At 38.5% G+C, this 72,089-nt stretch overlaps 2 protein-coding genes across 6 annotated transcripts; one reads left to right on the plus strand and one right to left on the minus strand.

Moving 5' to 3' along the window:
- The first annotated feature begins 4,409 nt into the window (after positions 1 to 4,409).
- Positions 4,410 to 27,704, plus strand: LOC137140232 (serine/threonine-protein kinase VRK1-like). Of its 5 annotated transcripts, none has more exons than XM_067528484.1 (15): positions 4,410 to 4,584; positions 4,993 to 5,127; positions 5,568 to 5,623; positions 8,918 to 8,987; positions 10,989 to 11,076; positions 11,835 to 11,943; positions 12,203 to 12,295; positions 12,396 to 12,528; positions 19,029 to 19,149; positions 21,399 to 21,457; positions 23,099 to 23,277; positions 24,839 to 24,970; positions 25,803 to 25,916; positions 26,400 to 26,576; positions 26,853 to 27,704. In XM_067528484.1, the coding sequence occupies exons 2-15, from the start codon at positions 4,998 to 5,000 to the stop codon at positions 27,180 to 27,182; spliced, it is 1,791 nt and encodes a 596-aa protein (XP_067384585.1). In that variant the 5' UTR covers positions 4,410 to 4,584; positions 4,993 to 4,997; the 3' UTR covers positions 27,183 to 27,704. The 5 variants fall into 5 exon arrangements, with proteins under 5 accessions (XP_067384585.1, XP_067384569.1, XP_067384592.1 ...); XM_067528468.1 differs by having other exon boundaries at positions 4,411 to 4,611; positions 26,397 to 26,576; XM_067528460.1 differs by having other exon boundaries at positions 4,412 to 4,584; positions 26,397 to 26,576.
- A 146-nt stretch (positions 27,705 to 27,850) lies between these two features.
- fancl (FA complementation group L) lies at positions 27,851 to 57,033 on the minus strand. The gene is made up of 14 exons (XM_067528503.1): positions 56,776 to 57,033; positions 56,369 to 56,427; positions 56,202 to 56,262; positions 55,628 to 55,684; positions 55,192 to 55,289; positions 46,921 to 47,017; positions 43,610 to 43,678; positions 38,953 to 39,103; positions 38,746 to 38,829; positions 35,455 to 35,500; positions 32,416 to 32,497; positions 30,643 to 30,759; positions 28,377 to 28,448; positions 27,851 to 27,993 (listed from the first exon to the last, which is right to left on the minus strand). Exons 1-14 carry the CDS (start codon positions 56,860 to 56,862, stop codon positions 27,958 to 27,960), a joined length of 1,116 nt encoding a protein of 371 aa, XP_067384604.1. The 5' UTR covers positions 56,863 to 57,033; the 3' UTR covers positions 27,851 to 27,957.
- Between the last annotated feature and the right edge of the window lie 15,056 nt (positions 57,034 to 72,089).

The raw sequence follows: 72,089 nt of genomic DNA on the forward strand, positions 1-72,089 counted from the left end.
GTAGTTGCAAGGGTCAGCCACAATGCTCTTACAGTGATGGTACAGTAGGCAACTAAATAACTGCATAACACACACAGAGTCATGGATTCAGCCTACGTCCAATAATGGTGAAACAGCGTCTCACTACTAGCCTTCAGATTTGTACGACTGTCATTTGAAGTGACAACACATCTCATATTTATAAAGGGAATAAAGTCACAATGTGCAACAGTGACATGGCTGCATGATGGGAGCTGAGGAACAAGGCCAGAAACAAATGATTCACAAAATGAAACAGTTTGTCTGTAATTACTGGCAAATTATAATGCCTACTAATGTGTTGACAGGTATGACTTTTGTACGTAATTAAACTCATAAATACACCAGGTTTTGAGTGAATGTTTGCTTTAAGCTTGAAGCCAAAATGTGAATTTATGTGCATATGAGTGGGTGAGAAGTAGAGAGCAGAAAAGAGGGCAAAGAGAGTAAAACCTCCCCCCATCACTTTGTCACAATGTCCATACTGAGTATCTTTTACTGATGGACACAGCACATTAACTGGCTCATTATCAGCCTCCTGCCATATGGACTCAGGCCAGGGTGGGTCAGAGCCGCGGACGCCCCGATCTGGGCACCTCTAATTAGGACAATTATACCATCTCCATCATGAGGGCCAGTTACACAAAATGATGTCGCGCCCTCGCCGAGATTGGTGTCACGAGAGACAGGGAGAGGAAGCTGCAGTGTTGTTCGGCACCGCCAAGCTCACAGAACAATTACCCTGGTTGAGAGGTGGCAGAGTCACAGGGTTGGAGAACCAGAAGAGAGCAAGAGAGGTAGAGGGCAAGTGAAAAGATCGAGGACAACAGAGAGGAAGTGGTAGAGAGACCAGGGGAGGCAAGGATTAAAACCTGGGCCACAGCGTGAGTTTACACTATCATTGACGTTATCAGTTGCCAATGAAGTTATCAGTGACTTTTGGGTCGTGTGAGTGTGAGGCAATAACAGCTGGATCCCACTGGACAAGGAGAAAGACCTCATTTAGCACATTTAACCTCTGTTGGTCCCACTGATGTTAAAAATGTTTAAATCAAAAACTAATTTCGGGAGTATTTCAACATTAAGGGAATATGCAAAGGGCAACCATAAAAACTTACAAAGAGGCAGAGCACATCTGACAGTCTTAGCTTTGACAAGAGCAAATGACATCGTATATTAAGCTGTATGCTTTATGTTCGTCAGTAAATACACAACTATCTCTGACCTACACAGACATTATAAATACATGGCACATTGGCTCGAAAACATTCACATACTAACGTACTTAATATTTTAGAGAAACCTTGATTCATCACTGAATGTATGTTCATTGAAAGGTATGTTTTCAAACTCCTGCTCAATTACTCTGCTGTAATTAAACATATGAGGGCTTAAATCAGAAAATGGAAGAAACATTGATTTCACTTTGACAGCTGTCTCCTAAAAGTACATCCTTCTCCACACCTTTACGTACCAAATGAGAAGTGTCAGGAGGAACACTGACAAATTGTGTCATTAAGCACATTGTACAAACAGTGTACAAACACTGTTTGTCTGACCACAAAACATATTTCCACTTTCTTTCAGTCCATCTGACATGAGCTCAAGCACAGAGTTGAAAGATGTTAAATTTCTGGATGCAGTGGTAGACTGTGTTAAGTGTCAACTTTCCAAAGTACTTTTCAGTGGCTCATTTTGCTATATTCATTGTGGTTGCATGCAGTATCACCTGAAATCTTGAAGGTCACACACGTTCAACAGCGGTTTATGTGTTTGGCTTTTATCAACAGATTTACCCAGAGTGCTTGATTTCACAACGTAATGCACTGTAGATGGCTAACGATCTAAAATCTTTGAAAACTTGTTTTCAGAAATGGCCTTGCTATCTTTTAGACCCAATCATTATACACTCACCTGTTACGAAATAACCAGATCTTTTTGGAATCCAGAACAGTATTACACTAGTTTCTCTCCATTGGCTTCCCATTAAATCTAGAATATAATTTAAAACCCTGCTTCTTACATATAAAGTTCTGAACGGTCAGGCTCCATCATATATAGAAGACCTAATAGTTCCATATCAAAACCTTCCTCTTTAACAAAGCACATAGTTAGTTATAGTTATGCTGGTATAGACTTAGACTGCTGGACCCACCCCCCAATTCACTGAGCTCCTTTCCTCCTTTTGATCCTCTCTCCTCTCCTCTCACCCTGGAATTGTCACCACTAGATGCCATTAACTCTGTGTGTTTTCTTACATAGTTGTCTTTGTCCTTCTCTGTCCCCCTCTCTCTGACCCTTTCTGCAAGTGTCCCCGGCTTTGAAGCTGTGTTTTTTCCAGTGTGCAGCTACTGGTCCTACCAACCTGCCCGATGTTTTGTTGTTGCTTTTTGTTGCTCGTTTCTTTTCTCTCTTCACTTTCCACTTACCCCAACCTGTCAAGCCAGATGGCCGCCCACCCTGAGCCTGGTTCTGCTGGAGGTTTCTTCCGTTAAAGGGAGTTTTTCCTCTCCACTGTTGCCTATGGCTTGCTCCAGGGGGAATTGTTGGGTTCTCTCTATACATCTTTATAATCTTGACTTTATTCTGTAAAGTGCCCTGAGATTACTTTGTTGTGAATTGGCGCTATATAAATAAAGTTGAATTGAATTGAATTGAAATATTACTTACAAAATACAATTAAATTTTTAAGTTAATAAGTTCTTATATATGTTAGTTGTGACTGATTGCACAGCACAGTGTCTCAGCTGCAGACACAACGACCACAGGCCCTACTCCGGATCTCTACAGACTTTAATCTTGCCTCCCTCTCCCTCTCTGCCACCCTCCAGTATGTTAACTGCCACACACGGGACAGTAAAACTCTGTATGCTTAATGTATAGCAATGCCAAGAATGCATACAACTCTGCCAGGGAATAGCTTAGCAGAGTGCAACGGGATCTGAAGTTGAGGGCTGAGGGGAAATATGTTTGATTTAATGTTTGGTTTAATATCTGGTGCTTGTCTTTCACTGCTGGGACACTGGAATTACGCAATCGTGGGATCAATAAAGTGTTGTCTTATGTGTTAAACCCATAAAAACATTTATCTCTCTCATTTCTATATATCAAATAACAGAATTGAATTTTTATTGCATTTTAGTCTCCATAAAAGTTAAAACTTTTCTTTTTAGATTCCAAAAAAGTTTTCTGGATATGAGGTTTGTAATACCAAACTGAGCTGATGATGTAAACATTGGTAGAAAATGTTATGGAAGGACATTATAATTGAAAGCATTCCTGAACCAATTAGATTAAAGTTTGGCTATTCAGGTATTCAGCTACACTAAAGGTTTTGTCGTGTAGTAATTAGGCCACATTCATTATAAGTGTTGTCCCAACTGATCTTGAGACAAACAGCACACATGACTTAAAGCTCACTCTTAGTTCAAAGCAGACCCAGTTTTTCTTATGTCTACCTGATGTTCATCGAGCCACATTTTATGTTTTATTTTCCTTCTTTCATAGCAGCATAATTAAGTCTTAAATTAGGCCTAACTGTGTCGGTAGATTGATAGGTTCACTGCAGGTGCATGCAGACAGAAATAACAAGATTAGGTATTTTCCCTCTCCTTTCATTGGAATAAAACAAGCTTGATTTGAAGCAGTAAATTGAGGAAAAAAAAGGGCTAGTTTGTGTCCACCATTGGATCCAGCATTGCATTTGCCCCTGCAGCTTGTGTTCATTAGCCACGCGTGGTATTGACTATGTTGTAGAGCGAAACCAAAAATGATGCTAGGTTACAACAGGGAATTCATGGAAACAAACTAACAAATTTGTCAAAGAAAGTTGAATAAGCAGATTACTAGAGGCTGCTTTGAATAGTCCATAACCACCTCGGGTTTCATTTCACTGCATGTTACTGCTACCATCAGTTTACTTTACATGACTATTTAAAGTATTTATGCATCAGTCTACTTTAGCACCAACTGTAACAAGGGTATACTAGACTTTTTGTGAAACTGGAATTTATGGATGGCATAAATACACTTAAATATGACACCATCTACCAAAACATTAAACTTAAAGTAAAGGAAAACATTTTCAAGAGACATTTCTAAAAAACAGCACTTTATACAACTGTGGCTTTAGAGACAATATTTTATATTTATGCTGGTGAAGTGAACTTTTTATCCTGGTGATAAAGGGCAGCACATAACTAATCTAAGATTAGTGTTTAATTCCTTTGAAAACTATTAAAATTTAGAGCACGTTGATTTGTCACGACAGTCGTCCATTACCGCATAGTCCCACCTCTACAGTTTCTCTTTATTGGCTAATGGTTGTTGAGAAACTTTTCCTTGTATACAATTGGCTGTGCGGCGTAGCGGGAGGGACAACTTTCAGGAAGTGATCAAGATATGTTTTGATTCTATTTTTTACCGGCGGTGAGCTGTCTGACCCAGGTTGGAACGGTTTTTTGGAAGAAGGTTAGGTTAAACTTTTAGAATAAAAGTTTTTAAGTATTAATTACGACAGCTTATCGACACCTACGACGTCCTTTAAAAGGACACACACTTTATTCTGTGAGTATAAAAGAACCTCGTACTAAGGTCAGATATGTTAAGTAATAGCTGCTAGTTAAATTAAGGTTTTGTAAACTTCCCAAAGGTTGTTACACATTATCTGCTAGCTAGCGTAACGTAACTTTGGTAACAAGAAATCGTGTTATTAGTAAACGTAAACGAGCTAACGTACAGTAAGGTTAGCTAACATTCACTGGTGTAACGTTAGGTAGTTTTTGGGCGCCCTTCAATTTACAGTAATGTTGTTTCACTTTTGTTTTTATTGTAACCACGATTCCTTGCTCACCAATAGCCAAACCTTTGCTCAGAAGTATGAAGTTCGAGTGCTAGTGAGGTAGCTTCATATTCTCCAAAGTTAGCTGATATTCAAAAACACTTTTTGAGACTTATTTTCTTATACCCGTTTAGTGTCAATGGCACCACCAAGAAAGAGTAAGTTACCGAAACCCCTCCCTGACGGCTTTATTCTGACGGACATGGAGAAAAAGAAATGGAGGCTGGGAAAAATAATCGGTCAAGGAGGCTTCGGGCTGATCTATCTTGGTATTCTATTGAACAGACACTGTCTGATGAGACTTTCCAACACATGCTCTCACCCTGTGCTTTCATGTTGCCACACATGCACGTAGACTTGTATCAAACCTCCCTTATTTTCACTACTGTTTCAGAGAGGAACTGGTATTTTCCTCATGGTTCTCAAATATGTTTGAAGAAATAAGAATACCACCAGAAAGTCAGCATTTTCATGAAATGTGCATTGTAAATGATTTCTTATACAATCTGTGAACACCATGTTTTTCTTTCAGCTGTGCAATGCAATATTTTGTAAAGCTCCTACTGGTCTTGGCTAAAAAATGTAAAAAAAAAAAGTAAATGTCTTGTCTTATCCATTTCAAATGACTTTGTGGAACACATAACATGTCACAGTGTTGCAGCCTGTTTATTCGTCTCATCTTTCCTCAATGTGTCCTGTTGTTCTCTAGCCTCCCAGGACGTGAACAAACCTGTTGCAGCAGACACCAACTTTGTCATAAAATTGGTAAGTATACTTGCCTGTCTGTCTAGACATTCACAATGTTGCAGTTGCAGGAAATACCTTAAACAATCTTCCTTAAATTCTGTGTGACTCATTAAAACACTGCAACAAGCATCACAGCATTTTTAGGCCATAACGGTCACAGGAAAGTCTGCAAAATCCTGAAGGGATGGATTCTGGCTTCAATCTATCCATCTTCATGGATATACATTATTAATGCTTATATGTGTACACAGCAAAATGCTCTGACTCCATGTTTTAGTTTAAATAGGAATATGATTATTATCGTGATAATGGACAATGATGCATGGATAAATTACTCAGAGCAAAGTTGTTTTTTCTTTAAATTCAACTAAAATCATGTGATTTTTGAGTGAAGAAAAACACAAGAAAATTGCAAAAAATGATGACCAAAAAATAATATTTAACAGTGTGGCAAAATTAAGATTTAATCTCTGTTGTGGTTCCTCCAACATCTGTTCTGGGGAAGTGGGATATCCTCATAGGCCACAGATGCACTGCACAGCCTTTTGCTGCTTTTTTACGTTTGTTTGTTTTCCTCCACTTCCCTTTAAGTGATCTAGGATAGTCATCAGTGAGTGACACATGTTTGCTGAGTGAATAAAGTCAGACTGCAGAGAGACAGGATTTAGTTCTGGTATTAGAGCGTATTTTGATTCATACTAACAAATTGCCATCTCTTGACATGTAATTTCATTCAAGCGATTGGTGTAAAGGAACAACAGAACTATCCTGATTTCTGCTGTTTATCATATTACTTATAGGATAGGATTTTGATATGTGAAATGAAATTAAGTTTAAGACAGTTCTTGCCAGTAAGCACATTTAAATCACAGTCCACATTCCTTACTAATATGCATAGTGAATTTCAGATAATTCTGAAAAAAAAAAAAACAAAGTGTGAAGATAAAGTGTTATGGTTAGACCTGCACGATTTAAAAAAAATCTGTAATGTGAAATAATATTTTTCAGAATTGCAAAGATGATATGACATGCGATGTATAAACACATATAGAAGTGTGCATTTTAACTACATGGTTCCTATTGATTTCACTGTTGCACTAGTTGGCTCATAATTCAGTAAACGCATAGTAGCAATGTAGGATCACATTACCATTCACACCCCAGCTTGAGGTCAATAACTTACAAAAGTAATGAAACATGAATGTAGACAATCATAAAAAGTATGTGACTAAAAAAAAGGAATCGATGGCCTATAATGTGAACAAAGACTAAATGACTGCAAATGAATCAATGAGGCTTTGTCTGTTCTGATGGTGACACTAGACTTTGTATGTTGCGTTAGAGCAGACAATGTTGTCCAAACCTGTCTCAATCTTAGTGAATATTTCCCACCTGCTCCACGGTGAGCTGGCTAGACAAAGAAGCACGTTCAGCTGGAGATTTATTTTTGCCAAGTGTTCTACAGAGCGCCACTCAAACTTTTTTTCTAGTAGCCAATAAACTTTACAGATCCTCCTCCTTCTTTCTGTCAGGGAGAATCAAGGCCTGAAACCGGACTGGACAATCATGTTAGTTTGTTATTATTAATCATAAATGTTAATGTGCAATGTCAACATCAAGGAAAAATATCTACAGTATAATAAATCCACCATCTTTCTCATCTTTAAATCCTTAGCTTTGCCTTCTCATGCTTTTTTTTGTTCTGTGTACTGGTTTTCAAATGTTTCCATTATCATAATTATATTCAACAATGAAGTAGTTATTAATTATTATCATTACAACTACTACTACTTCTAATTTAGTTGTTTGTTTTATCTTTATTATTGTTGATCATTGCATTGCTCCCCTCTGTCTGTACAGTATTGTTCTTAAATGTGCACACCACTTCTCTATTCTTCAGTGCCAGGGTACCATATGCTTTTTGTTTTCCTTGACTGAAGTTTTTACAAACCTTATTTTTTGCAAAGGCAGCGATTTTGTGTAAAATCTATGGGAGTGCAATTATTTGCAAATCATTTGAAACCTATTTCTAATATATCTTTAAATAATACAAAACCGTCATATCAAACATTGAAGCTGAGAAACCCAAAAGTTTTTAGAAAAATATGTTTTCATTTTCATTTTCATTTTGAACACATCAAAGATTTTGGACAGTGGCCACTTTGTTGCATTGCCTCTTCTTTCGACAGTGCTTTGTGTTGTGGAACTGAGTAAACTGATTGCTTTACTTTTGACAACATTTTCCCCATTGTTGAATGATATAGGATTCCAGCTGCTCAAAAGTTATTTGTTGTATGTTTTGCCTTATAATGCTCCAAATGCTTTCAGTGGGTGACAGATCTGGACTGCAGTCTGGTCAGTTCAGTAGCAGGACTCTTAGTACTGAGCCATGCTGTTGTAATGCATGAAAAATGTGGTTTGGCATTGTGTTGCTAAATAAAGCAAGATATTCCCTTCAAAAGACATTGTCTGGATTGCAGCATATGTTGTTCCAAAACTGGTATACATCATTGAGCATTAATAGAGCTATCGCAGATGGGCAAGTTACCAGTGCTGTGTGCATTGATGCACCCTCAAAGCATCACAGATGTTAACTTTTTGTCTGTGAAGTGAAAACATGTCAGATGGTCCCTTTCCCTCTTTACAATGATATAGCTTCAATGATTTCCAAAACAAATTTCATATGTGACTCGATAGAATTCCACCCCATCAGGTGTGGCTCCACCCAGCCACCAATGGCAACCTTGGTGCCGGTCCCGAGCCCGGACAAAAAAAAATAATGTGAGGGTTGCGGCAGGAAGGGCATTCGGCGTAAAATCAAATGCCAAATCAATGTGCAGAACATGTTCCGCTGTGGCCACCAGTGAAGGGACAATCCGAAAGCTGTTGATTTGACTCAATAGACAACAGGACAGTTACTTCATCTCGGTCCATTTTAAATGAGCTTGGGCACAGAGACTTTCAATATGGGGTTCTGACTACCTTTTTCTAAACGTGTTGCTGGCATTAAAGTCAAAATTTGCTTATAGTAGAATTTACACAACATCCCTGCCTTTCCTGGAAAAGGGGTTTGTGTTTATGCTAATGTGGCTGAAATGGAGATTCACATTTTTCATTCCTCCTTTTATAAGAAGTAAAAAAAAGAGAAATAAAGCTTAAAAAAGGAACACAACCTGTATGCAGTCATGCTCTTTGGTTGGGACAGTAATCTTTATCATAACTCCACTTTGTGATTTGGGTACAGACCATTAGCCTGATGCCACTTAAGCCAGTCATAATGAAATAGTTAATACTGTGTGCTTGTATGTGCAGGAGTACCAGGAGAATGGTCCTCTGTTCACTGAGCTCAAGTTCTACCAGAGGGCAGCCAAACCAGAGAACAGTGAGTAGCAGCTACCGTCCAGCATCCCGGCAGATCGCTGGAGCATGAGTGTGTTTGACTGATGAAGTGGCAGCAGACACAGAGGCTTTGCTGCCTGCTGCACAGTAATTAATAATAAGCCAAAGCAAACATGCACCTCAGTGGCAGTTACCCCCCCCCCCTTCCTCTCCATGGTTGTCTGGGCTCTCCTACTCTTTCTTTTGGAGAGGAGCAAGAGAGACGAAGCCACTCACATGTAATGATGCCCGGGCCTCTGCTGAGCCCCTGACCACCTGCCACCCTGGTCGAGTGCCAGTCAGGCTAGCCACCATCAAGCCCAGAGCCAGACTTACTGCTTTGTCTGGGGCCCCTGTGTGTATGTGTTTGCAGTTGTGTAAGCACTGCAAGGTTGATATTTGCATGTATTCATTAATACACTTAAAAGGACAAATCACATTTTTTGGACAAAGTATTAGAGCTTTCATTCAAAAGGACACGTGTCAGACTGTGGGTTAGGTCCAGGTTTTTGAAATCATACACAACTGAAGTTGTAGGACTAGTAACATTAAAAGCTTTCATCCATTCCCCTAGCAGATTTGTTTTAACAATCATTTAACTGGTCTATAGATTCTACAGTAGCGCACACAGGAGGTTGTGGTAGAAGAAGCAAGCAAACTTTGTCATAACTTTACAGGTTTCTTTGTATGTTGTACAACACGTGTGCTGAATTCTACTCTAAAAACATGTCAATTTTTGCTTTATAATTGCACATTGGAAGCAGGTGAAGAAGGGAGGGGTGGGCTTTTCATTATTTCTGACCAGTGAGCAGTCATCAGCAAGGATGTCCACACTAGGGCAACTTGGAGTTTTATAAAACAATAAGAACACATCATGGCCCATGTGCGATCTAGGATGATATTGTGGGGCACTTCAGGTAGTGCGACACTGTCCGCATTGAGTATAATTCCAGCATAAAGGACCAGGGTTTCTGCTTTGTCAACACATGCCAATGTTCTGATTAATTTTAATTTAGCGAATGTTTTAACTCCTGTTGCTCTCGTCTTTTCAGGTACAATCCCTTTAGAAAGAATTATCTTGGAGGGTTGCGTCAGGAAGGGCATCGGGTGTAAAAAAAAAAAAAAAAAAAAAAAAAAAAAGCCAAATCAACATATGGACAAAATGATCCGCTGTGCTGATCCTGAACTCACAGGATAAGCCCAAAGTACAAAAGACAAAAAGAAAGTCTGTTGTAAATGCGTACAGTTTTCATTTTTACCCATCAGTCTACAGTCAATAACTGTAAAGACAAAGAGAAACATGGTTAGAAATTTCAATTGAAATTAAATAAAAATCTAAAACTGCAATCTCATATTGCAAGTATTCAGACCCTTTGCTGTCGCGTTCCAAATAGTGGTCAGGTGCATCTGGTTCGGTTTAATTTTGCTTGCAATCAGCCTGCTTTTGGCAAATTGATTTGAATGGGGATCTTAGTCTAGATCAAATACAAATGACCAGTGTATTTAATTTCCCACAGCTCTCATTAAATGGTGGAAGAAGTAATACTAGTTAAGTTAATAGTAAGACATTCTAAGGCACAGATCAGGAAAAGTATATAAAGCCATTTATGAAGCTTTGAATGTTCCCAGGAGTACATTGGCCTCAATAATTGAGAAATGGAAGATGTTTAGAACCTCAACAACCCTAACTGGACACAGAAGTTCAGTGTAACTGAAAATTAGGAATTCTATGGATAGATGGGAAAACCTGCTGTAAAAGTGACCATCTCAGCAGCCCTCCACCACTAAGGCCTTTATTTTCAAGTGGTCAGACAGTAGCCACTATAAGTAAAAAGTAGCTTCTCAAAGATGATCTCCTCAACAACGCACATGACCGCAGCACTTCACCTTTTAGGATGACAGTGACCTATCATGATATGTTAATAGCCCAATTTTATCATTTTAAAATGAAATAATAAATATTTCATTTATCTACCTAATAATTTCTCTTCTAATCCTCTTTCAGTGCAAAAATGGATGAGAAGCAGGAAATTGACCTTTCTGGGCATTCCAAGATACTGGGGATCAGGCCTGGCTGAATATAATGAACTCAGGTACTGACACAGCCAGCATTTGGTGGTTAAATGAGGACTGCATAACATTTCTGATCCATTTTTGAGTGTGAAAACTGCATCAGTATTTTCTCTAGATATTGTAGTAATACTTTGGATTTTATTTCTGGATAAAACCTGGCTTTTACAATATATTATGCCATAAGATGACGCTACTGTTCAAATTGAGGACATTATTTTGACTGGAGTGTTTGTTTCAAAATTGTCATTGGGTGCAAATAATAATAAGATTAATAAGATAAGTCAGATTTAGTTTCTCAAAGTTATCTAACTTAATGGACGGAACTTTAAAATAAAACCTTATGCAATATATAACATTTCCACATTAAATGACTTTACATTTAACAACTCTTACAACAACTTTTGTACTTGTTTAACAATGGATCCAGTGGGCGTCAGTATTTATGTTTATTTCACATCAGGCAAATTAAGTCTTTTGTGTTGAGAAATGTTTGCATCTTAAAAATAACTAAAGTAAAAGTTTTGTCCTTTCAAAATAACTGTTTTTCCCTTTTTAAATGTCACGTTCTATCACCTTCTATTTCTGTCATTTTTTCCATATTCTGGTTGATATGGGATTTTTTTTCCCCCAGATTGATTTACTTGTGTATAATGTAAAGCTCTACTTTTTGGTTGATGAGTGCCTGATTCACATCTTTGGCTTTCAGGCCATCTGCATATTCATAATTAGGTTTTTTTTTTTTTTTTCAATTTTGTACCTCTAATCTTTTTATATTCAGGTATCGTTTCATGGCCATGGATCGACTGGGTAGTGATCTTCAAAAAGTTTGTGAATGCAATGGGGGTCGATTGAAGAAGGCCACTGTGCTCCAGCTTGGTCAAGGACTGGTGAGATTAAGATCATGGAGCTTTCTTATTCTTGGGGTCTATTGATTGTTGGTTAAACAATGTGGATGCAGCTGATGCTCCAGCAGTTCATATAGAAAATCCACTTTACCGCGTAACACAACATATTAACAGTCTTTTGACATTGTGTATTCAGTATTATTTTATTACAGTGTGAGTTGTTTTCTCAAGTTGTAATACATTTTATAAGATGAGTTGTTTTAATTGCATGTTCATGCTCTGTCACTGGATTCTTGGCCAGGTGGATGTACTGGAGTATATCCATGAGAATGAGTATGTTCACGCAGACATTAAAGCTGCCAACCTCATGCTAGGTTACAGAGACCCTGATAAGGTTAGTCCTCTATAAATCTCTTAATTATTCATTCATTCAATATTTGTGTGTATAGTATTAGGACTGTGTATCTAATTGTGTATTATGTTGTGTGCTGTAGGTCTACTTAGCAGACTATGGGCTGTCGTACAGATACTGTCCTAAAGGAGTCCACATAGAATACAAGGAAAACCCTAAGAAGGCTCACAATGGAACCATTGAGTACACCAGCCTCGATGCCCACAAAGGTCTTGGTAAGCCTTAAAATAAATAAGCAGTTTTATACATGTGGTGAACACATTTATTTGTGGTGGCCTAGTTGAGGGGTTCTCAGTCCTGGTCCTCTTGTTTGTTTCCCAACTATCCCTGCACTACACACTGCTGATTACCAGGGTGGGATCATGGCAGACAAAAAAGAATCTGTATCACTACACTGTAATTCTTTAATGTAATGTTCAGACCCTCTTTACTTGTTTCAATTTTTATATTACAGCAATATACCTGTTTAAAGATTACTTCACTCTACACTCAGTACCCAATAATGACAAAGTGAAAACAGAATTTTAGAAATGTCTGTAAATTTATTGAAAACAAACAAACTGAAATATCACATGTACATGAAGCACCTTTTACAGCAATTACAACCTCAAGTCTTTTTTGGGTATGATGTGACAAACTTTTCACACCTGGATTTGGGGATTTTTTTTTTTTTTTTTTTAATCATTCTTCTCTGCATATCCTCTCAAGCTCAGTCACGTTGGATGGGGACTGTTTGACAGGCATTTTCTCTGGCTAGGCCACTCTAGTACCTTCACAGAGTTGTCCCTAGACCATTACTGTGTGTCTTGGCTGTGTGCTAAGGATTTCTGTTGCAGTCTCAGGTCCTGAGTGCTGTGGAACATAAAGAGAGAAGCAAAGAGCAGGGTGAGGGAGGACTGGGCAGAGCAGAGAGGACTGATTCTAAGTCTCAAGCTAGCACTAGCTTAAGTTGCATATTGTAGCTTAGCCTATTATAATTAATACTGATTTCCAGCCATCCAATCTTGCATACACAATTCTTGATCATTGAAAACATAGAGATTAAACAAGTTTCGTATAAATGTTAAAATGTCTATAAACATTTTGAGGTCTGTTTACATAGTAGGTCTTATGACAGTCTATGTTAGCCAACCAAGTGTATAACTTCACAAATTACAGTTTCTTTACTTTCATATTTATCCAGTTTCCTTGTTGAACCTTGGCAGATGTGTGTCTGTTAGATGCATTTAGAGAACAAAATGACACGAGTTACCCTGAACACAGCCAACAAGAGAATTTGATAATTTTATTACAAAGTAAATCTGTGTAAAATGATTGATATTTGCAATTTTTTGTATGGTCCCTACTATAAACTTTGTTCTTAGAATTTGCAGTCTTTGTTTTACATGTGAAATAGTCACTGTGCCTCCCTTGGCTGATATTGGGAACACATTAACTGGCAAATTGCCTACATGCTCCCTCTCTTCATTGGCCATCGATTCACCATCTGCAGCCCCTACTGAATTCCCTAGCATCGTCTCTGTTGAACAATTCCCTAATTAGCTGAAGTCATAACCTGCATCGTGTATTCATCCCCCAATAATTAAGGGCTTTGATGTTTGGTTAGAGCAAGAGGCGAGCCACAGATAACCTCTGCAAGCCCCATGCTGATGAACTCCCCTACCCACCAGTTTGACATTGTGAGTTAGCGGGGCTCATACTAATGGCTGCACCAGTGTTTCTGAAAGCCTGATCGATAAGTAAAAGGGCCAGAAAATGTCCTGTCAGCACTTCCTATTAACTAGGGATTGTGTCAATTTAAATGTTATTTTGAAAGGGTAACAGAAACGAGCAGGTGAGCTATAAAAATACAGATGCACCTTTCTACAAAAAGATGGACCTCGTAACAGAGCATACATCTTTCCATAAAGTGCTCACCAAGTGGCGACAGAAGGTTGTTGGGACCTGATAGAGATAACTGCAATCGTTTCGAAGCCATGTCTATTTCTATATTATAATAGCCCTTCAATAAACAAATCAAATCTCCAGCTACAGGGAGAAAACAATGACATGTGTAACTATGTTCTCAGCCTTTGCTGATAAACACTTTAAACCTGCTTAAAACAGACACATAGAGATTATGACTGAGGATAGGGCCCTTATCTGTCCTTCTCTGCCCTGATGCCACAAATACCCACAAAGACGTTGACGGGTTACCATAGTGACGTTTGGTGAGCACAGCTTGCAAGTGGCACACCTTTGAACACTGAGCTAAATGGTGTAATTACCTCGATTCAGTGGGCGTCCAGCGGACAGAAGACAGTCTTCAAAGGACAAGACTGTGAAGCGGAAGGGTTAAGTGTGTGACACTGCAGTACGCTTTAGGAAATCTGAATAACAACAGGACATAATTAACAACAACACTATCACTGCCTCACCTCCCCATCTAAAACATGTAGAAAATCTGTGTGTTTATGTGGGTGTTTTGTATTTACATGTATTTTTCAGGCATGTCTACGCTGCCTTTGAGAGCTGTTTAAGTCTGTGTAATCAAATGCATATCTCAGCTCTGTCCTGTGCCATTCTTCATATGAGGGCAAAGCACATTAAACACACTGTCTAGAAGCACAAAACACTATTATAAGCTCCAATATTGTGCCGAGAGCATGAACAGAGGGCGGCGATGCTTAATGTAGTTGTTGATCTTTTTAATTGTTAATCCATTATGGTGCTCTGGGAGCTGCAACACTTTTTCCAGTGTCAGTATCACATGTATTCTTCATCTTTATTTTCCTTCAACAAGCTGTCAGTAGCAATGAAGAGCTATGTAATTATTCACAACAATAGGAAGCCACTGCGTAATGCTGACTTAATGCATGCTTACCACTGCAAGACCAAAGAGAACTCTTAACTCTCTACTATCAGAGTTATAGAGATATAGTGTAACAGACAATGGCAGACATGTACAAAGCTGCAGGTGTAGTTGTCGGTCTAGTCACTACAGCATGGATATGCATGCAGACATTTATTTTTTTTTTTTTTGGCCACTGAAAATATCAGTCAACACCAGTTTAACTGGTCACGGTTTTGATCTCTGTGAACAAGGATCAGATATTGTCATCAATCATTTTTAGTTAAATAGCAAAGAGGTGGATTAGTCATGTTGTAATAACTTTTAAGGTGCCATCTTGTGAGATATGCAGTGTACTTACGAGTAGATAAGTGCAAGATCTATAATTCACAAGCTGGCAAACTGCACCATACAGTTGAGCTTGCAAAGGTAAGGTGGTCCTGATGTATCAATGGCAGCAGCACTCACCTGTGGGGCTGCTTTTAAGAGTTGTGACTGAAAGTCCAAACATAGACAAAGGCAGAAGCATTCGCACAAGGTGGTGTGTCCTGCCCCAACAGTTAACACAGTGTGACAGCTTTACAATCTGCTTAGCCTACAATCTAATATCCTAATGTTATGAGCGTAGTACACTATGTGTTTGTATTTTGCAATGATAATGTTTAACTGATAATTAGTCACAAACATTTAATGAGCATTTTTAGTTTGCTGAGGTAGAAAATTCAGATGGACTTCAGATCAGAAAGCTCCGAATGTTGCTTGGGAAAAGTATGAAAAGTATTCATTCACCCCATGACATTTTTTGCTTAAATTTTACTCAGGCTCTCCCCTTCTATCCGGTGACTGTGTGACATCCACTAATCATTCACAGCATTAACACCACCTGGAGGCTTTAATATAAAACATGTTTTTAATAAAAATATTTTTAAGTAATAAGTGATGATATAGTTAACTAATAAATGACATTGTAGTTAAGGGGTTAAAATGGCCTCCATTTACGCAGTACCAACTTATAAAAAGACTTAGTCCCATGACAGAGCACATTTATGTAACATATATGTTAATATGGATACTTATTATTACAACAGGTAAAGTTACAGTGTCCAACTTAAGCTAACCCTAAATTGAATCAGTCCTCTCTTCTCAGCTCAGCTCAGCTCTCCCTTCGCCTGCCTTTATACAGGTTTGCTTACTAACTTACTAATCAGGCGGAAATAATTCCTTTTTTTTTTTTAAGAAGGGTGAGTCCACTCAAACACTTTTAGAAACAATTTTGCCTGCACCAAGACCAGTACTGTTCAGCGAGTCTTGCATCAAGGAAGGCTTCTGTCACACTTCTCTTATTAGGATAAGTGTTATTTCTATCAAGAATATTCAAAGAATGTTGAACACTGTATCCATAGGTCGCAACCTTAAATATAGAAAAGCTTAATGTGACCCTTTTATGTCTTTAATCTGTAACCATTTAACTTTAATTTAGTACTTAGTTCACTGCATCACACTGTAGTTTTCCAAGCATGGGCAGACTATTAAATGACAATAGTGTTTTTAAAATGATTTAATCTGTTTTTCTTTTTAAAAATCTCTAAACCTTTTCTGAAATGTATCCACAAACCTGATCTACTCTAGGGTTTTTCTGATGCCCACTCTTAAGAGTAATGTGTGCTAATGTCGTTAAGACCCATTCTGTAATGCCAATGTCATCCTCCAGTCTCTACCTATATCATCCTCATTGATTGTTCAGCCTCCCTGCTGGCTCCAAGCACTTGTGTTCTCTGCTAACTCCAGACATTTTTTTTTTATTTAAAAGTTTGTTTCCCTGAATCATTTATTTTAATCGGGGCATATATCTACTATAACAATGCAGCTGTGTACAAGAGGATTTGCTTAGAAATGTGCATAACTTTTTTAATAAAATACACATTTGTTAATGTGTAATCAGATTACAACCCTCCCATTCTATGTAATCTGGTCCTGTGTGGTAGTGACCACGCTTTCTCTTTTAGAGTCAGACTGTTGGCTGGAGAGGATCAATTCTGGCCGTGGCTCAGGGAGGAGATTTCTCCCCTCTGATGGAGCCAGTCGATAGTTAATTTCTCTAGAGACGTGTGGTGGCTGTTACAGTATTGAACTGCTAAAACTCCCCACTCTCGACCCTTCTGGATGGACTTGGGTCTCAAGTATTGATAGACTTCACACATGAATGTAGACCTATGCAGTCACACAGTCTTGCTTTAGACCTGTTTCCCAGGTAGTACTGGTTCATGGGAAATCAGTTATCATACATACAATGTTTCATGTTGTGATACTCGCTAAACTTAAATTTTGTTTTTCTACATGATCAAATCCCTAAAGTGTTGTTGGTATTCAACTGCAGGACACAGTTACAGACCCTGGTGACCTTTGTCTAACTTGATGACTTTGAACCATTCTCTTCAGAACAAATATCATTAAGACTAGCTGAATGAGGAATTTCTTACTGTTGTACTCCTACACTGCACAGGATGAAAATACTGAGATTATCATTATTTTGTGTCTATTCTCCATCAAAGTTTTGTTTCTCAGCCTCTCGGTAGATCAGGGCACATCTAAAATAATTTGGAAGTGACGGAATCAGGAGTTGAGCCGAATCTTTATAGTGTTTGACAGTGTTTTTAATGTGTTTAAAAATGGTTTGATTTGGGTTACTGTTTGTTTTATGATGCACAAAATGTTTTCTGTTAGTGAAATGTGTGCGAAAGATTAGCATTGTCTTTCTCAAATATGCAAATATGCAATCTATACTGTAGATGGTGAGATCTTCAAAGTCTTTGCGATTTTACATTAAGGAACATTTTAGTGAAATTGTTCCAGAATGTTTAGATGTAGTTTGTCACAGATTAGTGAACCTCTGCCCATCTGAAATGTTCCTTTTATACCCAGTCATGTTTCTGACCTGTTGCCAATTAACTTAATTCGTTTTCAAATGCTCCTACATTAGTTTTTGAATTGCAGCAATTACTTTTCCAGCCTTTTGTTGCCCCAGTTCCAACTTTTTTGAGATGTGTTGCTGCCATCAAATTCAAAATAAGCTAATATTCTCCATGAAATGGTAAAAATTTCTCAATTTAAACATCTGATGTTTATGTTCTATTGTAAATAAAAAATGGCTTGATAAGATAAAAAAAAAAAAAACAGCATTCTGTTTTTATTTAGGTTATACACATCAGCCCGACTTGTTTGGAATTGGGGTTGTACAAGCAGCAACCACGTTTCTTATGTGCATGTAAACGCCGTTTCCCAATTACCAGAGAAAGATGATTTCTTTGAGTACCCTGATCACTTAGGTGTATGTAAATGCACTCATTGTTGACTTCTGCAACATGTGGCCTTAGACATTTCTCTAATTTATAACCTACAAGAAGTGAATGAAAGAAATTGTTTTTGTGCCTTGATTACGACGGCTATAGCTCTCTGGTTTTATATAACGTGCCACTGTTAGGAAGAAATAACAGTGCGAGTACTCCGCAGAGCTTTTTGTCTTGGTGAGAAGGGACATAATGCAGAGTGAACCCCCTCACTCCCACCACACTACCATCATCATTATACTTTTCTGCAGTGTGTAATCTCACTGTCATTGTGTCTCAGCTGGATGCATACAGACAGTAAATCAAAACTAGGGATCTGCTATAAGGACACACTTCATCTTCATGTTCAGCCAAACAAAAATGTTCCACTGACAGATGACACTGTGCAAGGGGCGGAGTAGTATCTGCATTACTTTTGATTTATTCTTCTTTTCAAATGTCCTGTTTTAACTTGACAATGCCATAAATGGTATTTGTTCAACAAATGTTTTTATTTTTATTTTCTAACCTTCACCACTTAATCTGTTTCTCTAAACAGCTCCATCTAGACGTGGTGACCTCCAGATACTGGGTTTTTGTCTTCTTCACTGGTTGTGTGGGTCTCTTCCTTGGGACAGTCTTCTCATAAACCCAGATAAAGTCCAGGAGACGAAGTCCAGGTCTGTAGTCATTTGTATTGCTTCTATAGCAGAGATTTAATTGCATTTATTAAAACATATAGCCAGGCAAGTAGTGATGCTTTCATGGTAAGGTGTTTATAATGTTTTACTCTTCACTATTTCTTAAATTAGTATTGTCACAATACCAAAATTATGACTTTGATACTGATACCTGCCTAAAAATCCTAATATCAATACTGCAACAATACTACAGCACACACCTCACCTCACCATCAAGAGAAGGAATAGAATAATGGATGACAGAAAGGCACCATATAGAGTGTACTCAGTTCACTACTGCAGCTTGCAGCTTAATACTGGCTTTGGGCCTCTTTAATAAGTGCCTCACTTAATGTCAATGTAAATTGTGTTAATTGATTACATGCTCAATAAAATTGTAATCTTTGTTTTGCAATGCATGTAGCTGTGTTTTCAAAGCTTATTTAAGCTTTTACATAGAATGCAGTAATGTGATTTCCCCATACATGGGTTTAATAGTTAAGTTTATAATTACTTATTAAACAGTGTTTGTTTTAGGCACAAAACACCACCTGGTGCACATTTTTATCTCCATCCATCCAACTTAACCACTTATCCTGCTCAGAGTTGTGAGACGGTTGTAGCTTATTTTAGTTGTCATTGGGCGGTAGGCAGGGTACTTCCTTGCTAGGTCTCCAGTCTATCTCAGGGCCAACACAGAGAGACATACACAGACCGACAGCCATTCACACTCACATTCACACCAACAGCCAATTTACAGTCCCCAATTAACCTTACAGGGAAGCTAAGTACCTGTAGGAAACCCACACAAGCACGGGGAGAACATGTAAATTCCACATAAAAAATCAACCAACCGAGAGATTGATTTGAACCAGGGACCTTTTATCTGTAAGGCAACAGCACTAACCACTCCACCACCCTGCTACCCTACAAGCTGAATGTGCATTATGTTTGCATCCTCTGTCATTCCAGTGTAAGGGAATATTAATGCACAGTATTTTACTGTTTTTGCCACTTGAAATTTAGGGATGTACAATTTCACATGCAACTTCACTTCACAGACAAAGGTTATGCCAGTGTCAGTGTTGTTTGCTCATAAAGATGTTGGCCTCATCTATAAATTAACTACAAAGACCAAGCCAAATTAGAACTTTAGATCTTTTAGATCTTTGTCCTTAGTTGTCTTGTCAAACCCCCATAGTGAATGATGTTTGTTTGTGATACAATAAATCATGTTTGTTTGACTTATATTTAAGGGAATAGGAAAAGTATAATTATGGTATTAAATTTGATAAACGGTTGCTCTTTAAAATTGGCAGGTCTGTTGGTGAGGTGCTTTGCCAAGCTTGATGTGTTGGCTCCTTTGGTTTGCATTGGTTTGAAACCTCTGTCACGAAAGGGCTTTGAAGTTTGAAAACAGATATGGCAGGTCCACTATGCCTGTAGGCAAGCAGTTGAAACAGTGCTGTTCACACACACACACACACAGCTTTGCTGTCACACATCAACATAAATGAAGCCTGTTTCACATATGCCTTGGTGTTGCATTTCACATATGTAACACACATCGTCCGAGTCAGAAGCGTCGTCATGGAATGAATTTGATTTCATGCTTGATTTCAATGTTGGGGTTAGCGTGAACAATGGGAAAAAAAACTTTACAGTACATGTTTTTAAAAAAATGGCAGTTGAGTGATAGAACATTTTGAAACATGCCTATTTGCCTGCTTTAAATCTTCCCGACAGTTTATGAGAGAAGGGGCGAGCGCACATAATGCAGACTTTGTACCATGAGGCTTGCAGAATTACGTCTGGATAATCTCAGGAGCCTCTCACTTGGACATTTACATTCTCACACACACACACTCCAGACAAAGTCAGGAGAATTTCAGGAATCCAATGCATCTGTGAAACACGCTAGTGGTAAGAAGAGAAAAACAGCTCTGATGAAAAACCTGTCAAAGAACAGATACTTATAAAAGGTAATATAGTAATATCTTAATCTTATCTTATATCTTAATAGTAATTTCTTAACAACAGGGTTGTGTGATACCTTTCTAGTACTGGTATTTCTGTGCCACACTACTATATACACAGTTCATGAATTGGTACAGGGTATAAGGGCTCCATGCTTATAATTAAATAGTGTGTTATCCTAAGAACGTAATTACCATCCTGCAACCTCTTATTCTTAAACGGTGCCTGCCCTCACATTCTGACTGTTTTCTCTTCCTTTACTCTTCTCTAAGACTAATAGATAATCTGCCTGACTCAGTCCAGCAGCTGTCAGTGAGTGGAGCCAACACAGGTAAACCAGGGCCACAAGGCAACCTATATATTCCACAGTAATTTAAGTAGCAGGCCGACATGCACAAGACGTGTATAATTGTGATAGCTGCTTGCATGCTTAACCAAGATATTTTAGACTAGGCTTCATGTAAATAACCTCAGATGTTTGTAGAAGCTGATGTTCTGCAGTGTCACTTTCAGTTTCCCATTTACTACTTTGTTTGTATTAACCGAAAAAGTAAGTGTCCTAAAATAATACTGATGTGTCCTTTTGATGTCAAACTTTTCTTTTTTCTCCACACTGACCCTGAAGCTCTTTACCCAGTGTGCAACTAGGCTGTTAGAAATTAAAAGCAAAGTGCACTATGCTGCAGAGTTTTGCTAGTTTTGTTGCCCAACCACAGTCTTGAGGAAAGTCACCTCGTATAGTTGTTTCTATGAGTGTCATTCATAGAAATACTTAGTGGTACAGAACAGGGTCTTCATTCTGTGTTTCTGTTTCTGGTCCTGTGCCAGATTCATTTGACCAATTAAAGGACAAGACTGTTCTCGTGTGACTTGTAGTGAATTTTTCAGTATGTGAAAAGAAAATGGACCAAAGCAAACTAACTATTTCTTCACTGGTCACTTCTTGACCATTCACGTTACTTGTGGTAATGAGAGAACATTTTTAGTAGCTTAATGTGTTACGTTATTATGGTCAAGTTTACATTCCTTTACATTGAAACTGGGGGATGCAAGCTCAACTTTTTCCGCCGGATGACCTTCCTGCCGCAACACTCTCATTTTATCTGGGCTCGGGACTGACACCAAGGTCACCGTTGGTGGCTGGGTGCTGCCACACCTGGTGGGGTGGGATTAGTGGGGTGGAATACTCCGCCACTAAGCCACCAGGCCCCCCCTAGGGATGAGGATTAATAATGCTCTATAATAGGTTTTGTCACAAAACCAAAGCTTCCCACTCAAAATAAAACCTCTTCAGTTGTCTGAAGCTCCAGAATAACTTTTGCACTAATTAAACAGCTGTCTCTCTGACATGCTTTTCAAAGTTTGTCATGTTTTATCTCCTCCTTATAAGAAGAGGTCATACCTGTGTGAGGACTGAGTGTGTGTGATGTATTGTTGGGACTGGATGCTCCTTTACTGACAGGGCCCGGCTGCCCGCCACAGATAAGAGCCAGGGTATGCATCAACTAAGTGTTTGTGTGTGGGTGAGAGATACAAGTTCTACTGCAGTATGTGTCATATACATTGTCTGGCCAGTGCGTGATGTATTGAGGCTGACTGTGTTTGACACTGTCACACATACACACAATGCATATCCATAGCTGTGTGCATGTCTAATCTACCCTCTGTGAAGAGATACATTGGCAGGCAGTGTATTATCTGGACTCTGAGACCTTCAGGTTCATCCTGCCTGTGCTGCTGCATGACTTGAGCGTGTAAGAAACTCTTTCCTTACGAAGATGTAGCGGAACCGTTGCTGTTAAGGGTTTAGTATAGTTCTTCACGGTTAGTCAAATCAAACTATACTGATAAAACAGATTATTCCGAATGGTTTGATTGACCTGGATTTATCCAGTATACACATTTAAGCTAGGCTACATTTTGACGCCTGTTAATGGTGACTTGTTTGGCTCCATTCTATTCCTGTCTTTAGATGAGGTGGCTGCATTTCTCCTTCATGTAAGATCTCTGGAGTACCAAGATAAGCCTGACTACCAGCTTCTCAAAGTCCTATTGGCCAGTGTTGAAAGGGGAAGTCTTGACTTTTCAGTGCCTCAAGGACCTGTAGAAGAGTCGGCCACCAAAGGAGCAGATCCTCATACCAGTAAAAAGGTGAGAACGCTGTAGGCAAATGTTGGGGAAAAAAAAAAAAAAAGTGAGTTTAGCTACTGTCTTTCGTCAAATGAGTAATGAATAAAGATGTAACACACCAGACAGAGACTCTGAATTCAGCAAACTGCACCAACCTGTGACACTATTGTTCATTAGGAAAGTGTAAAAAAACCAGCAGCTTCTCATTTTTATCCAGAGCTCAACATTGCATTTATTGGGTAGGCTTAAGGTTATCCACTGTTTTATGTACATTAATTTATGTGTCTGCCAATCACAATATCATCATTAGCTGCCAAATATTGATTTTCTATTATGATTTTCTTCAAAATTTTACCATTCAAAATGGGTACAATTATATTTCATTGGGGAACTGCACACAGCTACTGCTTGAATAAAGTAGGTTTTGCAAAATTCTTTTATCAGATAAACTAAAATACAGTTATTATTTTAGCAAGCCATATACAGATTTAATGAAATATCAGTATAGATCAACAAGTATCAGACTGGACTCAGATCAGCATAATAACATATATTGAAGGAGAGTGGGACAAGCTTTAAAAAAAACTTGGTAAGCCCAGTTATAACGCAATATCACATAAAGAACAGATTTACGTCCAGAAAGGCCAGGGTGTAATATATGTAAACAGTTTTTTGGCCTCATGGCTCAATGGGAAGAGCATCAGGCCAAAATGCAGAAGTCTGCAAGATCAAATCATTTCAGAGATCGAATTTAATTGTAACATGTAAAATTTGGTCAATTATGACAATAAAGTTTCTATGATGCTAAGGGAAAGTCTGTAGTGTAATATTCCGTGATTTACGTGGTCCTATTCATAGTTTAAGCCATTTGGGTTTATGTAAAACATCAAGTCAATCAGTACAGAACATTTTACATAAAATAGTTATTTGTGCGAACAATCAGCAACCTGATGGTTGGTCACAATTTTTATTTATTTTTTTATTGAGTGGCTAACAGGACAGCAGTGAAGGGGGAGGGTTAACCTCCCTCTGATCCACCCAATGAGTATGTCAACCAGAGGTGGACAAGTCTAAAGCTGGAGGAGAACCACGATTCTCTTCAAATTCAACACAATCACTTCTTGACCCCTCGGCCCAGCGAGCGCCCTCTTAATGGCCCAATTTGAAGAAGTTGATGACACACAACACACTGCAGGGTGTCTCCAATTATGCTCCTGATTTCCTCTCCTCTCCTTGTGTCATTTAATTTCCATGTTAAAGTGCTGGCCAGTTTGATCCCTTCTTAACCAGAAGTGGCCATTTACAGGCGCTTTAGCGAGGAGAGTAAATGTCAGCCAAGATAAAGGCCATTCAGGGGGAATGTTCAATGAATCATTTGCCACTAGTGCTGTATAAATATATTATTTTACATCTGACTGAGATGGGCAAAATCAAAGTTTTCTCTAACATTTTGTCCAAGTTGGGTAGCTAGGTTAAAGAATACATTTTGATCACCTTATGTAACATAAATGTGGAGAAACAAACTGTTTTGATTTGCACATTGATTTTAACAATAAATGAACCCACTTTTATTTATTCACAGAGAGCAGGACGAGCCAGAGAAAGCTCCAAAGCCAAACCTTTGGTCATTGTCAAGGATGAACAAGTACAGGAGGGTAGGAGGTCAGCTGCCCCAAGAAGGGGGTCACACCTCACGGAACCTCAGTCACAACAGGTAAGGTCTCAATCAACATAAAACTAGCACTTGAGTTCATGCGTTACATATTTACATGAGAATATTTGAAAAACAAAAAACAAAACCTAGAACCCATTCATTAATATAATCAAGCTAGTTTTTAGGAAAGTAATGATGGGTCTATGTAGAAGTTGTGCTGGTTCTCTGTGTGTGAGAGGTTCAGGGACAGTAAAGAATGTAGATCATCTGTCTTTCACCCATTACAGGCATTAAAGGATAAAGGTAAATACAAGTGAGACCTGTGGTCCTGTGCTGCTGTAGTTGATTTTTAAAAGATGGTTTTGTGCACAGCACTGTTATAATGCACCCTTGTTAACAAGGCGTGTTTTACCCCTATAGCTGTTTTTTCATTCAACCATTGTCTCTACTGCCCAACTCAAATCTGGCACCGACAATTGTTCTACAGTGCATGACTGGTCTCAACAGCAACTGAATCTCTTTGCCTCATCTGCCACATAATTATTTTTTTGGATATCTGCAGCTGAGTATACAAGTGGACTGAGTGTCAATCTTCATTGTAGATTTTTTGCCTCGGTCTACTTGTGTGTTGACAGGTGAAGGGTTATGGAACAAAAGTCTTTATCAAAATAGTATTCATCACAATCTGCCCTGGTCCAGGAACCACAGACGTTGGAGCCCTGTTGGATGAATTATTATTGTAGTTGTTATATGTTTTTTTGCTGATAACCTCCAACCACAAGCTAGAAACTGCATTGTTGGCTCCCTGCTTGTTCAACAATAATCATCAACTTTCACTGAATATAAAATATTTTTGAAATGACAGAGTGACAAGTGTTTTAATAATAAACAGGCTTGTAATGAAGATTACTGTGGTGATGATGATGATGAGGAGGAGAAGGCCACACCCATCCCTACTTGCTATCTCAGAGGCCCTCCGATAGGCCCTGGAGCTCAGCCTAAACAGGTGTGAAGTTACGATGCTTTTTTTTAGTTTTTATTTATTTATTTTTTGTAAAGTACAATTCACATCTGTAAATGTATTTGGACTGTCATACCCTGTGGCCATATGTATTACACTTAATTTATATTACACTAATTTATGTTCAAAAAATAAATTAACACTTCAGTTTGTACACGTAACAGGTGACTGTGGCGCAGGAAGGTAAGATCGGTTGTCCACCAATCCCCCAGTTGTTGGTTCAATCCCCATCTCTGACACTGAACCCCAACTTAGTTGCTCCCAGTGAGCGTTGGCCAGCTGCATAGCATCGGTGTTTGAGTGTGCGTGTGTGTGATTGTGAGAGCGAATGGGTGAGTAAGATGCAGTGTTAAGCTGCAAATAGGTAAAAAAAATTGCTATATAGGTGCACACAACCATTTACCATAACTACATTGAGCAATAATAAAAGTATTCATCAATATTAAACTTGTTATTTTGTTACAGAAGGAAAAGGAAGGACTGCCTGCTGTCAGAAGATCACTGAGGCCTAGAACTGTGCAGAATTATGCAGAAGATGACGATGACGACGATAATGAGGAGGAGGAAGAGGAAGCCAGGCCTGAACCCATCTCTGCATGCTATCTCAGAAGTCCTCCAAAAGGCCCCAGAGCTCAGTCTAAACAGGTGTGAGGTCAAGTTAGAGAAGCCAGGCTACTTGTGCTTTGTATGCAATTTGCTTTATAATGCAGTCCCAATTTAAATCTATTGATTAATAATTTATATATATATTGGTTAAGGTTTCAAAAATTGCTCAAACCATTACAAGTCTTAAAACTCAGCAACCAATTTTTCACAAGTTTATTTGAAGTTAATCCCATGTCAGATAATACGGTGCAGTAAAGCAGCTGTTATTACTAGCAGTACTAAAAGAGCAAACACTTGAAATGCCCTCTTTAACAGACAAGTAAATCCAGTAAGACCTCCAGGACAATGTGTGACCTGACTGTGACCTCAGTGAGACAAAAAAGATGGACCCACCAGCAAAGAAGAAAACACATATTGACAGAGTGTGACAATAGGAGCCAAACACACATGGACTACAGGGACAGATGGGATGAAGAGCTACCCGACCACAGGACAGTCTACAATCACCAGCAGTGGTCTGCTCCTAAAGGTCCAGAACAGGACTTTGGTTGCACACAGAGGAACAGATTGCTGAATGGTTTTTTCTTTGTGGGTGTCTTCTTTTTCTTGGGGGCTCTACTTCAGGCTTTGCCAAAGTCAATTTAGGTTCCTTGTAAAAGCTCTGCTACTTTTACTCTTATCTAAGCTGTTTTCTTAAGGGAAAACAGCAAAATGGTGCTTTTGTTTAACCTGCATTATTAGGAGGCTGGTTGTGCACGTTGGCACGTTATAACTATGTGGAGACTACTTCTCTGTGGACAGTGCTATGAGTGAAAGTCTGAAGGGTGTAGCATCAACTAAAAGCAGCTAATGCGGGGAGAGAAAAATTCGTTGTTTTTCCCCTTAAAACTGTAGAAACCAAAAGTTAGCATGTCAGCGTTCATATTATTGTAACCAAGAGAGATACTGGGATACTGGTTATGCATTTGTGCTTGGATTAATTTTCTTTATTCTGCTTTTTTCATTTGTGCACTTCGTCAAAAGGACATAAAGTTCTCCCAAAATTCAGAGTCTCACACAACTATTAATTTTTTAACTTAGTTTCTTATTCACTCTACAAACATGAGTAATAACCTGGTAGATAATATTCCTCAACCGCAGTTCATAACTGAAAAGGGTGAAAATTTTCTTGAAAAAGCTGTAACTATGATAGACTACAGTTCAATTTGGCCTTCCATGATTCTCAGGTGAACTTTAAAGTGCATTTATTTGGATAGAATAGAAGCTGTAAAGTCTGGCTCTGATTGAATAGTTAATAGGTTTTAGTGAGTGAGACACGTTTCCATATTTATAATTTATTTATTACAGGACCTGTTAAAAAAAAAAAAAAAAAAGTCCTTAACCGTTCCAGACAGGATAGACAGGAAAACAGAGCCTCTTCTCAGTGGATCTGCGCCATCATTTTCACAGTGATGGGCTGCAACAGACAGAAAACATCAGTTGATTTCTGCTTTTTAAATGTTCTTTACATCCCATAATTAAAAAAATAAATAAAAAATCCACTGCAGATGAATAACTAGTCAAATATTCACAAAACTCATATACACAAATGTGTCTGCTACATTCAGACATCCAGTGTCACATACTTTACATATTTCTGAACCACAGAAGTAGCAGCTTTGGAAAAAGTACCTGAATGTAGTATAATTTAAACACGCTCCGTAACCTTTCACAGTAGAGATGAGTATGCAATGTAAAGAGCCACGCTAATTATGCTCAATGTCTAGTGACTGAGCTGTGAAGGCCTTTATGCAGCACTGTGATGGTAGCTGTCAGTCACAGTGTGCGGTGCACACGTACCTTGCTGCAGTAAGGACACTCTCCAAACACAATGTTGAAGCTCTGCCTGCTGGAGGGCAGTGCACGCAGCCACTGAAGGGAGAGGGGGAAAAAAAAAATAAGACTATTTCATCCCATCATTACCTTGGATATGACGAGTCGGTGTCAAGTGATAACAACGCTTGTTTCAATGTACACTTATTACTGCACACTTTAAAAGGTACATTCAAGATTATCTGGCACTTTGAAGCAACTCAAGTGCTTTTATATGGAATTTTAAAATGTCCTCTTGCTGCTTTATCTGGGCTTTACTAGAGAAGTCAGTCTAGTCGCAGTGAATGCAGAATATACATTAAATATACTCCGATCAGCCACATGAAATATTTTTTATGAAAATAGAATGAACTAATAAATGCTGATGTATCATTATGGGTTAAACACCTGTCAACACAAATCAGCTCCACCTTGTATTATTTGATAAACGTACATGTTTGCCATAATTACCATAATCAGTATTATTTGAAATACATTGTTTTCTTAGATACTTTTACTTTTGTATGATTAAATTAACAGACAAACAAAACTCAGCACTGGTGGCTTGTGAGAAGTAACAGTAACCCAAAGAGTATAATGCAGAAGTCCTGATACTTTTTACCATCTTAATCCAAACACTGCATCACCCAAAAAATGCGGAGAAGAGTTTGGAGAAGGAAAGAAGCTGCTCATGAGAAATGAAGTACAGCACAGTGCTGTGCTTACATCATAAAACCTATGTATGTAAACAGAGTCACTGTAGCATCACAAGCTACAACATCATTTCCAAAAACAGAATGAGTTTTAGTTTTTGTGATGTAGTTTTATGAATAGAGGTGCAACTCATGACTTTTCAGCTGCTGCTCAATTTTGCTTTGTCATGCTACATACAGTTGTTTCAGTATCTATTTTGCTACTCGCTGTTACTGCATTCTAGTTTGCATTCATGTTTATATTATATAGATTGTTTGGGCTCAGTGGTACTGTGTAATTGTAGTATTTATGTTGGTATGTTTATTTTCACCGGCTCAGTCGTATCAGATTCTTTGCTGTCTCACTTATTTGTAGTTAATTCTAATAATCTAAGGACGGGGTGAGTGCATGTATTGTGGCTTGTTCTTTGTGGGATGCACCACGAACATTAAGTACTTAGCTTTTATTCTTAATTTGGCTTCTCTCAAAGACTCCTGCTCAGAGAATGTAGGTCTCAGGTTCTTACAGTCGAAAAAAAGTGTGTAAATAAATTTTTAAAGCCTTTTTTTTTTTTTTTAGCCATTTAACTATTACATAATATGTATGTACAGTATGCAAATAATGAAATTAAAGTGAATTTTTATTAGATTTTTTAAGTGGTGGCATTTATATTTAACAATCACTTTTTTGGTAAAAACAAGTTATCTGTTCTGGAGTTAAGAGGAGGGGGGAGAAAAACATCAAGTGCTCTGCTGCAGTGCTGTTAAAGTTTCATCTGCAGCAGTGGGGAACAGCGTCTTTGCTGCAGCATTTGGAGTCATCTTTATCCAAGACAAAGGATGCAAGTTTTTTTTTATTTTATTTTTTTTAAAAAAAAGGTTAGTTTGCTCGACAAGAGTTGACTGAAGTATAGTAAAGTGCTGCAGTATGTGTTGCTTAGCCACAGTTGAAGGTTTGTTTCACTAACTCCTTTCAGCTGGTGATGAGGTACAGAGTATTTACTGAATCCTTTATCAAACAAAATGAATTTACAAAAATGTGCTCAGATCTTTGCTCTGAATGTGGAGATGTAAGCATGTAAGAATATTGTCCATGTGACGTGTCCTTGGCTCTGAATTCTGGCTCTTTGTTACGTCAACATTACATAAAATATTTTTTAAATTTGCATGATCAAATTATGTTTTTCACACTCACCCCTACTGAAAACCACCAGGGAATATTGTTTTATTGCAAACATATCATCATCCTCACACTGGTTGATGGTATGCAAAGTTTTGGATTTTTTTATTTATTAATAACATTTGTTCAATTTGTAAGTAATTGAGTGTAGATTACAGGTTAAACACATTTCAAATAAAATCTACAAAAAAGTGTGTGAATGCAGTTTGCTAATAAATATGAATTTAACCCTAAACAAACGGATTTTAATCACCTAATTTAGTTGAAATACTTGACACTTAATGAACTTGACGTTCATATTAAATTAAAAGGTGGTCAAAAGCCAACAGTCCCTAATCTGGTGTGTGTGTGTGTGTGTGTGTGTGTGTGTGTGTGTGCATACCTCATACAAACAGGCCTGGTGGAAGGGTTGGCCACAGCGAGGGTCATTACACACCTGATCTGGAATTGCAGCTTCAAGACGATAGGAGTAACAGATCCCACACTCGGTGCTGAAATTCTACACAGACATACACACAAAGTCACAATCAAATCAATTACACTGTGATACTTTGACACATTACTAATACAAACATGTTTACCACCAGAGATTAGTCTGTGCTGAACGATTTTTAGTAATGTTGCAGGAAACTTGCACAAATACACGTTTGCTTTTAATTCCCCCTTTACCTTTAACCTTTTTGGATACTTACCCTAAGCTTACACTAATGTTAGACAGAGGGTGTTTTCACAACTGACTTGTTTGGTCTGACTGAATCAAATTCTGGTTCCTTTTTCCCCCTTGGTGAGATATGTTTGCACAGGCGTGAACACAGCAATCACGCTTGTGTGCCGACCAAAACAACCTGCATCAAGACCCTTTACTGGAGTGGTCTTGATCCATTCCTAAAAACTCTGGAGAAGTTTGTTTGTAGTGATATTTTGATTAGACCTTGATCACAATCTTCACTAAATAGTGTTAAGCGGTGTTGTATTTATTTGTATGTTGTTGTTTTTTTTGTCCATCCATTTAACCAATGAGTCAATGAGCTAATTTTTCCATAACTTCTCATGATGCATTTTAGTTTGCTAGGTTTGTCCTATATGTAAAAGGAAACTGATCCCACTGATTCAGACCAGCGCAAACCAACTGTAGGTTTGAAAACGACCCAAGTCATCACTTTAAACCAGCAATTTGCCTCATTGAGGAAGGCAAATCGTTACCAGTGAGTGTAGACTAGTGGCCATTTCATTAGGTACACGTGTACAATCTTACACAATCCTTTAGAGCAGCTATGCCATGAATTCTATGTTTACAAGGTTATAATTTCTCAGTTTTTAAGTTGAAATGGTTAGAAAGGTGTTAATTCTACCATGTGTTTATTAGTGGGTCATCGTAAGTGGTAGAGTTATAGTAGAGTGCATTATATTAAGAGGTGGCTCTAATCTTTTGGCCTCTCATTCAATTAAAATAAGGTGGCCAAAACATTAGACTGTACAAGTGTACTTAATGAAGTGGCCAGTTAGTGTAAACATCAATTTTGGGACCGACCATGTGACACACACACACACAGCTTTTGTTTGCATTTTGGCATAATGAGAAGCTCCTGTTTTTCTGGAGCTCACCATTAAGAGAGGATGGCAGGTAAAACAAAAAAACCACATTAAAAAAAAAAGAAAGAAAGAAAAATCAACATCTGGTCAGCTCAACTTTTTTTGCACTCCTCTGAATGTTAATGAAGCTGAGGCATTAATCACTGCAGCGACAGCGAATAAACACAACGCCCTTTCAACCCATTCGCAGAGAGGGGAGGGGAAAAGAACAAGTGTTAAAAAAAGAGAGATAAATGGTTTTGCATGATTAAAGGATTTGATAGTGCAGAGAATTCTGCCATCTTTGTTATTCTAATGATCTTATCTGTAAACAACCCAATTAAAGGAGAATTTGTGCCCACCTCTTGGAAAAACAAAACACAGAAAGAAAAATATGGAAATTGACAGAAAAATATGCAGTTGTGTATGTCCACCCCCTTATAACTTGGAGCTCAAACAGAGAAAACGGAGTATCCATGCATAGATGTAAGCGCACACACACACATACACACACACCTCCTTGAGGTAATCATGATGGGAATGGACATGTTTGAAATGGAAAGGGAGCAACTGTGTGACATACAGATTTTTCGTGGGTGGCAGGTGACGGGAATGTGATCTCCAAAACATCCCGGAGGTTGTGCAAGACGCTGGAGTTCGGGTTCCTGCCAGCAGACCACAGACAGCTCCTTCACACACTAATTAACCACATGCAAATGAGCCTGCAAAAACACTGGGGGATGATTAGGAGTCTTTCACCAACGGTATAAAAAAATGAATTAAAAAAAAAAAAAAAAAAACATCATTTCTGCAGCTTCAATCCGAACAGTGGTGGAGGGAGAGTTTCCTCAGACGTGTCACACAGTGTGGCAAATGTTAAAACCTGTGGTGAAATTCTAAATCTGCTCAGAATTTCAAAATGAAGCGTAATTATGTATTTATCTGTGATCAGATGCTTCTTTCCCATCAGAGTAGTGGAGCTCGAGCGCTGGGTTCAAACAATTTTACTGTATGTAATAATCAAAAGTATGCATGAAATCCTATGAAAAGACCAATACCCACAATGACATTGGTCAGCTGTCTGCACATATATGTATTATATTTTTGCCAAACTAAACCCAGGTTTTGCACAACTCTGTAAATGACTGATGCTGATATTAACACACCCTGAAATGCAGAAAAAATTATTTTATTTGCTATTGCAATTTAGTGAGCAATTTTCCTGTCTTATCACTGAGCTTTCTGCAGGTTCTCTACAGCTCCTGTATTTTAGAGTGGTTGAAGTCTGAGGGTATGATGTACCACTTGGTCCCTGCAATGAGAAGCATAATGTCTGTCCCCTGGTGGTGTTTTGATTTGTGTTTGTGTGTAGTCATAGCCACAAACAACTGTCCTTCCTAAGCTATTTTTAGACATGGAGAAGGACCCTCAACTTCTCTACCCATTACCACAAGGAACTGTATATGAGAACACAAAGTCCTGACTAAGTTGGACCCCATATAAAACAGCCAGATCACTACGGCAAATTATGTGTAATGTCTGATTGTAATGTGGGAGCAGAACATTCTGTGGAGAAAACACGGTGAGCGAGTAAACATGTTGATGCCTTTATCAATTTCTTGTTAATGCTTCAATGTGCTGTAAGCTGATTTCTGATGGGTAATTTTTGTGTCATGTCAAACTGAAATTTTTTTTTGAAACTTTTTTGTCAGTGTTTTAACTGCCCCAGACTCAACAACCATGGTCCTAAATGAAGTACGTAATTTAGTTTTGTTTTACATTTTACATTACAATAGTCTAATATCTTGTTTCAGTAGCTTCCATAATCAATAACTCACTATCAAAGTTCTGCAATATATTCCTTGTTCTTGTCTTAATGAAAAACTTGCATCTCATCATTCTTCTCCTAATAGCCTTCTTCCTTTAATCATCTCATCAAACCTACATTGTAAATTCAAACTTTGTTGGCAAACAGTGATGGAAATTTATATAGACACACATGGAATACAGAGTAAATATTTTGGTTTACACTATAAAAAAAAACATTATGAATTTTTCTAATTGGTATTAAATGTTATTATTATTATTCTGCTGTTTTATCGTACAGCAGTAAATTGCTTATGCTGTGCTTTGCCTTCATTAAGAGAAATGAGCCATTTCCAACTTTAAACTGTTTCTGTAGCTACGTCTGCAGAGCGGGAAGGTTTTGCTATATGAGCAAGAGCATAACAAATAGTTACACTGGCTAAAGTATATTGATAATAGAAATACTTAAGCCAGCCATCACATAGGGTTTTTTCTTTTTACATTTTGTCCACCACATTTATATCTCAAGATAGAAACTCAAGAACAAAATGGCTAAAAACAAAATCCCCTGTCTGCACTACAGCATAAAACACAGCCACTAAAATGTAATCAACTCCTCTCAAACTGAACATTATCACTATCAGTAAGGACAATTTACTGCAGGACTGACTTAGTTTGAGCCTAATCAAGCAACAACTAAGTGGAAATGTCTCAGTGTCTCACCAGAACTTATGGCACAATAGAGTGAACAGTTGAGCATTAGGCAACTTTCAGCTTTGCTTTATGTAAACTAACGTGTTCGTAGCAGTTAGTGATTTGCCAACAAGTTTGTTGACAGTGGATTGGAGACTTTGGGCAGAGCTGAAATCCTTGCTCTTCTTCACATTTACTGGATGGTCATTTAATGTGTGTTTTGCTAATTTACTTGTCCGTTAACTCGTGGAGCATTTTTCTCACGAGTACTGATACTGATATTGTCCGGTTGAGTTGAGGAGTAAATGTGACTTTACCTGAGCTGTCTGCTCCGTCTCTGCTGCAGCCAGGGACACTTGGCTGACCTCCACCCTCATTCATAGAGACAAGAGCCTTCTCCACAAACTATATTTTCAGATGCATTAATTTCACTAGCCTCTTCTACTGACTACTAACACAAATACTTAATTATCTTTGTGTGCAAAATGTGCACACTGTAACATACATTTCTTTGTGGTTCTGATTCTGAATGTTTGTGTTCCAAGGGCTATTTTTACTGTCCACGGAGCAACAGAACAGCATTAATTTCAAGCCCTGGTACAGGGTTTAATTTAGAGCAATACACTGTAGCATCTGCTTTTGTTGGTCACTGTCAAAAGCTCCTGTGTCCAAGATACATTCCAACACTCTACATCTGATCAAAAATGTGGATCAGAAATGTTGAAATGCTCAGCGTGGCGGAGGGGAACTCAGAGGTTGGTAAAAATTCTGTATGGTCATATGCGCATGGTCTTTTAGGTCATTATTAACATAAAGGTGTGAAACTGTTATAAGCACCAAATGAATTAGGACAGTGAGTCATTTGGTGAGACTCACCAACATATCAGTTTTGGTCTTTTCATGGGTTTTCAAGTCATAAGAAAATTTAATTGATTTATACTGATGTACACTGTACATGAGTCCTACCACTAAACAGCTTCTGATTATATTTGTTTGATTTACAGACTTTAACATGTAGACAACAGGAATTTGGAACATAATATTTGTCTTGATATGCACTAAAAGTTGATTAATGAATTATCACCCAGTCATAAATAAAAGCGGCTGATGCAGAGAACCTTACCACAAGTGCATGTTTGCATTCAGCTTATTCCTCAATGGAGTGACCACTGCAACAACAAAAGAAATATTTTAGTATGTATTTACAATAAAAACACATTTTACACCTGCAGACAAAGTATTGTTGCATTCAAGGCTCCAGAAAATTAGACCATGTTAGAAAGACATACTCTGCATACCGTCAAGCTTCATATTTGACAAGAGCACATTTCCCCACAGACGGCGAAGTCACCACTGTGAGATATGAACCGTCGCTGCTTCTCTGTTCCACAGGGGAGATTTTTCCTCTGTGCACTACTCATCACTTTCAGTACTTGTAATTCCTACATGCAAAAAGCAATATTTCTATGTGACCCCTTGTATTTGAGGGTCAGCGGTGCCTCCCGTCTTGGTGGCTGAAGTGTGTATGTGTTTAATATCTTTTGAGTTGCATTGCTAGGCAACAGGCTAGGAGATGCATGACCTTGGGTTTACAGAAACAATGGCCAACAATTGATGGGGACTTAAATAAAACGCTGAACCTCACTGACTGGCTACATGTTGGTGTGGTGAGAATGAAAACATGCCAATGTGAAAGCAAGTCCTCTGACATGATGACAGACAATAGTCAACAAAAGCAACCTGATTAAAAGTGGAATGATAAAGAAGAGTTATTCCTCACCATTCTGATCTAAATCATACGCAGCACTTTATTTGCAGTACTTAATTGCCTGGACTGATCTTTAGCTGGGATGCAACTCAGCCAGATCAGGTTTGGATTACAATGGTAGAGGCTGTATAAAGAAGCACAGGACACACTTGTCCCAATCAATAAAATAAAAAAGGTAACTCGTTAATTTGATGATAAAATAGCAAATTACAATATGAAGTTCAAATTTCAGGTTTAAAAAAAAAAGGGATGGATGGACGACGTGAACACATACAGTAATGCCTTTGGCCACAGCTGTTGTTAGAGTGAAGGCATAAAAATCAAATCCTTTCTTTGCATGTTTTGTCCATCTCAACCTTCTAGTGCTGTTCTCCTTTACAGCCAAGCTCTTTGCTGCATATGAAAGTGTGGAGAAAAAAAATAAATGTCGGGAAAAAAACAACAGTTTGGGGCCTCCAGAGTTTAGATAGTAAGGTCGGTAAAATGCAGGCTTTTACAGAAATCCATTGGTATTTATCATTAGCTAAACATTAACTGCAGCTGTCATGTTACAATGACAAACCTCATCTTTGGAAAGTTGTTAAAAAGTTGTCACTAGTTAACATTAACACGTTAGGTAACTTGTTAAAGAGCTTTCTCTAGCTGGTGCCTGTACATATTGAAAGACTGTCAATAGATGCTCCACTATTTCACACTACCATACAACCCCATGTGAACATGTGTGATTTTTATAGAATAAAATAGAAATGCCTCGATAAAGTGCTTTTTGTTATTTAAAAACATATCGGGGCAATTTTTTAAGCATATGTGGACTGCCACACTTTGGGTTTTCCTCTAAATTCTGGATGCCAATTTAAAAACGTATTGACAGCAAGGAGTGTAACTGGGTAAAGGAGAAGACTGCTGCCATTTTTGTTTTTATGTTATTCAAAGAATGAGAATCAGTTTTTATCAAAGCTACAGCAGCAAAGGACAGTACTGCTACAAATAATAAGGTTAATCCAGGTTGGGGGATGCCATGCTTCTCAAGGGGCTGCAGTCATGCCACTGCTACCCACTGCTCTTCCAGCTTCTGATTCACTGAACACACCTAAAAAAGGTAATTAGCAGTGAGACGGTTGAAAAACAAGCACGGCTGCAGCCCTCAATAAGCACAGGTTTCCAACCCCTGGTGTAATTAATAAAACCATATCATTTATCAGCTTGCACACCTTTTAATTTTTATGTTTGTTGCTCACTGTATAAGTTTTCTAAGAAACTAAATACAATTATAAAAAAGCTATACCTATATAAATAAATATAATTTACAGTTAGCACATTATTAAAGGAATGTCTTCACTGATTTTGAACTATTTGAAATTTTTTGGGATTTAGTTTTGGTAGTACTTGCAAACAGATACAACTAAACTTCCCTCCGACTGCCCTGTATTAAAATATTCTACTTCTAGCTGAAAAATGCCTCCAGATGACATTACTTGGAGGAAACTTCAGTTCAGATTATGTCATCTTGTTGCTCATAATAAGGAATTTTTAATGATGGCCAACCTGCTTTTTCAGAGCTCGCCCAGATTATATCACGTGAACTGTCACCAATGAAAAAAAAACAAATCGTGGTGATGTCATCTGGAGGAGTTTTTAACTAGAAGCAGTGAAATATTTTAAAACAGGGAAGCCAACGTTTAAAAGCATTAATGTACATTTACACCCTAAATCAAAGAAAGTCAAAAATTTATAAAGTTCTTCTTCTTTTCCTTTCGGCTGTTCCCTTTCAGGTGTCGCCACAGCGAATCATGTGCCACCATCTAACTCTGTCCTCTGCATCCTCTTCTCTCACACCAACTAACTTCATGTCCTCTCTCACTATATCCATAAATCTCCTCTTTGGTCTTCCTCTAGACCTCCTGCCTGGCAGCTCCTACCTCAGGATGCTTCTACCAATATATTCACAGTTTCTTCTCTGAACATGTTCAAACAACCTCAATCTGGACTCTCTGACTTTATCTCCAAAACATCTAACATGAGCTGTCCCTCTGATGTCCTCATTCCTGATCCTGTCCATCCTCGTCACTCCCAAAGAGAACTTCAACATCTTAAGCTCTGCTACCTCCAGCTCTGCCTCCTGTCTTTTCTTCAGTGCCACTGTCTCTAAGTCGAACAACATCTCTGGTCTCGCCAACGTCTTGAACACCTTTCCTTTAATTCTCGCTGATAATCTTTTATCACCCAACACACCTGACACTTTTTCTCCACCCGTTCCAACCTGCTTGCACTCGCCTCTTCACCTCTTTTCCACACTCTCTGTTGCTCTGAACTGTTGACCCTAAGTAAGTCCTGCACCTTCTTCACCTCTGCTCCCTGTAACCTCACCGTTCCACCTGGGTCCCTCTCAGTGACACACATGTATTCTGTCTTGGTTAAGTTGCTTGTGTTATTTGCTAGGTTAGTATGTTAATGCAAACTGGGAGGCAGCTGTAGCTCAGTTGGTAAGGCAGTCGTCCATGGACCACAGGGTCAGTAGTTAAAATTCCCAGTCCCAGCTATATGTCAAAGTGCTCATACCCTTACCAAAGATAACAGTGTGTCAGTTTTAGATATATAACAGTGCAGATACACTTCTTCTATCCTTTGTGTCTGGGTCTTACACACCATGCTCAGCTCCCAGCAAGAAGCACTCAGGCAGCATCTTAGGGTGTCTGGGATCCACCTCCACTTTAATGGATACGTTGTTTTCTGTGAACACATGACACGTGCACACAATATTTTTATTTTTTTTTTAGAGTATGCAGCAATTAGCCTTACTATATTTAGTATAATGCATCTGACTAGAAATAGCCGTGTTGGGTTACAAAGTACCGATGGCAATCCGCCTTGTGGTGTCCGCCCGGCTGGGTTTTTCTGGCTCCAGGATCCAGGTCTGGCTGTCTATCTCATCCAGGACATTCCAGAACTCTGTCAGGGATTCCAGAACCAGCAAAAACTGGTTGTGGAGCTGCTGCAGCGTACTCTACAGAATCACACAAGACAGTTACGACACCACAACCTCCCAAACGGCTTCAACAACAGTGAAGCTTCTCTTATATCTGTTCCTTTATTACCAGAGACTAGTGGTAGAACAGGGTCTGACTGATTCACACACAAATGCAATGGAATTAAACGGGTGTATTGTGGACGTTTTTTTTTTTAAAAGGATATTTAAAAGGCATATGAAAAGACAGCTATCAGCTTTCTTTTTTAAACATTTCAAACAGTTTTCTGACATTTTATGGACCACTATTAATCATTTTATTCATTAACCAAAACAGTAACTGACAGATTGTTCAATAATCAAATATTATTAGTTTTAGGCCTGCAGGTGATTAAAAATGAAACAACTTAAGGCTCATAGGTCTTCATATACACACTCTTCTCCCGAAGTGGAAAACGAAGGCTGACAGAAGTGTAGGAATGAAGCAACATAAATTGAATGAGAGAGAGAAAATTAGGGGAAAAAATGAACCAAAAATTATGGGTCATTGTGCCAGCACAGTGCACACAATTAAGCATCGTCCAGGTGCTGAGAGCCTCAGCAATTACAGCCCAATTAATGCCAGTGGCATGATTACAGCTACAACTCAGGATAACTATGCTCGGCCCAGTTCAGAAAAAAAAAAAAAAAAAAAAAAAGTAGGGTGGGGGGTGGGGGTGGGAGCCAGTAATTGAATTCTTGCTGTATCTCAGAAAAGAACACAGGTGAGAGTGGAAGGCTGTAAAACTACAAAAAGATAGTGAATGTGAGCCAAGATATCCTCCTTGGTCATCTCCATCAGTCCTCTTGATTGACCACATATTAGCTCTTCAGAGCAACCAGGCTGAAATAATTCACTGTCATTACATAGATGCTGACAACCTTCTTTTGTAATCCAGTTATAATGTAATTCAGTTAATACTGTTTTAGCATCAGACTCGTTTTATATGCACACGATGTGGCATTTTATTGCTACTGGTTATTTAGGCTGTTTTAGTGAATCTAAAAAGTTACTATAAACATACATATATTGCTTCTCCCAACATAGGCAGACATTGTAATCATTAGTTAGGCCTATTCAGAGTGTCGGGGACCACACTGCTGAACCACAGACTGTTTGGAAAAACATTGGAGTGAATCTATTGATTGTGAACAATGATAGCTGGCATCCTGCTTATCCCTGAAACCCCCAAATTATTTAACTGAACCCTTCATTTAAGAATTAATCTGCAAGATTCAACTACTTTATTGACCCCATAGGGAAATTGTGTTGCCTTGCTACAGCTGCTCTCCGTGTGAAAGTAGAAGTTGAGGAAAAGGACCATCCACCAAACAAAGACAAAAAACAAATACAAACTACTGATCACAAAGTAAGAACAAAACCCAACTAGAGGAATCAAATTAATAAATGAAATAAAAACAATACCAAGTTTTGACTCAATGGCATAAATGGTAAATAAATGGTACTTAGTACTGTAAATCTACATCATTGGCAGCTGTGGTGCATTTACCACTGAATTAGAGGAATAACAAGATACACTAATTAGCCACAACATTACCTCTGGTGGTCTTAATAATGTTAGGGACAAAGGTCAGCATGGCCACTTTGAGCAATCTGCAGCTACACAGCAACATGATACACTGTGTGCAGAGATTGTAAACAAACAAATACTGATCAAATTTATTACAAATAAAATATAGGTTTGGGCACTGTTTAGGCACCGGAACCTTTATAAAAGCAATATTTTGGCACCTTATCAATATAGCTGATATATATGAGCTAACATATGTGAAGCTATATGTACATCTCTCTCTCTCTCACTCACAATACTATTAAGTCAAGCTATGATATCCAACGAGCAGTGGCTCTGATTACCAAACACAATCACCTTTAATTCACACTGAAACTTCAATAATCTTGTAATAAACGGGCGTTTCTGGTTGGTAGAAATTTTTGGTATAAGTCTGCAAGCATAAAGGACACAAACTATACACTCACAGAGAAACACACACACACACAGGTTTATTTTTCTTCCCATTCTAGTTCCACACAAATGCACAGAGTGGCACGTCTTGGCACTGCAACAGAGCAGGCAATAATTACTCATTCAAATGAACATGTCAGGACTGCCGACAGACAAGCCCTTCCCCCCGCCACACACACACACGACCAAAAAAAAAAAAAAAAATAACACATTTGGCACAGATGCAAGCACCTACATACACATACACAAACTGTATACACACACATACACACTTCATCTTGCAGTGTGGGGGAGATCCATCAGCGGCCCAGCAGGCAGACAGGCTCCATACGGTATCGCTGTTCTAAGCTGGTCGTCACTGTACGCCTGCCATGTATTAGCTCAGCAACACACATATATGCACACACACACACACACACCTTTATGCTTAAATTGTCTCAGTGCTTTATCTGATAAACCTGATGAACCGTCACTCGACACACACAAACAATATATAGTAGTATTTCGATAGACAAATTGCTTGTTACTGTAAGAAAAAAAAAAAAGGTGTTTGTCAGTGAGTGAGTGAGAGAGAAAGAGAGAGAGCAAGAAAGAAAGTCACACACAGACTCCCAGGAAAACCAGAGTTACCATGAAAGAAGCAAGATGGCAAAGAGATAAAAAGAGCCCACAGCTGGTTTTACATCAAAGCTCTGCATTGCCAATTATAGTGAATTAAATTTGAGGAGCTGCAAGAAAATGTCTTAATAGAGCAGGTGGACATGTGTGGTGTCTAATTATGAAATAGGTGGTTAAGAATGACTCAAGTGTATTTGTGTAGTCCTAACGGCCTCAAACTGTCAATACAAAAACTTAAATGGAAGCATCACCATGTCCACAACTAAGGGCGAAAAACAAAATGGAGAAGCATTTCAAATATTCCAAATATATTTCTCTTCTGACACATGCGTTTTGTTGGAATTAGCATGACAGGTTGATAGTCTTGTGACATAACTGGAACGTTGGCACTGCCTTAAAACATGTCTAATAAGTTTGTCCATCATGACACTTTACACACACGCATGAAGACGATTCAATTTGGCATTATTACATTTTTTTTTAAACTGCCATAAAATCTGCCACCTTAGGGTGCAACAATCAAAATAAATAAAGCTTTACAAGCAAATATGTGTGTGCAGAGTTTCCAATTATTCTTTTTTTTAATACGAACAGTAGTTCGCAGATAGAAATTGTCCCTCTTCCTTAGTCAAGCGTTACTAGATCTTGGAAGAATTGTAGACAGAACTCAGTGTGATGAACCATCTCAGTTTAATACATGCCGGCATGAAGAACACGTGGATGTTGGGTTGGGTTTCTTCTGACTTGTATCTCTCAAACCCCTTCTATTTATACTCAAACCCAAACCAGGAATAACCCTCAAAAAACATGACTGAAGAAACTAGTTGACCGTCATCATTCTTGTCCCTTTCTAGGTTGTCTGAAGATGTCCGTTGTGAAGCAATTAAACCCTTTTCATTGCACCTTCTTGTAGATCTTGTGACCCCAGGACTCACTATCTACTACATTGTTTTGGGCCTTGTAACCACAAAGTGCCTCCTGTGATCTTAAGCAGTCCTCTAAACACGACACACCCTGTGACTTCGTGTCGTCTTTGTGACCCCTTCAATAAGCCCACCTTGGTTGACTAATTGCCAATTATCTAACCATATGACTAAATGTACTCTATTCCCCCACACCCCGTGGAGCTTTCCTGTAAATATTACATTCTCACCTTAAGACAGCATAAAACTGAGGTCTAATTTTGTGAATATCATTAATGATATTTAATATTTAAATAAAATAAAATGATATAGATATATATATATATATATATATATATATATATATATATATATATATATATATATATATATATATATATATATATATATATATATATATATATATATATATATATATATATATATATATATATACACACACACACACACACACACACACACACACACAGAGTATAAACTGATACAATAGTACTTTATCAAAACCTTTTCTGAGCATCCACATACATACACATACATCACATGTAGGAACATTTGCAACAATGAGTAAGTTGTTCAAGAGTGGCACTTCTGAAGTTACATGACGTTGACTCATTATTTTAGTTTTTATAGAAAATGTTAGAACATTATTACAGTATGTGGCCATTTCAGCGTTTTGGTCACAGTGGACTCGCCTGACATAGAGATAACTTAATTTATTTATTTATTCATCTATCCGTCTCTCTCTATATCCATCTATGTACGTATGTAGGCAGGGGTGACAGTGGCACAGGAAGGTAGAGCGGTCGTCCACCAAAGTCGCAGTTGCAGACCATTTACCATTTATCTATCCATCTCTACACACACATATATACATATATCGTTAAATAGGATATTCAATCCTGTTACAAGATACATTTCTTTCATGATTTAAGTTAATTTGAACTGTAATTTCATGTAAAAATAATACTTTCTGCACTTACCTGTGGTGTCCATGTTATGGCTAAAGGGACTGGCAGGTCAGCTAAACATTCAGGAGCTTCTCCAGGGTGCTGTGGATGCAAAACACTTAGTTAAGACTTTGTCACTCAGCAACAATATCAATGCCATCTTTTATATAGGAATATACAGTAAACCCTGTCAACAGTTTATTGGTCATCTTTAAAATGATGCTGAATCCTCATGTAGCCTTCAGTAAGAAACTTGTATCGGAAATCTCAATTTCACCTTTAATATCACTCAACTCTCTGTCCTCTCCCTGTGCTCTTCCTTCTTCACTCCCTGCCAACCAAGTCTCCATGCATCCATGCCTGTGTGGTCTCCTGCCTGGCTGTGACTGGCACAGGGATTACCCAGTGCCAAAGAGGCGAGGAAGGACAGGTGGGCACGGAGTGGGGTCCCACCCCCCTCCTTTGTCCCCTGGTGAATGTCATCTGGGCTTTGGTGAGCACCACCTCCTGATGCCACCTACCCACCATGCCCATAATATGCAATCCTGTTGTGAGATACATACGGTCCTGCCAGGACAAATCCTCCTAGATGTGCTAAAATTTGAAGAAAACTTTTTTGTTGTTGTTTTTTTTAGAAAAGTAATGGGAATATTTCCAAAAAAACAACAAGAATAATTGATGCTCTATTGATTCCTGCGGGGAAAATAGTTGTTGGGCAGCTGCACAAAGATGATAGCGCTGTTACAGGGGTTTCAGTGTCTTGTCCAAGGACACTTCGACGTGATCCCAGAAGAAATTGGGAATTAAAACAACAACAACAACAACAACATTGTGTATCACGGACTGCTGCGCTACTGACATATACACACTTTTTCTATATGAAATAGTCATTACAAACTGGAAAATCTAAGAACTAAAATGTGAAGAAATGGCAAAAACATGAGATTGCTTTAAACATAGAAACACAGAAACAATTAATTCGAAATTACGGTTACTCCTGATTTACTGGTGAACTTAGTATAAAAAGGAGTAATAGTGTCATTCCGTGATTCATAGATAACGCAAAACTAGTATTTGCTAATTAGTCCATATCTGTCACCCACCAAGACAGGGCTTAACATTTCGCTTTTTAAACCACTTGACCTTCAGGCACGTAGCTGAGACAATTTATTTGCCCAGCAGTCAAACTTACTTGTCCCAAACAGAGAATATAAACCTATTAAAAGATGGTTTTCAAATTTATTTTTTAAAAAGAACTAAGTTGGGGCAACCGTGGCTCAGTTTGTGGAAATGGCCGTCCACTAATATCAAGGTCATAAAAAAGTAAAGTGTTATTCCTGTGTCTTCAGACGTGAGCTTTTGTATTAAAAGGTAAAAATAAATTAGGATTCACTTTTGTATGTGCGTTTTTGTTAAAAGAGAATGCAGAAATAAGTATTATAGTAAGGCATAAATACTGATCATAAATTTAAAAAGAAAATGTTAACAGGAAAAGAAAATACATCTTGCCTTAAACAATTTGCTGATTATTTTCCAGATTTTTCATTTTTACAGAGATCAGTAAATAACAGATGGTTTCTTACTTGACACACCAACACTGTGACAATACAGTTAGAACTATTACCTAGTTAATATCCCAGATTTGGATGGATGTAAACTTCTATAGTTTAAAGTGTAAGTTTTTGTTTTATTTAAATTTATTTTATTGTAAAATAGGGTGTTACTGTGTAAAGGAGAAAACTCGTTTACTACTGCGGTGACATTTTATCTAAATCTGCCAGAAATTTAAACATTAAACTATTTCAATAATTTGACTGGTGGTAACAGTAGGTTAAAACCCTTAGGGTGGGTCTATGGGTACATGCAACTTTACAATCTCCATGACTGACATAATCTTGCTACATGGAGCCTGATGTAAGCCTATTAGCTATAAATGTTCTACGATGCTGACTATTAATTGTATGTTACTGAGTTTCTATTAATAGTGTGTTAAGGTATCCTTCACATGTTTCTACATATTCCATGGTGCTCTGATTACTGTCTGGAAAGCCAGACATGCGAAAATATTTTTCAATATGTGATGTGCAGAAGGGCGCCTCTGACCCTGACCATGAAGATAGCAAAGATGGTGATAGTGGTACATAGTTAAGCTAGAAAGGGAGTAAGGCATAACACTGATAAATACCAGAGTAACAGTAGTTTTTTGTTCATTTTGCTGAACCCTCTAATGAGAGTAGTGCTGTATACCTCAGTTGTACTTCATTTTGCATTATATACTTTTACATTTACCATTCTTGCAGTATTACCCGGGGCCTTAACATTTAACAGCCTCTTCTCAGTAACTTATATGGGGTGCTTCAACATTTGGAGGGATTTTGGCCCATTCCTACTTCAACTCAATGATGCTGGATAGCTGCATTGCATTTGCCTGCCTGCTTCTGAGGTTTCTTGTTACTTAGCAGACTACTCTTTATTCGATGTTTGTTAATTGGTTGGTCACTTCTGTGTCATTTTTTATTTTTTGCACACAATGTACCTGAGTTAACTGGTAGAGGTCAAACTGTGTAGAAATTCTTTTGTACTCTTTCCAGCCTGGTGAACATATACTTCACCTACACAGATACTTCAGATTGCATGACTGGCCATTAAAAATATTGGACAAGTTGCTTATTTGTTTAATTGTGTCTTTTCATAGTTTTTGGATGTGTACAAAATAAATGAATAGGTTTCCATTTAGAATGTATTCATGCAGAAACAGAAAATTGTTAAGGGGTTTACAACTTTTTAAGTGTAACTGCTACACAAATATCAGAGTTTGATCAAGCAGATGACTATATAAAGCAAAGCAAAGCTTCTTATCTAACTATCTGGAGATGAATAACCATGGATTACACTAGTATTCCATCAGAAAACAGTGGGAAAAGGTTTTGTATGCTTCTCTTAATAGCAGTGAGCAGAGAGTGGATATGCAGATGAGTGTGGGTGTATTGCTTCTCTCTATGCATAGCGGAAGCTTTTCCATCATCCTGAGGTCTGTGCGGAGATGTTTTATCTGTGCTACATCTCAGTCACAGTGGGTTATCATGTCTATCCACACCCTCTCCAGTTTGACTGAGATTTATAGGCGCAGATGTAAATCACTCCTTTGCTATCAGCAAATTGAACATCCAATATGCAGTTGGTGATGCTGACCTGTTTGGATTTGGATTTGCTGTAGGTCAGCCTCAAGCTGCAGTGTATTCAATTGGATGATGAATAATTTTTTTTGTGTTAAAATCATCCAGTTCCCGCTGTATTCTGTGTGTGGGTATGCGTTTCTGTACATGCAAGAGTGTGTGTCTCACCTTAGACTTGAGTTTAATAGTGAGAGTGTGCTCCCTTCCAGAGGAGTCCTCTGCCTTTAGCCTCAAAGTTCGGAACTCTGTGTCTATGAAAAGTAACCTGACATTGGACACACAGATTACATACACAATAAATTAATATCCATTCATTAAATTTTTTTTTACCCATAACACTGTACCTTGACAGCAGCCATACCGTATAAAACTACTAACATTATTAGGATTAGTTACCTGTAAAAAATTGTGGAGAATACTTTAACAAGGTTTGCATGTGTAAAAGCACTAATATTAATTTGTAAAAGTATTCTGTTACAAGTAAAAGTCTTGCAGTGAAGTAACACTAAGGCCTATTTAAACATTATCACAAAGTATTTACACAAAAAGATGAGAAAAAAAATCTTCTGTGACCAATGTAGCCAGGAGCCGGGATGTGATAACATTTTATGATCTAGGTTGAAATGTTCACGTTTTTCCTTAGGGATTCTTAGCAGGCCACATACACAGACCTGCAGGGAGGGATGGTAATTCTCAAAGATGGGTCAGCATGTTTGATGGGTTGATGGTGATGCTGCTGAATTTAATTCATTTTTCGGAGAACGCGGATGAGCTTTGCTCTGCCCCTTCCTCCGCGGGCATATATGCATGTGGTGCCCCATTGCTGAGTCTGACAGGTACACACACGGATGAGATTCACCATTTGGCTGCATTTTTCTCAATACCGGTAATAAGCATATATGATAGCCACACATTTTCATACTGCTGTATACCTTAATACCGGTATATTTCTGCACCCCTTCAGGCCTGGAAAAATATGATTTTAGTCTATTTCTTGGGTATGACAATTTCTTCTTCGCATAAAAAAATGCTGTCAAAAGTCGAGCAGCGAGGCAGCAATAATTTACCTATTTACAAAGCTAGATGGGCTTGGTAAAACTAATAGTATGTGAGTGTTTTAGTGTTATTTTGAAGGAAAAAAGGTAATCATGATGATATTGATATGCATTTAGGGAATTGATAACAATGAAATAAATGAACAAAAAAGTTTTTCCTTCCCTTGAAGGAAATCATTTTCCTATGTTGACTAGAATTATATATTTCTCTTGGTCTTAACTGAGTTAATTTTGAATTAGGAGATCTAGAAGAGTCTTTGGGAATTCGGAACATAACTACAGAATTTGGGTGAGTGTTGCCAAACCATCCTAAGGATACTGCTTTTTGCAGTTATCTGGAGTTTAAAATATTAACACTACAATGATTTTGGAAGTTAAGAAGTCAGATTCAAGCTCATTAAATGACTTGTCTCCTGGTGACCTGAAGGTGGGTTCACATTTCCAAGATAGAGTCAACCTGTAAATCAGAGTTCCTTCTTTCTAAGCTAATTATAACCTATTGAGGCTGAGGACAAAACACTGATCTGGTTTGAGAATACATCAACACTGCAGTCAGATTTACTGCTCCTCCAGCACAGTATGAAGGAGTCGGCTCTCCCCAACACCTTCAGTTCATCCAGTCTACTGAGAACTACAGACAAAAGGCTGGTCTGAGACAAAGGATTTGGACAGTCCTCCTTTAGATTTACAATACATTTCAATGACTGCTCTGTGCTGAGGCTGAGATGGCTGTATATCTGCTGAGGATTTATGGACTATGGTTGAAGTGAGTGATGTGAGCAGTGTGCTCAGGAATGAGAGAGAGAAAGAGAGGAAAAAGACACACACACACTTAGGGAAGTGATCGAATGATGGAAGACTGTCTGATTTGCCCGACACATAAAAGTGAGTGCTCATTCACACACTTGCAATCAGATGCCGGTGAAGGACAACAGTGCTGAAGTGTCATACATAACAGCATCAACACTAACACAGGACATAACAGTCATGACAGTTCAACTCAGTGTAGCTTTCTTGTTTGCAGATTTGTGATATATTTCTGTAAACACTTATTCAGCCAGTTCTATTCCATCTCTCTATCACTAAAATTATTCTCTTCCAACATTTAAAGGACATGTCAATACCAAAAGCAGTACTACCCATCAGGTCAACAACAGGCAACAACATGATCTAGTAGTCTTGAGTTGGTGACGGCCAGTTTACATTAGGTACAGACCCATAAATAATCCATTACTGCTAACAGCAATAAAAACACAAACCTGTCAAGCAACACTGGTTAATAGACCTACGCTAGTAAAGAAAGTGGCATGGATGCAAATGAAGAAATCAATAGTGAAAAGTTTAATCGTTGAAATGAAGTGCTGGTGCTCATAAAAGGCATAATTAAATGAATGCTGGTTCTCTCAAAAAGAAAATCTGTCTTCATTCATGACACTTGAGTAAATCATTGCATATGCTTTGTATTTCTACAGTTGTCAGTCTGTTAGGCCTAAAAGGCAAAAGGTCACTCCAATGATCCAGATACTATGATAATTAAGTTATAATAACATGGCCATGTATGCATGTACCGTAAGTATTAGCAAATGTTTGGATTAGTAGCGCTTTGATTGACCCCCAAAAAACTGTGGAGAGGTAGTGTCAAAGGCTTTTTTGATTAAACAGCTTGGAAGAAGTGCATTGTGCTTTCTAAAATGTTTTGATTGAGGCAGAGCATACGGATTTTGAGTGTCATGCTACCACTAGCTTTGGTCCTCAAGTTGCATGATGACATAAGTTGAATGTTCCTAGAGTCTAGCTCTCCACATATAGAAATGCTCAGTCATGCACAAATTAAACAGTAAAAAGCAAAAATAAATTTGAGGTGATAAAGACATTTAAATTAGCTAATACAATCTGCAGCCAGTGTCATTTTAACCAGGGAGAGTGACCAACTAAAAATGATACACATTGCTCTTCACAACACAAATTATTAAGCTTTGAAAAACCCAGGACCCCCTACTTTTCAGTCATTATTCAAGAAGAAACTGGTGTAGCATGTATGACAGAATCAAAGCATTAAGCAGAAATCATGTCAATCCTATCGTTTATTCAGTTCTGCATTAATTCAGTCCATCAACCAAGTTTAGTTCTCTACAAAACAGCACCAAAAGTTCGAAAGGCACTGGTAAATTATGAATACACTAAATTCCATCTCTTCTTTTCTGGGGTCTTATGCCCAGGATGGCAGGGACTAGCTGCTGCCCCTGTTTGCCATGATGGAAACAGCGTAACAGTCAGTCGCCCTGCTGGGAAGACTGATGAGAGCATCCCATTTGCAACTCTACAGCCAAGTGAGCTGCTTCAAGATAGTGCAGACCATGCACAATTGTGCTTGCACACGTGTAGATGTCTTTGATGGGGTTTTTTTTTGTGTGTATGGCGACAGAGTGATTCATGAACAGTACGATCAACACATAGGAAGTTCTCGAGTATGTGCTGTATGAGATATGTACATGCATAATAATAGCATACAAAGGAGTATGGTAAATAAAATAAAGACAATCTAAGTCACATGCACGCAAAGTACGTGCAAAACCAGAGAAAAACCTATTTATTCATTAGCCTGGTTTACAGTCTAACTGTACTAACAAGGACATAATCATTAGTTACATCCTCTACCTGCCTAACTCCCAATACCATTTGTGATTATATTTTATCACAGGACTATAGGCGTGATTTATTATTTGGCCTAATAATGTAGATATGGGGGGAAATCTAACTTTAAAAAGTACATTATGCCTCATTCCTGAACAATGGCCTGAGAGGGGCAGCAACCATGTGACAGAGTGATAATACTGTGATGAGAAGAGCTGATAGTCTGTATGTACACTAAGAGGGAATGAACATGGGAATGCCAGCTGTGGCTGTAATAATCCCTGGAGCTTCAAGGGACACACTATGGGGCTTCTGAGTGATGGCACTTGACCTCTGACCTACTTGACCTCAGTTTTCCTTATTTACAACACAGTATGGCATCTCCAGCCAATTAAGATGACTACACCTTCTGAAAGGGGGGGGCAGACAGAGAGAGAGAGACAGACAGAGAGACAGAGACAGAGAGAGGGACTCACTTACCTGGCCCAATCAGCAGACAGAATTAACTGCTGCAAACCCCTGGTGGCTATTAGCATAGCCTGTACCAATTAAGACGCTAAGCGAATCTCAAGTGCTTTGGAGATTGAGGCCCACAGTGTATAATGCCTCCTAAACGTACCATGACACTGAAAATCACGGTCGCATTTCAAGCTTAAAACATACCTTCACCCCCCACGCCCCACCACTCTTATGTTACAACCTGAGAGTCTTCAATTAGAGCCATTTGCATTTTGCTAATATCATAATTGTAGCCATGGTCATTAATAGAAAAGTGGAAAATGAGTGTAGTAGTCAAGGCTTAATCCAAGCTTGGGGAGAACAGATATCTTCCCACCAATTCCACCCCCACCCCCTCTCCTAACGAGTGGAGATGATGGTATTAGCTGGGCTTGTCACCACACGCCGGCTGCGCATTATTAAATGTGACCTGGATTTAACTATAACTCAATAACTAAAAATAAGGAAGTCATTAAGAGCCATTTGTTAACATGGTGCTGTGTTGTTGCAGCCTCTCCAATCAGTTTAAAAACTGCTTGCTGAGGAAAAAAGACACAGGACTGCTCCACATAGCCATTTAAAGCAGAGTTTGATTCATATAGGGTGAAAAAAGCAAAAGTAAATACATAATAATCTACAGTATCATTAATATCTTTCTTTGATATGGCTTGTGAGTTTAATACAGCAGCCTATTTTTTCTTACACATTCTGAGGTGTACAGTCACAAGAAAATGTTACAGCACTGCAATTTCCTGGTTTTCTGCATAAATCATGAAATCATCATCAAATCAAAAGTCCCAACACATATAAACAAGCAAAATATTTTAAGCACACATTTTCTTTCATGCCTACACTGAGCATACCCAATAAACATACACAGCTGGAAAAAGTAATGGCAACAGCGTTAAACCTCCTTTGGCAGCACTAACCTCAAGCAAGCACTTCCTCTAGCTTTAGGTAATATCTGCACAACATTTAGACCATTCTTCCTTGCAGAACATCTTCTGCTCAGCCATTTTCTATGTCTGGTGTAAACAGCTCGAGGTCATTCCACAGCTTATCTATTGGGTGGAGTTATGGGATCTGACTGGGCCACTCCAAAAGTTGGAGTTTGTGTCTCTGAAGCCAATCTGTGGTAGTTTTATTTTAGTGTTCAGGGAAATGTTTCTGCTGCATTAGCCAGCTTCTTCTTAGCTTCAGCTTGTGGACAGCAACCCTTACATTGTCATGTTGGATATCTTGATAGACTTGGGAATTTAGGTTTTCCTGAACATTGGCAAGCATGAAGTGAAAAGCTTTTTTTATATATCAAACCATTGATATATAACCATTGATAACATGCTTGTTCAATGTTTTACTAATGGTTGACTCATGAATAGAGATGTTAAACGACTCCCATGAATCCTTCAATTCTTTAGCCGTTACTCTAGTGCTCTTTAGGACTCTAGGACTCTTGGTCATACTTCTTCTGAGATCTTATTTTGTGAGGTATGGCTCACACCAGCTGATGCAGCTTTTACATATCATGGTAGGTCTAAACGTCACCACCATTTTTGTTTTATTGATTTGACGACACATTTGCTAACAACTTATACCAGCTGACGTTCAGTAACATCCGAAGACTAGAATTTACTAGCCTAGAGCCATTATTTTTTTCCACCATCACTTTAATGGATCTGTTGAATACAGACATAAAACATCATGACAAAGTTTTAAAAAATTGTTTGTATATATAAATTGTATAAATTTGTATATATAAATATTGTTAGTATATGTAACTGGTATATGAAAACCAAGCATCGGCGAACTTCATCACTAAATTATCTAGGGACTGTAAAAGCTTCAAAATGCATCGTCTCACACCTCAGAGCAAAGGAAAAACACAAGTGTTGATATCTAGTCTGTAGGTAAATTACTTTCAGCGTTTCCTGGTACCATGTAAATGGGTAAGGGAATTAAAAGGAAATATTAATTTGCTTATTGCTTCATTCCCACCGTAAAGCAATTTAACCAACAATTTACATTCAATTACAATACAGCAAACATTTTAACAATAACTATGGTTCGGTCTGATCTTTAAAGGCTACAGACAAACTGAAAAAAATAATGAGAAATAAACTGGAAATAAAAATACAAGCTTGGACAATGTTTCTTTGCCAGGCCTACAATCCAAGGACTCAGCTGTCACTGTGTCAAAGAGACTGCATGGACTAAATACACGCAAACATATGAAGACATAAGACATAGCAAGAGCAATGTAAACTCACCATAACACAACATGAATGTTCCAATTCTGTTATCACTGCAATTCAGAAACTATTTTATCTTTCCTCGCTATCCAACTTCCTACTCTAACTAACTATCTCCTATGATCCACCACATTACACCGTAAGCCAGCAGGAATGTCTTCTCTACTGTGCAAGACTGGAGAGACAACCCTGTCCCCTATGGTTGATGCAGACAAAAATACTGCTCTCTAACTTAAAAAAAAAAAATAAAGCTGCTCTAGATATTTAGTCAACTGAGGTAATAATAACTTGGATTGTTACTCTTAAGCAATGTACAACTACACCATGAAGACTATTGAAAATTGAGATTAAACTGAAAATTGAAATAAAGACTTTTGAATTTGTGAAGACGGTGGCAATTGTAGTTCAGTTGGTTAAGGCAGTCGTCCACGGACAACAGGGTCAGTGGTTCGATCCCCCGTCTCGCCTATATGTTGAAGTCTTGTCTGGGCAAGACACTAAAGTCAGGAAGGGCTTCCGGCATAATAACTGTGCCAAATAAACATGCGGACAATGATCCGCTGTGGTGACCCTATAGTCACTGATGGTCCCTTCGAAAGGCTTTTGAGTAAACCACGCATGTCTAATCAATCAGAGACCACCACCAAAAACTGTGCTTCACATGCTAAAATGGCATGTCTTTTTTTTTTTTAAAGAATCCAAACACCGGAGGTACCACAGGTGTTGGTTCGATCCCTGGCTCCTCTGGGCACATATCGAGTCCTTGAGCAAGACACTGAACCTCCACTTAGAACCGGCGAGGGTTGGCCAGCTGCATAGCAGCTCTCCCATCAATGTGTGTGCATGTGTGTGATTGTGATTGTGATTGTGAATGGGTGAATGAGAAACAGTGTTAATCACTTTGAGTACAAATAGGAAGAAAGTGCTACATAAGTGCAGACCATTTACCATGTTGCATTAGTGACAAGTGACACAACATGCCTGTCTTTAGGACGATGTGTCGTGGATATTTTTGTAATAATCATAAAACTAAAATTTAGGAAAATACCACAACAAACTGTTTAAGATTTCTCATTTGTGCAAATACATTTTGCATCACAGGTGAAAAACACGAGTAATGATCATCTTAAAATCAGCAACTGCCCATTATCTCTTTGCCGTCTCTCCCTGTTCACCGTCTTTACTGCATAGGATTGTCAATCAGCACTGGGGTGACATGATTAGTTTATGTAATCAATGAGGCTGACGGTGAAATCATCAATATCAATCATCATCATCAATCATCCGTATCAATATTTTAAACAATGCATTCCTTTTTTAAAATTAATTATTATGAAATTGATGGGATAAGCGCAGCAGAGATTGCCAAAGGGCTGCACCTATACTCGCAGAATCTGGAGTTACAGCTTATAATCAATGTTTTGTTTTGTTTTTTTAATATCACTACATTGTTTTTGGCTCAAGTCACCTCTACGGTTTTGGAAAAATCATAGTGGCAGAGTCAGCAAAGGCCAAGTATTTAGAAGGCATATCAAAGCAGCATGAGCATCTGAAGAAAAAACACACAAGGCTACAATGAAAAACTAAGTGTTGCCTGTCTATAGTTTAATGAATTATAATTAGTAGGGAAAACCTTTTACTATCTTATTTATTTGTAACTGCTTAACTTATTATTAAAACCATAAAGTCATCTGCCTGCCACTGTACTATGGACTCTTTGAGGGAATGCTTAGGCTGAGCTTGTTCTAAGTTGCCTGACAGTCCCAGGGCTGTGTGTACTGTGTATGGCCTTTTTTATACAGTTTCTGTGCATTAATTGACAAGATTAGTTAAACTGTGAAGTAATTTGTGAAATAGAGTAGTAGCAGCTCTAACCAGCATTATCAGTGTTATGCTGACAGGTAGAGCCAGTTAACTGTTCCAGTCTTTGACAAGTTAGTAGCTAATGTTCCTTTGCAACCTGGCTCCAGAACTGGTGTTATTGGTGTTAGTCGCCCACTTACTTGTCCCACCCAAGGGTCTCTATTTCAGAGATGAGCTGTGAGTAATAATGTGGAGGGGAAATGGAGCTGCACTCAGGGCGACTCTTGAGACCCATTTCCTGCAAGGAAAGATGGAACACTTCTTATTTTAAGCCCAGATTACTATGCACGTCATATCACAACTAACTACTCTGTTTCATCACTTGTCTGCTAAAAGCAAACAAGACAAATAGAGCAAAACAGAATCAGGGCCAATACTTCCATCTCTTTGTTCAGTGGTGAGCACACAGGTTGTTACACCTTTCATTAATCTAAAAAAAAAAAAAAAATGTACATGTACATGTGTGCCTCACAATCAAGGCTATTGATAGTGCCTGAAGGTCCCCATTTACCTCCTTTTCATAAAGCAACAATGTCAAAGTGACCGTGCTAACCACTATGTCATTGTCCTCCTTACCAAGACAGTCTTCAGCTCCAGAATGAAACTGACAAGATCGGGGGACTGCTGCAGCCTCTGTGAGAAGTCGAAGAATAGAGAAAAGACATCCTTGAATGGAAGGATAATGAAGTGACAGTGTCTATTTTTTTCCTCTAGTCAGCCATTCAAATCAAACACAGTGTTTGTGATTAATGGGGGCTGCCACTAGCTTTAATAATTAATGATAGCTTAGAGGCTGTGAAAATAATGAACTTTGCAGCCCGGGGTGAAATATCAATCTCATCCAAATAACCTTGAGGGGCCATATAAAAAATAGGGACATTTTCGAGGCGATGTTAATTAAACAGTGAAAAATATTTTTCTCCGCTTCTGAGTGAGGCAAGTCTGATGAGTGACAGAGAGCACAGGAACAATGCAAGGCACAATGCAGGGAACACAAAGGAGCCAAAATGCCATGACAAAAACATTATAAAACACAGAACAATCAACGCGATCTGAAATCAGAGCTGGCTGACACAACACAACTAAATATATTATGGCGCAACAAGTAGAAAATGACACCAGCGTGTTTTATGCGGCATGTGAGGTTTACCTGCTTCACTATGTGCTCATATCCACGCAACAAGTGTTTTAATTTCCAGCTACAGTGCAGTCTGCAACGCAAAGTGATCAAACGTTACAACAACAATACAACTGCAAATTAAACAGGTTATGTTTGCAATGTAAGGATTAAAAATACAGGGAGATAATAATTTGTACTTGGCTCGTTTGAGTTGTCGATCTGGTGGAAGATGTATTCTCATTCTGAAGTCTTGCTCCTAGAAAATCACAACAAGATTAGTAGTTAAATGACATATGCTAAGCTGTAATGTATTGGCTATTGTATTTAATACATGTCAAATCCAACCCACAAAAACGTGCGTGTCAAATTCCATTAAAACTATATATGGTTTCCTTATATAATGGAAGAGATACACACAGGCCAAAACATAACTTTAGAAAAGGTGTAAATGAACAAGATCAACCTAACTTCAGCTAACTAGCTGATATCACGTTAAGATTAAAATATACATGTATTTAAATGCTTAAAAAAATCACAGCCCTCTAAATGAAGTCTGGACAAACTTTGTAACGTCGAGAAGAAACACGGACGTTAGCGAAGTTACCTGGACAGTGACAAATCCGTCATACACGGTTTTTTCCTTGTTGAGGGGTAAAAGCAGCGGGTTGTCATTTACTAATGAACTCTCCATCGAACTTCTAACGTTATTCGTTGGGTTACTCTAGTTGCAGTTTGAGATTCAGTAACCTGAACCAAACATGTTAAATATTGATAAGTGAACCACAATTTGGCAGCACCTCTAGCAGAAAATGGAAAAGAAAACCATCGCGTCCCGCCATTAAAGCCAAACAGATGACGTCACACCGCTGCATTCACGGACTATAATAAAACATCGGAATTCGCACTTGAATGGACGTTGTTGGTGTGACGTTTCAAAACCAGTCGGTAAATATTTTTTTTCGATGCTATTATTTGGTTGCATGTTTGTTAACTATGACTTGCAATGATCACATGGCACATTTAGGCAGAATTTGTAGTTGTTAGATAACTTTATAGTAGTTATTTTTTAGAGAATGTAGAAACTTCAATGTAGAAATTTTTCTTCTGCCTCTTACTACTCCAAAGGTTTTTACCTATTAATTTGTCTTTATCCTCTGTCCATGTTATTACTGCCAGTTATGTAACTGAAGGCTGACTAGAAGATGAATAAACACAGCACAAATTATTGTTATGCTAAAATAAACCATAAAATGTGGCTTCAGGTAAGCGCAACGTGAGATAGAAATATGAGATTAATAGAAAAAAATAACTTTATGATTCACAATAAAGGGATGTAGATTTGTGCAAATACCAAATGCTCAGAGATGTTGACATATTTTAGGTCTTCAGTTTATACATGGCTCTCAAAAAAAATCTTACTTACGTAGGGCTTTCCCTTTATTGTTTATAAAATAATGTAATAATGTTACATATATGTTAATCCATTTCTTCTGGGTTTGGTATAAAACGATTCACATCCCCAGGCCTGTAAACAACAGCGACCCTTAATTTTATTAAGCAAGATTAAGCGTATGTTAAATATATTTTGTTGAATGAGCAACCCAACCTGGTCCACTTGTTTTCTAACAGCTACATCTGCATCCTACTGGACCAAAAAGTGCTAGAAAAGTATTAGAAATATGCAAGATAAACAGAGCACTGTAAGTTAAAGCCATTTGCATAAATAGATGAATAACCTTAGGTCTAATTCAGTTTTTCATTATTTAATTGCTGATAAAGACATTTTCATTCTATTGAGTTGTTTTCTTCAGTGCCACTTTCGCTAAGCTGAACAACATCTCTGGTCTCACCACCGTCTTGAACACGTTTCCTTTCATTCTTGCTGATACTCTTTTATCACACAACACGCCTGACACTTTTCTCCACCTATTCCAAACTGCTTGCACTCGCCTCCTCACCTCTTTTCCACACTTTCCGTTGACCCAAAGTACAGTCCTACACCTTCTTCACCTTCGCTCCGTGTAACCTCACCGATCCATTTGGGTCCCTCTTATTCACACACATGTATTTTGTCTTACTGTGGCTACGCTTCATTCCTCTGTTTTCCAGAGTAGTAGCACTTTACACTGCTTCTCATTCACACTCACAATCACACACACTCACAATCACACACACACACACACACAACCAGAGCACCTAAGTTGGGTTTCAGTGTCTTGCTCAAGGACACTTCAACATGTGACTGGAGGAGGTGGGGATTGAACCAACAACTGTGAGATTGGTGGACAACCGCTCTACCTTCCCGCGCCTACTCTTTTCCCCAACTTCATTGTGTGACTCATCAGCTTTATTCCTCTGTAGTTGCCACAGCTCTGCACATCTCCCTTGTTCTTAAAAATGGGCACCAGTACACTTCTCCTCTATTCCTCAGCATCCTCTAACTCTCCAAGATCTTGTTAAACAAACTAGTCAGAAACTCTACTCATCCTATTCAACCCCCTCCTCACTTCACTCTTACTAATCTTTGCTACTTCCTGCTCCACACAAGTCACCTCTTCTACTCTTTGTTCTCTTTCATTTTCCAAGTCCTCATATGCTCTGTGTTTTGCCTTTGCCACCTCTACCTTCCCCTTACGCTGCATCTCCCTGTACTCCTGTCTACTCTCTTCAGTCCTCTCAGTGTCCAACTTCTTCTTAACTAACCTCTTTCTCTGTATACACTCCTGAACTTCCTCGTTCCACCACCAAGTCTCCTTGTCCACTTTCCTCTTTCCAGATGACACACCGAGTACCCTCCTACCTGTCTCTCTGATCACATTAGCTGTAGTGGTCCAGTCATATGGAAGCACCTCCAAACCACCCAGAGTCTGTCTCAACTCCTCCCTGAAAACTACACAACATTCTTCCTTTTTCAACTTCCACGACTTCTTCCTCTTCTCTGCCTTAGTTCTCTTCATCTTCCTCATTCATTTTACACACCACCCTCCTTTGTTGTCTGGCTACGCTTTCCCCTAGCAATACTTTGCAGTCACTGGTCTCTTTCAGATTACGTCAACACAGGATTTCGTCCACCTGAGTGCTTTTCTACCTTTGTTCTTATATTTCACCCTATGTTCCGGCCTCTTCTGGAAGAAAGTGTTCGCTACAGCCATTTCCATCCTTTTCACAAAGTCTACCACCATCTGTCCTTCTGTGTTCCTGTCCTGAAGACCAAACCCGCTCATCACATTCGCATCACCTCTGTTCCCTTCACCAACTTGTCCATCTAAATCTGCACCAATCCCCCTCTCTCACCTTTGGGGATGCTCTGCATCACTTCATCCAAATTCCTCTTTGTCTTCTAACTCACATCCTACCTGTGGGGCATAACCACTAACAACATTGAACCCATGGTGAAATGGCTCAGCATAACAGAAATATATATTATATTATTATATATTATTATATTATATATATTAAATAAATATATATTTATATATTGCAGCAACAAATGTTCACAGTCTGAAATGTTTCTGGCCATTTATGGATGTGCAAAAAGCTACTTTGTAATACAGTTTCCAGATAAGTAATGAAAAGTTAGAAGGTTCCTGCCCTCTTTAAAATGGAGGACATAGCAAAAAGACATTCAGATTTTGACTTATCAGACCAAAGAAAAGTTTTTATTTTTATTTTCACCCCATTCTTACTTCTGAAAGCTTCAACTTTTCTGAAAAACTCTTTTTATACCTAATCATGACACTGACCTGTTGCTAATTAACCTCATTAATTGTAATATGTTCCACGTGTGTTCCAAGTGTGTCTTTTTAGCATTACACAACTTTACCGGTCTTTTGTTGCCCCCATTCCAACTGCTGCTGGCGTCAAGTTCAAAACTGGCAGATATTTTTCAATAAATATTCTAAATTTTCAGTAAATATTCCAAATATATTTTCACACCTGAATTGGCCACTTTTTGAAAATTATGCCTCAATTTTCTCGAAGTACTCTTTTGCAGTTTAAGCTCAATGGCACTGTAACCTTGAAATGTGTCCATGGAATCAGGGAAGACAAATCCATTGATGTAAAAACCTGGTCATCAGCTTCTCATTGCATCATTTAGGGTTGAACAACTTGTTGCTAGCTGACATATTAATCACTACTGTAATCATCTAATGGAAGCCTCTCACCCATTTGCTTAGTTATATCCATGTGATTACAATTTATTTGTCCATACTGTGTATTTTGACATTATCACCGTTGCCACTTTACATATCAAGTAGTTTCAGAGCCATGTCATTACTCTTTTGGATTCACGTTTCCTGCCATCCATTGAATTCTGGTCCAAAGTTACCTTTTCTTTCTGTTGTCTGTTTTGGTCTCCGCCAACTTCTTTACTGTGGCTGCTGAGTGCTAAGTATTGAAACTGATCTCCCTTGCATTAAGCATTATGACATTGTGACTCTGCTACTTGGTTTTAAACTGTATGTTCCTGTTTGAATCACACACGACCTTTATAAGCAAACCAAAACAACACACTGTAACAAATAGATGGTTTAAAGATGGAAAAATCAGCATAGAGTAATTCTCCCTAACTATAATCCAGCAGAAATTGATTCACCATATGGGAATTAGAACTCTTGAGATATAGGAAATTCCTCAGCCCATCAAATATGTTTATTATGAAAGTACGCTCCAACAATGCACACTTGTCCTTCACTTTCCTTTCAGCCGTACTCATTTGTGGAGCTGTAAAGAGAGAATAGGAATGTGTGATTATACTGTAGCTGGTGAGGGGAGTGTGTCAAAATGTGCATGCCACACAATGTGCCTGGAGAGATTGATGTTTTTGTCATCCACCTGCTTTAAAGCTGTGAAAAAAAAAAAAAAAAAAAAAACGGCTGATGCAAATAGAGAAACCTAGCCAAGCAGGCTCGCAAACAAAAGAAGGAGAACCTCTCTGCTTCTCTTTCCACATCTGTTTGGGAGGAATATCTGAGGTTTCTGTTGTGACTCACACTGGGCTCAAATGAACACTGAATCTGACCCTTGTGTCTGGGAGTGGGTAAGTGTTGAATGCCCTTTTTTGTTCTCTTACACAAATGGGAACAATTTAAAGCTTTTTTTTTTTTTGTGGTTGTTTTTTTTTTTTTTTCAATACGATGCATCGGCACTGTAGCAGTGGGAGAAAGAAGCATCGGCACTCTTCCCTCCCTCTTTCTCTCTCTCTCTGCTTTTCCTTTTGGCTCGCTCTCTCGTTCTTGAGAGTAAAATCTGCAGGCGTGCAGTGCGACCGGCTTTAATGGCATTCCAGTTGCAAAGAGGGCGTCAAAATGTAGCATCAGAGGATAGCAGAGGGGCAGATGCATATATAGGCGGTGAGCTTCTCTGTCGTCTTCTGTCTCTGTCTGCTTATCCTCTCTCTCCCTTTCTCCCCCTCTCTCTGACTGCTCTCCCTGCCTTCCGCTGCCTCCAGCGCTGTGCTCCGTCTGGCAGAGGAGTGATCTATGGTGCTTTGTTTATCACTGGCCATGGTCACTTTTCTGGAATGCAATTGGCTGGAATTACACCGTGTGGGTCCTGCACCCTGCATCTCTCTCTCTCTCTCTCTCTCTCCCTCTCTCCCTCTCTCTCTTGCTTCCTCTCTCTCTCTCTCTCCATTTGAAGCAAGACATGAGCAGGGATGCCTTGTCCAACGTGGCTTTTCATCTCTCTCTTTCCTTTTTTTTTTTTTTGTTTCCTGGCGTTGTGCATGCATCTGAATGATAATGGGACATATTGTTGCCTGGACCAGTGATTGATTGAAGGGCTTGACAGCAAAATGTGTTCAAGATATTTTGATTGCGCATGCCTGTTAGTATATTATCTCGTGTTTTGTCCTTTTGGAGCACCATTTTACTTATGCAATTAGTCGTTTTTTTTGTTTTTTTTCCCTTTTTTGTGTATATGTAAAACATATATTTGCAGTATTTCTGACCAGATTGGAAGAGTTTGTAGTCTTTTATCGCATTTCTACCTCATACAACAAAGTCGACAAGTCAGGTTTTGTAACTGTAGAAGACAAAAGTTATTTTATATTTCTTTCATGAGAAATCATCTGGATAAACTTATGTCAGCACAAAGGTAACTGTTCTTAGAAGTAAAGAATTGGGTATTTTAAAGTAAAAAAAAGTGAAAATAGTAACATTTCTTTCTTTCTCTGCGTTCTCCCTTGTTCTTTCTTTCTAACTTTCTTTATTACTTTCTTTTTTTTTTGATAAATTTTCTTTCTTCTTTTTGCCTTTACTGTCTATTATTCATACAGTTTCTTGAACCATATCTTACTCATGCATCCAAACTGTATTTTATTGCAAATGTATAACCTGGCAGCACAAACACGTATGATGTATACGCTGATTCTTCTTTTATACACGCATCACAACCGATGCACAATTTGATTGAAGGATCCACCACATAACCTTAATTTTTGCAGATGAATGTGGGAGTTTGTGAGTCTGTGTGTCTCCGTTCGCATGGGAGTGTGTGAAGTCTTAGTTGTGGATTACAGACCTCACAAATCCTGCAACCCATCCCCACCCCTCAATGGGAGGAGGACATATTAATTGGAGGTCACTGTGAGCGTTTTGTGTGTTTCTTTTAGCATTAGATCACAGTCTGATGGTGATATTTATATTTGTGGATCCATCCAGCGACCCTTGAGAGCTGTGGTGGGTGGGGGGTGGGGGGTGGGGGGTGGGGGGTTAAGACAATCCTTGCCGACACTGGTGAAGAATTCACGGGACAGGGCCTAGTTTTGCATTTAGGCTGCACATAGCTAAAATTCAAGATACTTTATGTGCAAGATTAAAGGTATTTGGCTGTATTTAGTTGTAGAAAGAATACAAAATATTAAAATCATGTTGTTAAAATCATGTTTTTCTGTCTTTCATCAGAATTGTGAAAGGAAAAAGGGTAAAAAACAAACAAAACTGAATGTAATTATTCTTAACTCTTTGCCCTTCGATTCATCCATGCATTGCCATACCTGCCTGTCATTTTTACACCTTGCAAGAGGTGGGGTGCACACTAGAAAGGTAAACAATCTGTCACAGGGGAAACATTTTGGATGTACTGTAGGATGCAAATAACTGTTATTTAGTGCAACTTACAAAACAAACACTATTTAAGTAACTGTTTTTTAAAGAAATAATTTTAGGTTAACCTTGTAATTGCAGGTTGTTACCATGTTGAGAGCAGTAACAATTAGTGAAGACAGAAAATTTATAAAACTCCATTATTTTGTTAGTTGGTTAATTCATCAACAGATATATGAATATGGAAAATAAGTCCGAGATAACACAGCCTAATTCGTATGCATTATTGTGATGATCTGACAGCCCTAGAATGGCTACAGGAATTTTGCAACCTTTGTACAATAGGATTTTGTTGTGTCAATAATCTGTTATTCACATAAAAGTGTTTTTCTTGGAAAGTTATTCACATTTTGAATATTTTTTTAACTTTATCTATTATTGTAAATAAGTTCATAAAAGAAAAGATTCTACCTCCAAATAACTGAATAAGGTTCAATCTGCAACAAGCCAATCAGTGTTCAGAATGTTTGCATGAGAACCAATCAGGTTCAGCCTTTTTACTGCGTCACTAAAATGCTTTTGGTCCGATGCTAAAGAAGCTGAAAACAAACATGACTTTATGGCACTTTTGAATTTCATTTCAGACAGTGTAAATAACAGAGTCACAGACAGTAGCTTATTTGTCAAATCTTGTGTTAACTTAAATTAGCACATTAGGTGTCTCTTAAGCTAATACTACAAGCTACACAGTTCAATTTATTGTTCATAAGGAAAAATTTCAAGAATTAATATTATTACCACAAAGCTTAGTGATCATTATGAATGATAGATAATTATAGACGGAGGTTAATTTAGAAAGTTGCTGGAAATATGAGCATTTCTTGTGTTTTCTAAACATTTTAGTCTATTGCTGACTCACCATCAATTTACTGCTTGCAATTGTGATCATCTGACCACAGGCATTTAAATTTGAAGCACAGACTCTTAAACTGTAATATTTTGAGGTAATCTATCAGAAAGAAAAACAAACAGCAGACAGATGAGACATTTATAGAGATAGGTCACATTTTATTAAATTATTGCATTGTTTTAATGAAGCTTCGCAAACCCGTTTTTAGTTTTCAGATCTGTCTCTGAAAAGTTATCAGTTTGACCAAAAGGTTTCTGTGTTGAATTTACAACATCGCTGTTATCTTCAATCTGTTCTAATTAAAAAGAAAAATGTCAGGGATTTATACATTTGCTTTTGTGTATTAAAACAAAGTAAGACAAAACTGTCTTGTGTTTTTAAGAATACTTTTGATGTTTGTCCTGCTTAATCAGATAAAACTTTATCATTCTAAGAAAAAAGTCATTTCCTAGAATCACAAGATTCTCTCTGCAAAAACAATTTAAAGAAGTGACAGGATTATGATATTTTATACAAATGTAAGAGATCTTTTAAAAGAATGCAGCTAGAACCTTATAACTCAAAGGTCATGATATGGCAGGCTGTGTGACACATACACAAACTCTTTGCATTCAGCACTTTTTTCACGTTTGTTCTCACTCCTATCACTGATATCCATGCCTATTGATATTATCCAGATAATTTCACAATCTAAGCCGAGGCTCATTTCCACAAACCAAACATGAGAATATGGATGCAATGCATGTCCACTTGAGCTGATTAGTGTGTAAAGTGTGCTTGTTAGGCATACTGTGAAGTGTGCTTGTTATGTCTCCAGCCCTCACGCTTGATTACTGCTGGCACTTTACTACTGACGGCTGTTTACAGAGACATTGCTGCGATCTGATGTGTCCGGTGACTAATGGAAAAAGGGGAAACATTTGCAGCTCGTATTTTCCAAAAAAAAAAAAGACAGAAATTTAAATAAACAGGCACAACAGGCACATATTCATTGACACAACATCCCCCAATGAACTACATTAATACTAAATGTCCTCCAGTAATCACATGTAGTCCTCCATCTCATTTAACTTCATTTAACTTAACTCTCTTCTTCACACGTCTTCCCTTCCTCTTTAGTACTTAGTACTGTTATGTAAGTAGCTCCAATTGAATGTTATTCCATATGCTGTATTATTGAACATGCTTTTCCATAATGCATGTATTTCAAATAGAATCCCACAGTAATTGTGCAACTGAATCTAATAGGGGTTTGAAATACAATGTGAATTTTAGGGGGGAGGGCGAAATAGCCTGCTGTGATTCTCCATCTGCTCTGTGCCATATTGGAATGGACCATCCTCCTTTACCATGCTGGCCCAGAATAAGCTTTACTTTGAAGGATCAATTCTTTTATTATTGAAGTTGGTCTCAGTAGTGTGGGCTAATACATTCTGCATTGATCTCCCTCCCCTCTCCCCAAAATCTTTATTGCCATTCCTTCCAGCAAGGCTCACATTTAAAAAGATATGTTCGGCTGAATAAAGACTTTACAAATTGACTGGAGGACAAATAAGCGTATAAACTGGGGTATTCATATATTAGGGGGTAAGGAAAGACAGGGGAGAATGAGAAGTCGGAGGTGCCAGCAGGAGTTTTGAATATCATTACCAGCTTTGCGGGGAGAAATTGAAATCATAAGCATAAGGAAAATACCTGGTAATTAAAACTGTCTCGCTGCCAGGGCTTTGATACCTGCTTGAGAAAGTACATGCAAGTGTGTCTCTGCCTGGATGTAGATACTGAGGCGCCACATATTTTCCGTGAGGTTTGACATAAAGCAGAGGAGGGTGTTTTTCACGTCTTTTGCCTCAGTCAGGTAGATATTTGTAGACGTGTATGTGTATGCGTGTGTATGTGTGTGTGTGTGTGTGTGAGACAGAGAGAGAGAGAGAGAGTAAGTGGCCATAGATTGCTGTGGGTTGTGTCTCTATCTCTTATTGCTATGCACATTCCTCTCACCAGATCTGTTTAGTCTGCAAATGATGTTTGCCACAAGTGCTTTGGCTGAGTCGGACTAATGTATGTTTAAATTCATTCAGCATTTCACCACTTGAAATTATATCCGTCAGCACGGACTTTTTTAAATAAGGAAATTACTGTAACATAATTCATGAAAAAGAAAACACTAAATAAGTGTCTTAAGTGTGCGGCCTGTGAAAGCAGACACACACACACAGCTTGACGTAGCTGTATCAAAATCAGACTCTGAAGCATGCGTGCCAGACCCTTATTGAACAAATTTGCGCCAGTAAAGCAAGCAGTTGAGGACATTAATGATCTGGACCCACTGGGGTCTGGTGCTCCGTGCCCACAGGCTAGCCGCTCGATCCCCAATCAATAGCTTTTTATTAAAATTGTTTGCGAGGCAACACAAATCCATATTGTTTTGCCTTGTACAGAGGCGCCCATGTGAAATATGTCACACATATTTATATATTTTTTTCACATGAATACAGAACATTTTTGGTTGATATGCATAAGACAGAGAGAAAAAAACAAAAAACAAACAAAAAAAATAGAGCAGCAGTATTATTGGAATATCCATTGCAGCATTGATTTTCATAAGAGATGCATTTATGATGATCTTATTTTCTTTACCCTCAACAGGGTTAAATTACATATCATATTATCGCTGGTATTAAGGCAAAATTAATAACACAAGTAATTATTATACTCATGTCTAATGATATGCTGCAAGGGCCCTATTGATTCACTGGAGATGCATCTAGGGGGAAATGGCTTGGAGCTTTGCCTGGTGACAGAACACTGCCAGTGTTCTCAGCTCTGTGTGTGTGTGTGTGTGTGTGTGTGTGTGTGTAGATCAAGTGCACGACACAAATCCACATTTTAAATCTAGTGTCATTTCATACTTAGAGTCCAATCAGGGGGTTAGTGATTAAGCTTTATTATGTTTTTACATAAGACCACATCCTGATTGGATGTGACCTTTAGATGTATTCAACAGTAAATCCCTCTGTTCTGCACCTATTTTTGTGTATGCAGAAATTTCCCAAAAGTATTAGACATGTCTGTCTGTCTGTCTATCTGTCTGTCTGTCTGTCTGTCTGTCTGTCTGTCTGTCTGTCTGTCTGTCTGTCTGTCTATCTATCACTTTTACATTACATTACACTGGCTGCTTTCTTTCTACCTGTGTGCATGTGTTTCTAACTCAAAAACACTTGTTCTCACAATGTTCTACACATGAATTATGATGAAGTTGAACAAAAAAGCTGTCATAGTAAATATGCAGCTGCATGCACCAGGAACAATATGCAGAATGACTGACAGTTTATTTGCTGAATTAAGTGCACTTTTAAGTTCTTGCAATTCAAATAGTTCACATTTTTATGGCCACCTGTGGCATGGTGGCCATAAAATGTGAACTATTTGAATTGCAAAAAATTAAAAGTGGATGTTTGACCCACCTTGACCTAGTGTCAGTCCATTTATGTTACGTGCGGTTTTTCTCTTTTCTCTGATTTACCTATTAATCAGTTGATGATAAAACCACGTGACGTAATACCTCATAGTCAAATCCCATTAAATGTAATACAAATCAGATGGGCATCCCTTAACTGCAATCGCAAAGAGAGGTTGAGTTGTTGCATTTGAGGTGAAAAGACAGTGAGCTGCAGTTGCAAACACCTGCCAAAAGAGGGCAACATGATGTCAGAATTATCCCCCCTCCACCACCACCAAGGCTTCCTTCCACAGCCCAGTGCAAGTCACTCAGCAGGGAAGGGGTAGGTGTAGAGGGAGGGTTAGTTGTAGGTACTGGGTTAAATGTGTAAGTAACAATAATTTGTATTTACGGCTGGAGAGGATTCCCCAACTCAGTCAGTGTGCAGCTCAAAGATCTCCTCTACTTGCCTGGCAACAAAGCCAGCTGTCTTGTCATGCAGGGAGGCGCCAGATAGCGCGGTGAAGTAGATGAAGTTCTTCACAGTCAAGGTGTCATTATAGAAGACCTTGCCTTGATGCGGGCGGCCTGCTTTGAAAAAAAAACAAAAAGGGGTTGTGGTGGGGTAGAGGTGGGAAATTAAATATGCCACTCTCCCTTTTAAGAGTCCTCGCCCTCGCTCTGACATGGCTGTTGCAGACTGCTAAATGTGGCTAAGGGCCTTAGCCACAGGACACTGACGGATGCTGATCAGATTTTAATTTTTTGACTCTGATTTGTCACATTTTGCATTAGTTCTATCACCCAGTCACTGTTTTCCTCGCTTTTCCCTTAGATGAGGTAAAGCCGGCGGTTATTGAAACAGGCACAGCAGAGCAGTAATTGATCACATGCTAACTGACACCTTTCGCCATCCCTTGTTTTTGGGCCGTAAGAATCCCACAGCCCATTTGTCCTATGATGTGACAGCATTGACGATAGGATGACAGATGTCTTACTAGCCCACCCCCCTTGGTGCAAACAACCACCACCACCACCTGCCCCACCTCCTCACCGCTCTTACCTGACACATACACACTGAAACAGTTGGAGCACAGCTGCATCGCTGCAGTGTGGCATAGCCCCCTTTACCACCCCCCACCCAGGAGGCCTTCCTTCCTCTCTCCCCTGTAGAGGACACAGTGATAGGCTTCTTTGGCACAGCGCTGCCTCTTTGTTTCATGCCAGGTTTTCTTACAGGAAGCAGGGTCAGCTGTAGTTCGCGTTCTGGCCAGTAGAGGATGATGTGCCCCACATGGCAAGGGGTCTGGAGGAAAACCTCGGTGGTGGGTGACATTTATTCTAAGAACCAGCTGCTTATATTTGTTAGCACTTATTAATAGGCACAGGGCAAAATTACATGTATTGTAATTGCTTTCACATGCAGCAACAGTGTAGTAGTAGTGTGTGTAATGCATAATACTGTTGTACTGCCTGTAGAACAATTCAATTAACTTGGGCTTGCTGTACAACTGGGCCCGACTTAAATAATCAGTTTGACAGAAAATTAATCCACAGCTATTTTTGATCATTGGTTCACGCAAATATTTTTGGGTTCAGATTCTCAGATTCTCACAAAAATGCAAAAACTTTTCGATTCATTTCCCAGGTGGGGAATAAGTCCAAGTACTGTACTTTTTTAAGGTATCTGTACTTCAATGAAGTATTTCCCTTTCATGTTACTTTTTTTACTCAACTATCTGACAGTTTCAATTTTTGCCGATGGATGAGATTTTCCATAGAAATTCAATCAACTAATACATACAGATGTGTTGTTGTAGTTGGAGCAAACTGGTTTAAATCAGATCCACCTTTACCAGCTGATGTTTCTGTTCCACACTAAGTCACTTTAGTAACACTGATCCTTGATCAGTGCTTTTTATTATTTGATTAATGCTTTTTATTCATAACTATAAATTTCACATTCCACATCGCATCATCAGAGATCATCATCATAAATATCCTTCAGTACCAACAGTACAAAATAGCATTAGGGTATTACCGGAAAAAAACTGTCCACTAAAGCATTACTTGCACAGTATGATGCATTGGCTTTAATGTTACTACCATTCATTTTTTTTAACAAACACAGAAGGAGAAAGACCATTATCTTATCAACTAATATAGTATCAGCATTTTCAGCCAAATGATCCTAGTCCATATCAATACTTGAATATTGAGTTTGTGTTCATGTTTCACCTCTGACTCTTAGTCCTAGTCCAGATGTGTTCCACATGTGCCTCCTAAATAAGCTTTCTGCAGAAATCTAAAATGTTCAGGTCTTGTTTGGTTTAATTCATTTACAAATTCAAGGAGAACACACACAAAAAAAAAAACTTAATTTCTGACTATTTACTAAAAGAAAAGTAATTACCAATTATTCCATTCCTTTTATTCACAGATTAAACTTTTAATTAGTAGTGACAATAAAAACACTGATGTTGGAGGCAACAGTGAAATAAAACTTTAACTTTAAAAGAAGATAATTTTCTTTGTGCACATATTTGTGCTGTAAACTGCTAACGATTGTGTTTACTTCCTGGTGGGTGCAAAAATGTGTTATTAGTCTGTCATGTTTTGTATTGATAATGTGGCAAGTCAAATAAATGTAGTAAAGTAAAAAGTAGTAAAGTACCTTAAAATCGTGGAGCATAGTAAGTACTTGAGTTAAACATACTTACTGTAGTTACTTACCACCTCTGGAAACAAAATTATTTCATTCTATTTGGGTTTTAAATCCTTGGTCCTACCAAAGTTTAGAGGTTTTTGGTATTTGTGGCATTCAAGACAAACAATTAGTAGTAGAGGAAATAATCGTCAGGTTAATTAATCATAAAAATAATTGTTAGTTGGAGTGTGTGTGTGTGTGTGTGTGTGTGTGTGTGTGCATTATTAGTAAGGACTGAAATGTTTACCATTTATCCACCGCTGTGATTTCAGGCTAGTTTCATTTGCTGCATAGGAAAACAAAAAAATGACAGAAAACTGTGCCAAGTTTCATCCTGACACTCTGCTACCTCCTCAACTGGCACACACACATACACACACACACACACGCGCACATACACACAAACTCTGTATTCTATAGGCACTACTATCTGCACCTTTTTTTTTGCTGTATTCCCAATCCCACGCACACTACCCAGCTAACAGCAGGTGCGTTTAGGCACAACAAACTCCTTTTCTCATGAAACAAACTCATTACAAATACACATCGTGCTCCCTTTTTGTTCTTTTTGATATTTTATCTTGCCTAATGTGGTATGGATATTCAGACTTCTGCTGAATTGTCATTTCACTTCATACATACACTGCCTGTTTGCATATTTATTATTATTGCCTTGTTTCCTCCTTGCCAAGGTTTTTGTAGAACATTTAGCTAATTGATTATCACATGCCTCGGCCTTATCAGCAAACCGTTATTTTGTAAATGAATATTCAAGAGAGATTTCTCCTCTCGTTGCCTTTGTAGTACATTATTTGTGGACAAAATATGCAAACATAGAGAAAAGGCAGCTTGCTTCTCTGCGTCACTGCCTAATTACATTTTGCGCTTGCACCTATACAGAGACATGGCGTGTATTTATAGTGAAGGAGAATGAATTCGCACACTCCCCCGGCCGCAGTTGCATGCCAGGCATCTGTTTGTGAAGTGGCTTTTTCTCCAGAATGGTTCTGCAACTGCCTTTTCCTTCAACAAGAGAGAAAGCGAGAGAAAGAAAAGAGAGAAAGGCGCTTAATTGCTCCTGTTTCATGCCCCCCTCCACCGCAAACCCATCAAAATATCCACCGCCTGGCTCATCTTCTTCTGTGTGATCAATTTGCCTTGTTTATGTTTATTCGCCGTCGTTCTTGTCGCCGTCGCCATCTTTGTGAGGAGCCTTGTTGAGGAGGAAGGTGGGGGGGGGGGGGGTGCAAATGGATGGCATTGCCAGGGAGGAACAGGAGCATAAGAAAAGAGAAGAAGAAGGAGGGAAGGATGGACTGACAGGTGGAGAAGGTGGGATTGAAAGGGAAGGAGGGTGTGCAGTGGGATCAGAGAGTGAGAAGGGGATTTGACAGACAGACAGAAAGCAAGATGAGGATGAAGGAGTGTCTGTGTGTGTGTGTGTGTGTGTGGCGGTTTATCTGTGACATTCCTTGTCATCATATATGTAGATGTCCTTTGAAGTTTGTACCCCCTTTGCCTGATAACGTAGCATTGCACCCTGGATTGACTGAAAAAAAAACAAAACAACAACCAAAAACCCCAAGCACCTTACTGCGCCCAGTTAGTGTGCAGCAGCTAATCGTGCTTGGCAGAACATTCTCTACTTTAATTTTAGCAATAATGACGGTGAGAGGGGCAAAATGATACTTTAAAGAGCAGAGGAGAGTGGAGGGAGGCAAAAAAAAAGAGGGGAATGAAAAGAGCGAAAAAAAGGACGGAAAGAAGAGAGAGAGAGACGCTGTGAAGGTGATTAGTTGTACTGGCGGAT

Source organism: Channa argus, chromosome 1, assembly GCF_033026475.1.
Source record: "Channa argus isolate prfri chromosome 1, Channa argus male v1.0, whole genome shotgun sequence".
NCBI classification, from domain to species: Eukaryota; Metazoa; Chordata; class Actinopteri; order Anabantiformes; family Channidae; genus Channa; species Channa argus.

Excerpts from the sequence above, each read along its gene's own strand:
- fancl (XM_067528503.1), bottom strand. The coding sequence starts at position 56,862 with ATGGAGAGTTCATTAGTAAATGACAACCCGCTGCTTTTACCCCTCAAC. Across the intron at positions 39,104-43,609 it reads CCATAACATGGACACCACAG|AGTACGCTGCAGCAGCTCCA; the intron begins GTAAGTGCAGAA and ends GTGATTCTGTAG. Across the intron at positions 32,498-35,454 it reads AATGCAAACATGCACTTGTG|GAACCCGAACTCCAGCGTCT; the intron begins GTAAGGTTCTCT and ends GTCTGCTGGCAG.
- LOC137140232 (XM_067528468.1), top strand. The coding sequence starts at position 4,998 with ATGGCACCACCAAGAAAGAGTAAGTTACCGAAACCCCTCCCTGACGGC. Across the intron at positions 5,624-8,917 it reads CCAACTTTGTCATAAAATTG|GAGTACCAGGAGAATGGTCC; the intron begins GTAAGTATACTT and ends TTGTATGTGCAG. Across the intron at positions 12,529-19,028 it reads CGATGCCCACAAAGGTCTTG|CTCCATCTAGACGTGGTGAC; the intron begins GTAAGCCTTAAA and ends TTCTCTAAACAG.